The sequence below is a fragment of the Dermochelys coriacea genome, chromosome 2, assembly GCF_009764565.3.
Source record: "Dermochelys coriacea isolate rDerCor1 chromosome 2, rDerCor1.pri.v4, whole genome shotgun sequence".
Lineage (NCBI taxonomy): Eukaryota > Metazoa > Chordata > Testudines > Dermochelyidae > Dermochelys > Dermochelys coriacea.
In genome coordinates, this window is record NC_050069.1 from 31,970,046 (window position 1) to 32,033,964 (window position 63,919).

General features: G+C 40.1%; 1 long non-coding RNA gene across 1 annotated transcript; it reads right to left on the reverse strand.

The window, feature by feature from the left end:
* Positions 1–10,930: 10,930 nt before the first annotated feature.
* LOC119852245 lies at positions 10,931–48,161 on the reverse strand. The gene is made up of 3 exons (XR_005291578.2): positions 48,043–48,161; positions 13,551–13,617; positions 10,931–11,187 (listed from the first exon to the last, which is right to left on the reverse strand). It is a non-coding gene; the product is annotated as an uncharacterized LOC119852245 (long non-coding RNA).
* Positions 48,162–63,919: the final 15,758 nt, after the last annotated feature.

The window sequence follows — 63,919 nt, forward strand, 5'->3', positions numbered from 1 at the left end:
GATTGAAATCATGACTACTCAGAGCCAGGAAGCAGCAATGCTGACCACCTCTTCCTCCTTCTCCTCCTTCCCACTTCCAGCCCCACTGTGCTGGGGGTGAGGGAATCAGCAAAGAGACTGGGAAGAAAGGGAGCGGGAAAGAGAAGGAATTCTTGACTGCCTGTTCAGAAGCGCTGAAAGTAGCTTCCCGTAGCAAACAGCAGAAGTTGAAAGGAAAATCTTGCTCACTGCCCAAAGCCCTGTTTATGAGCAACATGACAAAAAGCACTACTGAGAGAGTTCCCAGCAGGAAAGAATGTGTGACTGTCAAGCCACATGAATGACATTTGTCAAGTATGGGTTTAGGACTCCAAATCCAGTTATTTACCTTAGCACAGATCCTGAACCCCAGGGAGTCAGGGAAGCTGCAATACATGCAGTGGAGAACGCAGTTCTTTCCGTTGGACCCCAAATTTTGGATCTGCTGGATGTTTGTTCCACGTGATCATATGAGTAAAGGAAACTATATGATCCTGTGTGCCAGATCTTTAGCTGGCGTAAATTGCTATAGCTACATTGAAGTAATTGGCGATACACTGATTTTATACCAATGAATGATCCAGCTCTATGTTTTTTAATATGACCAACAACATTACATTCTAAACAAATGAAATGCTAATTACCAAGAAAAGAGTATGTGAACATACTTCTTTTGTCCCTCCCTATCGAAAAGGACAACCTAGCTTATTATTAAAGCCTGATCCAATTCCCAAAGACTTAGGAGTCTTTCCTTTGATTTCAATGGGAGTTGGATCTGACACTTAAGCTCTATAAAAAAAAAATCCCTGCCACATTAGGACCTTGTATTCTAAGTTTCAGGTCAGAAAAATGTTATAGCCAAGTAATAAACACCTATATATAAACTATTAGAATTTAAACACTAATTGAAAGTTAAGTGTAATCGAGTATAAGTGTAATAGCATAAGTGTAATTTATACGGATTGCAGACAACTAAACAGAATTTTCCATAATGTATCTTTAGTGAATTGAAACAGGTTTTTTTTTATTCTTCTTCTTCTGAAGAGACTGTGCTATAGTGGACACTTTCATTATCTGCATGTTTCTAATAGAAAAGGGAATAGCTTCAAAAATCCTCTCTGGGAAAATTCATACCCACTATTAGCTTTTGAAATAAGTAGTAGTGATTTTACGAAGTTTTTATCCCTAAATCTGTTGAATAGTAATTGTTTTTATTATGTGTGACTGACTTGCTTTCCAAGAAAATTCAGAGAGACATTTCCTCATATTGTTGTCATAGTGATGTTGAAATAGTTATTTACATTGACCATTTTCTGTACAGGTAGTACTGAAATACCAACTGTTTCTAATTTTCTTATAATATCCAGTTATATGGTTGTACTTTACTTTGTAATTACTTTGTTAAGTCTGGTACAAAGGAAAACTGAGAGATCTATATAAATAAGCTGGAGCATGTTATGTAGTATAATTAGAGAAGCAAAATATATTAACAGAAAACTGCAGTATTTCAATCATCAAAAACACAAAACAAAACAAAACAAAAAGGTTTCTTACAATATGTTTCTGGCATAAAGAAAGTAAAGGAGAAAATTCATCCACATGATGTGCTAGCACAGGATTGGGGAGAGAGGGAGAAATGAGACTGATTAATAATTATTTCAGTTATTCCTTAAGAAAAGGAAAACAAAGATCAGGAACAAAGACTAGAGCATCACACTATATTTTAATGGGCAGGAGATATTCTAATACAAATATGAAAATGTTGGGCACTCAAAGATCAGATCCACATTCCTAGTTCTGGAAGCTCCCTCCTCCCTAGCTCTGTTATGATTCCACCCCCATTTGTATGAGAACCCCATCCCCCAGAGAGAGGAAGGATGATCTGATGGTTAGTGTGCTAAACTGGGGCTCCAGAGACTGAAATTTAGTTCTATACCCTTCCTCAGATTTTCTATGTGACACTGGATAAGTCTCCAAGTGGGATCTGTGAAGTGATGTAGGTGTTACAACACTGAGCATTATGACAACTAGAAAATCACAGGAACAACAATGGTGCCTAGGTTCCTTCTATGATGAATGGGGAAAGATAGGTACCTAAGAATACGACTCACAAAAGCCAACATGCTAAGCAGGGAGCTGCCTAAGCTAACCAATAGGCACTACTGAGAGCAGGGGTGTGTTAAGCTCCACCACTCTCTTGGAGATAGGAGCCTCCTATCTCCGCTTAGCAATTCACAAAGGGGAACCTGAAGCCAGGCAACTGCTTCTTGAATAAATGAGTTAGGTGCCTGCCTTGCTCCACATAAAGCAAACTAAGACAGTGGTGGCCGCTGTCTTCTAGTTCCGTGGTTAGAGCATTTGTCTGGAATGTGGGAGACACACTTTCAAATCACCCCTCTCTGTGCTAGAAGGGGAGAAGGTTTTGAGCATGGGTTTCCCACTTCATAGGGGCATAATCTAACCACTGAGCTAGAGGATATTCTGTTATGGGGCACCTTCAATCTCTTCTGTGGAAGCTGTACCACTATTGATAAATAATAAAAGCTTGATAGGACATGGGGACTGGACCCTGTGCCTCCCACATGGGTGCCCTAATCCATGTGGACTACAGTCATTCTCACTCTCTCTCTAGCCCAATGATTATTTAAGGATTTAGCCATGGTGGACTAGACATTGAACCAAAGAGAGAGGGACAATGGCCCTGTAGTCCAGTGGTTTGGGCACCCACCAGGAATGTAATAGACCCAGGGCCCAATCCCCCTTTCATTATTTATCCACAGTGGAACAACTTTAGCAGGAGAGACTGAGGGAACCTCACATCAGAATATTCCATAGCTCAGTGATTAGAACACTCTCCTGAGAGGTGGGAGACCCCTATTCAAATAATTTCTCCCTCTCTAGGAGCAAGGGGCAAATTAAACCTGTGTCACCCATATGTCAGGCAAATACTCTAACCACTGTGCTAAAAGTCATAACGTGAGTACAACTTTCTCCTCTGGCTGGATTTTGAATGGGACCCAATCTGGTCAGTGGCCTCTGAGCATGCCTACTGGATCAGGCCTCATATGTGACAAAGGTGGCTGAATGCTTATTTTCTCTTAGTTTGTGGATCGCTCTGGGGCTTAGGCAGCAGACAGGCACCTGGATACCTAGAGGGAGGAAGCAGTGTGTGTGTACAAAGGCTAAAACATAGGTGCTTAGGAAACATGTACTGCAAAATCAGGCACCTACACGGTTCAGCAGAAGTTTTATGTATTGCAGTGGAGCCGAAACTGGGATTTAGACTCCTAACCCTGAGCCTTAGGTACCTATATAGCTTTGTGGATCTAAGCCTTTGTGCTTCAGTTCCCTATCTGTAAAATAGCACTACCTCAGAAGGGTTTTGTAAAAAACATATTTAAGATTGTAAGGTGAAGTGCTCTGACACTATATTCATGGAGGCGACATAAGAGATGACTGAGATAGATGATATGCTTCTTTTAAAGCACCTAGCATCCATAATTTTTACACGATTCCCTTGATAGAAGTCCAGTAATAATAACTGACTGGCATAACAGTTAAACAAATTATATTTATTGGATAATGGGCTGGTTTGCAATACGATCTTCCTAGTGAACTGGCATTTAAATAGCAGAAAGTAATATAAAGGCAATGTACAATTTAAGAGTGGTCAGCCTTGGTTTTAATCTATAAGTACCAAAAAAAGTATTACTCTGTGAAAATGCAAATAACTAGGATAGGAAAAGAAATCTCTTTTATTATGAAAACACTGCCATTTTTGTTATAAGTAAAGTCTTCTTAAGCAAATTAGAAAGACATATTACTAACCAGAGTCAAACACCTACAAGATCTCTATCAAGCATTCTTAAAACTACAGTATCCACTTACTGAAGTGAAAAAAACAGATTGACAGAGCCAGAAGAGTACCCAGAAGTCCCCTACGACAGGACAGGCCCAACAAGGAAAATAACAAAGGCCACTAGCTGTCACCTTCAGCCCCCAACTAAAACCTCTCCAGAGCATCATCAAAGATTTACAACCTATCCTGAAAAATGATCCCTCTCTCTCTCACAGATCTTGGGAGACAGACCAGTCCTTGCTTACAGACAGCCCCCCAACCTGAAGCAACAACAGACCACACAAGAAAAACACTAACCCAGGAACCTATCCTTGCAACAAAGCCTGATGCTAACTCTGTCCACATATTTATTCAAGTGACACCATCATAGGACCTAATCACATCCGCTACACTATCAGGGGCTCGTTCACCTGCACATCTACCAATGTGATATATATGCCATCATGTGCCAGCAATGCCCCTCTGCCATGTACATTGACCAAACCAGACAATCTCTACGCAAAAGAATAAGTAGACATAAATCTGACATCAGGAATCATAACATTAAAAACCAATAGGAGAACACTTCAACCTCTCTGGCCACTCAGTAAAAGATTTAAGGGTGGCAATTTTGCAACAGAAAAGCTTCAAATCCAGACTTCAACAAGAAACTGCTGAGCTTGAATTAATATACAAACTAGATAACATTAACTTGGGTTTGAATCAAGACTGGGAGTGGCTGGGTCATTACACATATTGAATCTATTTCCTTAAGTTAAGTATCCTCAGACCTTCTTGTCAACTATCTAAATGGGCCATCTTGATTATCACTACAAAAGTTTTTGATTATCACTACAAAAGTTTTTTTCTCCTGCTGATAATAGCTCATCTTAACTAATTAGCCTCTCACAGTTTATATGGTAACTTCCAACTTATATATATATGTTCCATTCTATGCATCCGATGAAGTAGGCTGTAGCCCACAAAAGCTTATGCTCTAATACATTTATTAGTCTCTAAGATGCCACAAGTACTCCTGTTCATTTTGCGGATACAGACTAACATGGCTACTACTCTGAAACCATTTAAACCAAATGTTTTTTCCACCAAATGCATCCAATGAAGTGAGCTGTAGCTCACGAAAGCTTATGCTCTAATAAATTTGTTAGTCTCTAAGGTGCCACAAGTACTCATTTAATATGTAATTACTTCACCCTGAATTACATCTGATGTCAAATACAATAAGAAATGCCATCTGAAAAATGCTTTCATAACTGTCTTCCAAAAATTAACTGACCTCTTAATAGTTGTTGATGGATTGAGATTTCAAAGGACAACGAGAAAACACTATTCTGCAATGAGATATTATTATAGCATCCCCTGTGAATTTAACATTGGATTGTTTCTGTTTGAATGGTCAGCAACAGCAAATGCTTAACCTGCTTACATAGTCTTGAATAATCATCATTGTTATGGACATAAGATTAGAAGAGGCCAATAGATGTCAACACATCTCAGTTTAGGAAAATTTTGAAATAAAGACAAGCTGCCACATGCATTATATGGGAATAAAGGGCATACCGAAAAATGTATAGAGAAACCCTGCACAATTCACATTTCTAAAGTAGGCTGTAGAAAATAAACTACTTCTACGTGTAAAATATTTCCAGAGCAAAGACACTACCTCTGCCATAAAATAACTGTGAGCTTATGAAGCATGGGGATAACTCTAGTAAAAAACATTGATGATACATGTAAGAACATTGTGGGTATCTATGTATCTAGCACAGGCAAATGAGTAACAAGGTGTTTAAGTGGACTGGTATGGGATACCTACACTTTTCCAAGGCTCTGCTGCCTAAACCCTGTTTCTTTAAGCCTTGTATGAGTTAAATCACAAACTGCAATTAAAATAAAAAAGATTTTAGAGGTCTTGTTAACGTTACTTGGCTGCTCCACATACACATGGATTGGAGCAGGAAGGTTGGGGGTCTGGCTGGAGCAAAGCAGTAGGAGAAGGAGGATAAACAAATAAGGCACAGTGATGAATAGTCAGTAGAAGATAGAAATAGGAAGACTGGCTGAAAAGAAAAACTGAGCATCCGAATTAAATAGCAATCAAAATCACTAATAAGACCAAGAGTGAGAACTCCTCTTCCACTGTGTTTGCTTCAAGTTGGGTAAAAGGGCTGGAGCTACCTAAAGGGGTTCCAAAAGCCCTGGTTCTGGCTGGAGCAGGGTTCCCCGGTGTAGGCACTGTGGAACACTGCCCGTAAATCTGCCTTCCATGGTGCCCAGGATTGGGCGCAGGAAAAAGGGGCTAACAACTCTTACAGTTATAGCACAGAATCTCACCCTAAATATTTACAGGTGACAATATTTAAAGATTAGACTTTTACATCTTATAACTCTTCTTTATTATAGATTCAGTAATTCTCATTAAAGGTTAATTTGGAAAAGACAGCTTTCAGAATTGCATACGCATATTGCCATGTCCTCAGAGTGTGCTCAGTCAGTAAGAGTTTGTTCTAAAACAGGAGGCTTCCAAATTGTTTAATTGGTTAAGCAGTTAGTCACTTGATCATCTTCTGAAGATTGTTCGAGTACAGGGATTTTTTCAGAACCTAGAAGCAGCGAAGAAGAATTTCATAATTTTTTTCTATGAACTTTCATGTTGGCTACCAGGAATGATTGAATTTGGTGGTGGATTATAAAATGCACAAGTACTTGTGAATCAAAAATTGCTAGTTCCACAATGTTCTTTAGTGAACCAGCCAGCCTCACAGATTGCACTTACAATTTTCTTGTGAAATGCAATGTTTTCAGATTCAATAAAGCCTGATTTTTGTAACTTCATTGCTAAAAATAAAGCTCAGTCACAGCAAAGGTTCTCTAGTACTCTAACTAAAGGATAAGGAAAGACTTTGAACTAACTTTGATTTACTGTAATCCAAATGCTTTAACCCGCTCCTAAAAAGATACATGAAGGTAGCTTTGTAGAGCTGGAATACCTTTCTTTTATTTGTTTAGCCCTGACTAAGGAGCAAGTAAGGGAAGTGGTTACAAATAATCCAACCAGGCATTTACAACACCTGCTAAACCAAGCTGGGTTTTATTTTTTTTTATTTTTTATTTTAATGTAGCTTGTGTTATGTACAGCCTCCTTTGTAATTTGAAAGGTAACATTCTAGCCATTCTCATTGCTTTTGACTAATAATTTTAGCTTTCCCCAGGTTTTTAGTGTAACAGGGACTCTCACAATTTTTCATTGTTGGAACCTGAGAAGTACAAAAATAAGATCTGTTTCAGGCTGTAGCAATGTGGTTTGAAATGTTCAAACATCGTTTTTAAAGGATTAAACAAAAAAAATATCTCTAGCTACAAGTCATGAATGGGCATGCTTATATTGGTTATGAAAAGGAACATTATTAGGGGGGGAAAAGAAAAGAAACTTCCCCGCAGATGAGCTGAAACAATTATGCCTAAAAGGAAATTTTAAATATAAGATTATTTTAGACGTTTCAGTTAAAAATAGTATACAAGTTAAAGACCAATTTTGCCTCAGTTACTTGGGTGGAGTTTATTGATTTTAAACATTTTCCTGTGTCTGCACCTCTTTAAAAACTTTTATAAATTATGTAGGTTTAGGTAGGAGATATAGACTCATATAAATAAATGAAATGGGATAGATCCTCTGCTGCTATAAAATGGTGGAGTACAATGAACCAATCAACAAGCTGAGCATCTGGACATTTAATGTGCACACACACATCTGTATATCTATCAGAATCCGATCATCTGCATAAGGGAATGAAAAGTTGCATACCACGTTGCATGGAAGGATCTTATATGGAAACAACCGTCCTGTCATAATACCCCTCTGTGAAATGCAGCATAGGCTGCACTGAGAAAATGGGTGCTGCAAAGAAACCAGTATGGCCAGAGAAAAGAGCTCTGCAATGTATTCTCACCTATCAATGAATATTCTGAGAAGGGGTTAGGTCAGGATAACTTGTCAGCTTTAATATATGCTGCTCTCCCAATGCATTAGCACATCCACAGCAGAAGGATAATATGGGAAGGACACAGAAAAGAACAGTCAGTCAGAGAAAGAGAGAGTAAACGCCCCACTCAGCAAAGAGTTACTTTAACCTTTTGCTGGGACAACTTACTGTCCCCTCTGTACTGGCTCAGCTGCGTTAGTGGTGCCTGGGAGAAGATGAAGGGTGAAGCCAAAGCTCCACTTACCACTCTCCACCTACCTGTGAAGTAACAACAGGTCCAGACTCTGGTGATATGGGAAGCCTGCACCAGAGGTTAAGAGAAATCCTTAGCCACACACAGTACTCATCCATTGAAGTGAGCTGTAGCTTACTAAAGCTTATGCTCTAATAAATTTGTTAGTCTCTAAGGTGCCACAAGTACTCCTTTTCTTTTTGCGAATACAGACTAACATGGCTGCTACTCTGAACACAGTACTCAGATACTCAACAAGATTTTTAGTATGAATTCACTGCATCTGTGCATGCATTCTTTCATGTGTGGGTGAGGTCCCCATCTTAGTGAATTAAACTAGACTCTAGAATTGAAAGCAGGTATTTTTTTTTTATTGAGCTAAGAAACCAGCCTCTCTACCTAAGAACTGTAACAGATTCAAATCCTATATGGCAGATGCACAGACAAGTACATATGCCACCTACTGACCAGGAGGTTACAGGCTTCTGCTGGACAGAGAAACAGATCCCAAACATCTGAAGATTACAGGAATTTAATGCTGAGTGAGCCTCTACTCATGTGACAGCCACCAGCAGGAACTGAACGACAGCCCTCCAAAGTGGAAGCATAGGTTGTGATAGCTCCAGCTAAAGAGCCCCACTCTGAAGGTACAGACTGTAATAAACTCACATAGTCTGTGACTTGGGTACAGAGAGGCACATATAACACAATGGCTAGTGGGCTACATTTGCTTTGTGCAAACATTAAATCAGCCATATCTAATTCATATGAAAGGATAATTTTAAGCTCATAGACACAACTATTTGCAACAAAAGTGGTATGCTTTATAAATCACAGGAATGAGTTCTTCAAATCCCTCAGCAGAGACCAGACAGAGAAGATGTGAAATAAGCCAGGCAAGAATCTGACCAGCATTTACAACTAACGCCACTCATGCCCACTTAATTTGTGTTAACGTGATGATGGAAGAAAATTACAGGCCAGTAATACAATAATGTTCATGGTATATTTATTTGAAATGGGACTTTGCTTAACACAGAAGAGTGACCGGGCTCCCAAAACCTTTCAACTGAGTCAATTAAATGAGCCAGACAGGATACTAATGTGTCTACATCCTTCATAGATAACACCATATATGCACCTGCAATTATTTTGTGTGATTATAACGAGACAAAAGATCAATTCCAGTCGATAGTCATACATCTGGCAATAGCCTAATTTTTCTGGGAATGATGCCTTAGGCAAAATTTTGTGTGGCCTAAGAAGGAGAAGATTTAAAATATATTAAGATTCCTAATCTTGTTTATCTGTGACCTTTCCCTAAACTAATAAGTCCCTCCCAGAGATTGAAAGCTCTTGTGACTTCTTCAAATCTCCCTCCTGAATCTAGGAGTTACACAAATCAAATTAGTAAACAGTCATAATACCATGTTTTAGGTGATCAATACCATTGGGCCAACACAAATCACATGTCTAAATTCAACTACTGAATGCTCATAGTGAACTGTTCATGATCAGTTGTGGGGAAGGAAATGTAAATTCAAATCATGAGTAAATGTAAGGGAATTATGGTTTACAGAGAATAAAAGTTTAAATTCTTAGAGTAAATTATTTGCTTTGCTCTAAGAGACCTAAGGAAAATGTTTTGGATTAATAGTTTATTCATCAAAAAATGCAGCTTTGGCTGACCCAAAACTATGTGCAAATTTGAAACAAATTCACTAAATAGTTTCAGTAAATAAAGTATATGTATTTCAGAACTTAGGCACCATTCACAAAGTAGCAACTGTAGTTCTACTAATGTTTAGGTCAGGGGTTATAACAGTTAGCTATGATACTACAAATGTGGGTTCAGTTCCTCTTTCTTGCTGAGGTGGAGAAGGGATTTGAACTTAATTTCTCCAAAAGCCAGAAGACTGCCATCACCTTGGGGGAACAGAGTAGTGGGTGCTTTCAAGCTTCTTTACTGTATATAAAATATGTGAATAGTCATGGGCCAAACAGCAAGCGTGAAAATGATTCTTTAGCTCAGTAGCTAAGCTATCTCAACCTATGAGGTAGGAGACCCACATGTGCTTAAGCAAATGGCTATTTAATTATTTAGACATAGTGGAACAACTTCAATAGGACAGATTCCCACACTAGACAACCCCAGTGGCCAAAGTGCTCTCTTGCTGTATGAGGAAACACAAGCTCAAATCCTTTCTCCTCTTCAGTTGGGTAACAGCGCAGAACTGAAATTGGAGTCTTCTATGTCCCAAATGAGTGCCCTAAGCACTGCGTTAGAAGAGAGGTAGCTGCTGCTGCAGTCATTTTGTGAATCTAGCCCTTCATTTTCTTTGATTTAATATTAAAAAGTGCCTGGAAAATAAACAAAACAATACACTTTGGGTCAAATTATACATTTAGTTTGACTCAAACCAGAAATTTTGCCAACCTTTTCAAATTGCCAAAGGGTTTTGTAACCTTTGGATTCGGTTCTGACCAAACCAGTTTTGTTTGTTTTTTTAAGAAATGTCAGCATGCTGAAAAATCAGTTATTTGCCCAGATCTATGCCCATGGTCCTCTCATTGTTATTCTAGTGTTAGTATTGCAAAGAACTTTTCAGTTATTCTGAGAAAGCTGGTTGTAAAAGGAATTGTATCTTTTCTTCCCAGGTGAATTGAACAGATGAGGAGGGTTGGGTAGGGGGAAGGGTGCATATGGAATTATATTTTCTCACTATCTTACCAAACTGTGTCAAGGAAATCATTTCTCTCATCTGAACTCATCCCTGTACATTCAAGTTATTTAGAATTGATCTTCCCGGTATATGACAGGCAGGGATTAATGCAGCTGTCCTCACATTGTACATTCTCAGTCCCCAGTCACTAGACTAGAACTAAGGAAGGCAATACCTGCTGTGCAAGCTGTCTTTCTGAGCAGAAGTTATGTAGGCTGGAGTTTCTTGTGCTGTTACCAACAATCAGGAGTAAAAGAACTTGTCTGTTTCTTTCTCTTGAACTCTGCATCAAAGTATAAACTTGTCATCAGCTGCAGAACAGCTGCTTGGTGTAGCTTACAAGTAGAAGAAACAATGTGAATCCAAAGCTGTCTTTAAGAAAGAAAAAAAAAGGACACAAATAAGCATTTCTCTACAAATGAAGAAATAAGCTGTTGGCCTTCATTATTTAATTTATTTGGAGGTTAGATGGAGAATCTCGACTTGAAGAAGTCCTTGCTTTTAAAAACTTGAGTAGCAATTTTTTGAAGTGAATCTATTTCACAGCTCTAAGGCTTCAGTAGTGGACTGAGATTCAATAAAGGCATGAGTCTCTCACTCAGCACTAAAATAAGACACTCTAATTCTTATTTAGAAACAGTAAAGCTCTACTTTGTCACATATTAAACCTTGGCAAACTGAACAGATTGATGGATTAATCATTTCCCTTATAATAATAAAAACCTCCAGGTTCAATGAAGTTCATTGCAACAAACGTTATGGAATTTTGTTCTCTGTCTGTGAGAATGATGGAATACACAATAGTAGAGGATGTGAGGCTCGCTGTTGTTAAGGTAGAAAAACAAGTTTTATGAAGCCTTTTGAAAGATTACTGGATCATTATATGTCTGAAGATGATTTTTTCCTTCTTTCTTAAGCGTGACCAAAAACATTCTTTTTTGTTTGTTTGTTTGTTTGTTTGTTTATTTGTTTGTTTGTAAATGAGATTGAAGGGAAAATTTGTCATTATAGAAAAAATTCTTACAACATTGTATTGAACAAGGCTACCTTAAAAAAATTGGCTGAGGTTTGAAAGGTGAAATTTGGTACAGCAACTAGCCTCCTTGAGAAGCAGTGTGTTTTGGAGAATATTGGTTTGCACTTTGAGATTTGAAGGTTGCAAGGTAATTTTATTTTTCTGATCTACTTGTTAATGTACACTTCAAGAATGATATATTGCATAGGAATGCCTCTGTAGTCCAGCATTGACTGAAGGGCTCCAACCTAGCCAAAGCCAAGCTAATCAAGGTCCCACATTCATACCAGACCAGAGCTTTTGGAATTCAAGGAAAGGCTTCCTCCTTTTCTTGCTGCTAAAAAGCAAACAAGACAGTAGGGGGAAATCCTTATCCCACTGAAGTTAAAGGAAGTTTTCCCATTGATTTCAATGGCGTTCAGATTAGAGCTGGATGACAAATATCACTTTCCCATAGAAAATTTCAACTGTTTCTCAAGAATCAGATATTGTTGTCCAAAAACCGAATTTTCTTCAGCTGAACACCAGACATTTTTCCGATTCGGGCAAAATATTTAGGTTTTTTGACACCTTTCCTATTAATTATTATTATTATTTATTATTTATTTCCTTTAAAGGAAATCAGACATTTCCACAAAGAGCTTTCATTCATCTGAAATCTCATTTTCCATTGAAAACAAGTTTTGAAAGAAAATTTCTCACCAGACCTCTTAAAGATTTCACCCCTGGATTCTGATCCTGGACCTCACACTTATTTGCTATGTTGCTTGTTTCCTTGGGTTACCAATTAACGTTGTTAATTTGTGCCTCTATTACCACTTCTGTAAAATTGGCCTCATTGTATGTACACACCTTTGTAAAGCATTCTGAAATCATTTCCCTCATTCATAGCTACACCAAATGTGCTACATTTTAGCCATGTACTCAAGTCCTATTGATTCAATGGATCGTTAAATACTCTCCTGACCTGGTATGAAAAAGACATAGCCAAACAAGAAATAACAAAACTATACTGTTAATACAAGTCTATATAAGCATTTATTCCAGGCATTAGAGGGTTCAACTTCTCATGAATTTTATTGTCTGCAGAAGACCCTGCAGAAGACCCATGTCACTGTAACATGTAATAGTAATTGTTGGGCAAATGTCATAATTGATTTTAGCTATTTTTCTTTCAAATATTATGAAAAATAGAGAGCAACCAAGCAACCAAGTTTTTGGCAATCACAGTTTCACAGAAGAATACCATAGCCTGATTATCATTTGATGTGACAGCTGATTTAGTAAAAACATAATTTTAGTCAATAGCCCATGAAATATGTGTGTAAAACAGTTGCCTAGGAGCTGCAACAATCTATGCAATTTATTTTTCAATAGTTTACAACATTTCTTTTCTTTTTTAATGTATGTTTCTGTTTCTGGGTGATCTGCTGTGACAGATCCTTTTTTTAATCTGACTCCAATGTCTTTTTAGAAATCAACATTAACGATAAATGAGAGATATCCAGTACTCTTGCAGGACAATAGTTCAGCAAATCCAAGCATTAATCATTTACACTGAGACACTGCAGAACAACTCCTATATAGTTTCCCATGTCAATAATTTGAAGACACTAGAGAAACAAAGTGCAAGTTTTGTAAATTCTAAATTAGGCTCTTAGTCTGGTTGATGTCAACATTTTCCCACGGTTGCTGGTTTGCAAAATAAGCAAAAGCTTACCTGTCTGAAAATAACAGGAACATGCAATATTTTAGTGCAGGGTTTCCCACTCTTGGAAGGTGCGAACCTGGGGAGACACAGAAAGACCTCTGAATTGTTCTCCAGAGCCCCAGCATTCATTTTAAAAAGTAAGTCTCTAGCTGTTATGATTTTATTAAAAAAATCTCCTAAATTAAATGCAAGCATAACTGATGCAGACAAGTGTTCCTGAGGTTGTAGGAAGTCTTGTCCAGTGGCTAGGTGATAACCTGGGACTTGGGAAATGGAGTTCAGGTCCCTACTCTACTACAGCCTTCATGTGTGATGTTCAGAAAGTCACTTAGTCTCACTGTGCCTCAGTTATCCATCTGTAAAATGGAGATAATACTTCCATACCTTACATGGTATGGTACATTCATTAAAGATGGTGGGGTGCTCAGATAAGGTGATGGGATCCATAAGACAGATAAAAAGTGTGCAGCAATCGCTACCCCATTCACTTTAATAGGTGCTACCTTAGGTACCAATGATAATTCTTTAAAAGTCAATATTAGTCAAAAGAGGTAGAAAAGAAAATGAAATATCATATTATGAAGACCTATACCTGTATTTCTGAAAGGATATAAGGTGGACAGAAAGCTGGCTAGATTGTCTGGCTCAACGGGTAATGATCAATGGCTCGATGTCTAGTTGGCAGCTGGTATCAAGTGGAGTGCCCCAGGGGTCGGTCCTAGGGCCGGTTTTGTTCAATATCTTTATTAATGATCTGGGATGATGGGATGGATTACACCCTCAGCAAATTCACAGATAACACTAAGATGTGGGGGAAAGGTAGATATGCTGGAGGTATAGGGTTCAGATTGACCTAGACAAATTGGAGGATTGGGCCAAAAGAAATCTGATGAGGTTCAACAAGGACAAGTGCAGAGTCCTGCACTTAGGATGGAAGAATCTCATGCACCGCTATAGGCTGGGGACCCACTGGCTAAGCAGCAGTTCTACAGAAAAGGACCTGGGGATTACAGTGGATGAGAAGCTGGATATGAGTCAACAGTGTGCACTTGTTGCCAAGAAGGCTAACAGCATATTGAGTTGCATTAGTAGGAGCATTGCCAGCAGATCGAGGAAAGTGATTATTTCCCTCTGTTCGGCACTGGTGAGGCCACATCTGGAGTACTGCATTCAGTTTCGGGCCCCCCTCTACAGAAAGGATGTGGACAGATTGGAGAGAGTCCAGCTGAGGGCAATGAAAATGATTAGGGGGCTGGGGCACCTGACTTATGAAGAGAGAGTGAGGGAACTGAGGTTATTTAGTCTGCAAGAGAGAAGAGTAAGGGGGGATTTGTTAGCAGCCTTCAACTACCTGAAAGGGGGTTCCAAAGAGGATGGAGCTTGGCTGTTCTCAGTGGTGACAGATGACAGAACAAGGAGCAATGGTCTCAAGTTGTTGTGGGGAGGTATATTAGGAAACATTATTTTACTAGGAGGGTAGTGAAGCATTGGAATGGGTTAACTAGGGAGGTGGTGGAAGCTCCATCCTTAAAGGTTTTTAAGTCCTGGCTTGACAAAGCCCTGGCTGGGATGATTTTGTTGGGGTTGGTCCTGCTTTGAGCAGGGGGTTGGACTAAATGACTTCCTGAGATCTCTTCCAATCCTAATCTTCCGATTCTATGATACATGTGTTGGGCGGAGAGGCATGAAGCACTAGCTGGTGGGGCACAGAAGCTGACGACATTAAACGAGGTAGACCTTTCACAACACAGCATGGGACTACAGGGAGGAGCATGACTGGATTAATTTTCCTAAAGGATGGCTCAGCTTTCTCGTTTGGGAAACTCTGCTTCATCACATTGATCCCGAGCCTTTGAGATACAAAGAGGTAACGATGCCCCATTAGCATCTCTGTCTTTATAGGAGCCCTTCCAAACATAATGGGCCTGATTCTCCACTGCTTTGCACCTTGTGCAGTCATTTAAAATTTGGCCCTATTCCCACTAAGATCAGTCAGTGGTGAAACTCCCATTTACTTCAGTGGAGCAGAATCAACCCCTTATACTCCTCAGCAATGTGGTTGTAAGTAAGGGGATGATTCTAATACTGTTGCCATTTATACCCACTTTATCTTTGTATATTGTTTACAGTGTTGCCCAAAACATAAGTGAATCAAATATAATCCCAGTATAGAGGGATCTGGATAACTCAAGGGACTAGTGACAATTAATAAAGCCTTTCATTTATGTGCTTGCCAGGTCTAATCAAGTCATGCTGGCAGAAACTGAAATTTGTTATTATTGCTCACTGTTTGGTGGTTTCTATCAAATAAATTTGCTTATCTGACTTCCCAGTGTCCACATCAAAATAGACACAAAGTGGTACTAATTACCAATCCTTTCTAATGTCTGAATAGACAAGAGACGGGCTGACTGGGTATATTGCATTATCTTCTCATTCTGGAACGTCTCTCACGAAATCAGGGCTGAGGCAAACTGGCTTGGCAAGTGCAGAAGCTTTCCTTGGTGTTGCATGTATCTGCTCTTGGGATACACAAAGTGCCCAACCTCCTCTGTCTACTATTTCCCAAACACAGCACATTCACACACCAAAGGAAAACCACATGTAATTATGCATTACATTTACACAGCACTGTTCAGCGTGATCTAAAATTATGAATTAGTTAAGCCTCAGAACACCTCCAGGAGGTAGGTACAATTATCCCTATTTTAAGGATGGGTAAACAGTGTCATGGAGAGGTTGTTACACTTGCCCAAGAGCACAGATTTGGTAGCAGCGCTAGAAATAGAACTACAATAACCATAGTAATAGTATTAATGTTTAGCTTGTATATAGCACTTTTCATCAGTAGAATGCAAAGTGCTTTACAAAAGATGTCAGTTCATTATCCCTATTTTATACAATATGGGCTTCCATTCATTAGGTAGGAAATATGGGACTACTGGAACCTAAACCACTCTATTACCAATGAGATTTAGCCAACCTATGAAAATACATTGTACTTTGAAACTGTATATCCTGTTTGACTTGTGAATATAAAAATTCAATACAGAAGCATGGGAAAAACAATATTTAGGTCACCAATGGAATAAGAAATTGATCCGATGAAGTCTTCTGTGCCACTGTTTACTCAGCAGTGAAGCAATACAAAGGCACATTTACAGGAGCTTAATTGATTCAGATACTTGTGATCAGAGGCTTCAAATAATTACAAAGAAATGTCAAGGCTGCAACACTGTAGTTAAAATGATTTTTTTTAAGAAAAAAACAGCAGCAGCCAAATTACATGAAAATTGCATTTGCCAAGAAAAAAAGTGTTCTTTGTTTTAGAAACTGTAAAAAGGAAAACAGACCATCTTGTTTATTCTTTCTGACTGTGTATGATTGTCACAGTCTAAAAATCTAATTTTAGTTTCAATTTTTCTAACTTCTAGATTCTAGCTATGCAGTCTTGTATGCTCTTGTCTGCTAGATTAAAGAGTCTTCTAGTATGAGACATTTGGTTTTGGGATATAGATATAAGACATATAGATATATGTAATAATCCTCTGTGAGGGATAGAGAGACTGACAGAGATACTAAATTTCTTAGAGAACCAAGTTTAATTTGAACTCCTAAACGAATGAACAAATGTACTTGTATTCTTACAAAATACACTTGAAATCATTAGAAAATGAGTTCCATACCCAGACAGTAAGTGCTATAAATTTGAGGATACTCTTTTTTCATGCATAACAAAGAGCTTAAATTCTCCCCTTCAAGTATAAAATGGTCTTAACAACAATGTAACACAATGCAATAATGCAGTAATGACCAGGGCTGAGAGAACAATTGGTTTTTTGTTTGTTTGTTTGTGGGCCAAATTGGGGGGGGGGAGTTTAATTCTAACATCAACCATTTTTTTAAAATTATTGTTTTCATTAAATAAAAAAAAATAAATGAGGAAGCTTTGAATCAATCAGAACATTTTGGGTCAATTCAAAAAGAGTTTCCTTCTTCTCATTTTTCACTTTGATTCAGGCCATGTCTACAATTACCAGCTTACAGTGGCACAGTTGTACTGATACAGCTTTGCTGCTGTAGCCATGTTATGCCAATGGGAGAGAACTCTCTTGTTGACATAATAAAACTAGTTCAATGAGCAGCGTTACTATGTCAGCAGGAGAGCATCTCTAATTGACATACTGTTGAGCACATGAGCGCTTATGCTGGCAAACCTTATGTCTGTCAGGGGTGTGTTTTTTCACATCCGTGAGTGACAGAATTTTGCCAACATAAGTGCTAGGTTAGACATGGCTTCAGTCTTTTTAGGTGTCTCTCACCATTTTTGTGTTTTTTTTTTAATTAAATGTTGTTTTGCAATGATAAAATCGAAATGAATCATTTTGAAATGGATTAAACTAAATGTTTTTTGACTTTTTAATTTTTATTTGTTGCTGAAACTATTTGTTGAATTTGACCATAATTTTCAAATACTTTTGGAGCCCCAGAAATTGCTTTTTTTTTCAATATTAGTGTTCTCTGAATAAATTTCTCCCAGCTTTAATCATTACTGGAGCCTACATAACTATGTATAATTTGCAAGTAATTCTGTTAATTAGGTTAGGAGATAATATTAATTAAAGCCTCAGAAATTTAGCATCTCATTTTTTCTTTTCTTTCTCCTCAGTTATTTTAATAAAGAAATAGACTCCTCAAACTTTCCATATAGTTAAAATTAAATGAATACCTTTTGTATAAACCATATTTGAAGAAATTACTTTATAATTAACTTTTGTATCTATCTAACCATTATGATTGCACATAATCTAATCTGGGACTATGAACTCCACAATGACTTAATCATAAATGTACTGATTTTGCATGACATCATTACAGTGCAGAATTAATTTTGCTTGAGTGCCTACCCTGTGCTTTCCTTACCTGAACATGTTGGGATTTATATTTTTTAAAAGTACCCTTAGCTTTAAATGTTCTGGGTTTATAATGCTTGGTTTAGAGATAATTACAACATCCATGTAATGTGTTTTCCTTTACCCTTCAATTAGTGATAGATATTCTGAACCTTAACTCCATTTTAACACAGGATGTTTGTTTTTTTCCCCAGTAGGATACTATATAGACCAGGGGTCGGTAACCTTCAGCACGCGGCCCAGCAGGGTAATCTGCTGGCAGGCCATGAGACATTTTGTTTATGTTGACCATCCACAGGAACGGCCCCCTGAAGCTCCCAGTGGCTGTGATTCATCGTTCCCAGCCAATGGGAGCTGTGGGAAGCGACGGCCAGTACATCCCTGCAGCCTGCTACTTCCTGCAGCTCCTATTGCTCGGGAACAGCGAACCGCAGCGATTGGGAGCTGCAGGGGGCCATGCCTGTGGACAGTCAACCTAAACAAAATGTCTCATGGCCTGCCAGCGGATTACCCTGATGAGCCATGTACTGAAGGTTGCTGACCCCTGATATAGACAGATATAAGAAAGAGATTTTACATTAATGTATGGAACTCAGATACCACGGCACTGACTTTGAAGAACCACCTAGTTATCATATAATTCTTCAAAATCTCCGTGCCTGAGAGTATTGTTACAAAAAAGCAAAAAATTAAAACTGAATGTGAATATTAACAGTTAGTGGAATTAGACTTTTAATATTGAACAAGTAGGGTTGATTCAGAATGTAAACATTTTTTCAGCTTCTTTTCCATCCACAAGCCACTTTTCAGTTATAAATAATTCATTAAACATTTTTCCCCATTTAGCCCTGAATCACCTGCATTGTAAAGCTTTAAATGGTAAGTTTAAAAGGTTTCTAAAATTTGAATAAAGTATTTGTCCCCAGTTCCTGTTTACCTCTTTAGTACCTATTATGAAATTTTAAAATTAATATTACTTTAAAATATCTAATAATAAACACAAATTAAACACAATTAATGAGCCACAAGGAATAGACGCTGTTACCCGGGGTTTTCAGAACCCCCAACAGGGGCAACAAAACTATTTCACTCCAGGCATTATAAGGAATAAATCAACAGGAACACAGCACTTCCATCTGATAAGATTCATGCAAGTAAGCATGCTCTATCTAAAATTGCAGTTTATTAGATTTAAGCACACACAAACATAAGCAATAGGTTTAGACCATCACAGATATTTACCTAACATTGGGACCGGTAATGCGTAATTAACAGCAGGTTCATAGTGGCCAGTTGCTTACCCACTGTGGAAAAAAGGTGTCACGAAAAACATCTCTCAAGATGACCTCAGAGGACTGTTCCAAAGTACACTCTATTAGCTAATCTTTTATAACTAACTTATACAAAACACACAATGACCCCTACTATATCATCATTGTTCCTAACTTTGCATATCAGAGGCATCAAGACTCAAGATTTCCCAACCACTAAGGTTTTTAATCTCAATTGTTTACATGTTTATCCCCTCCTCCCATTCTGATTAGCAGAAACTGCCAGTTAGATATGACCTTGCTTCTGAAAGCCTGTTTTCAAATTAACACTTAACTATGTGCTATTCTAGTTCATTAATTCAGGTTGGCTATGGTTGCAATTAACTTGATCACATTATGGGGTATACATATCCCTCAAATCCAGGGCAACATTCCCCTCCTTAAAGGTGATATATTTTTAATATTAAAGCCTTTATATATATATATATATATATATATATATATATATATATATATATATATATATAAAACGAGCTAAGTGAGTTACTTTTGAAGGCCCAGACCGAGACCAAGCAAGAATCTTTTTGCTGGCACTCTCTGGTTTCACCCCTGACTTTGCCTCATTAAGGACCAGACTTCATGTATTTATCTTCAGGAACTACCTATGGTCTATAAAACTGCTGACTTAGCAATTGATTGATTTTCCTTCAAATCCAGAATATCAGTACTAGAACCAATGCCGCCTGAAGCATTAGAGTCACAACAATTAAATGTTAGGCCAGATTAAATCCCCAATGCCCATCTCAATAATGTCTCCCACCAATTTTGTTCTGAATCTCTGCTAACCCTCTCAATCACTTATTTAATTTAATTAGAAGTGTGGTGGATGGTAACCATGATTCTGCACTTCTCCTGCCTAGCAATTTACAAATAATTCCTCAAATAGGAATGCTTAAATAACATTTTTACAACAATCAAATTCATTTTAGTAAATACAGGCATATTCTCTGTCTTATTTCTAAACATACATCTTGTGGCTACAAGGTATTTATGGTGCATTTATATTTAATCCCAAATTCTAAGTAGGCTCCTAATTTCCAATTTCTCAAACTATTTCAGATCATATTCTTTATCATATCAATAATCTACATCTGCATTTGCATGCATGCCAGAGCCAAGAAAACATTATTCTGGAGGACAGCAACAGACTGCAAGAGGTAGAGGTTTATCTCTACATGCTTCTTCTCATCGGTTTTAAACACATATGTTTCAATCAAATCAATTACACATGGTTCCAAAATTCACACTTCTATACCTTTTAATCATTTTACCAAAACATCATGTAACCATCCTATTATTCAAACATCCTTTATCCCTGTTACAAATTTCTTAATTACCTGGGGCCTCCCAAATGCAAGGCAAAAGAAGCTCCCATTCCCTCCTGGTGTCCTTATCTGTAGTCTTGCCTCCCCAAAACTTTCCTGACCAATGTTTGGGTATAAAATGGAGTGTTTCAGCCTAAAATGAATGGTCTCTTCCCCTGATGCTGTCCAGTTTGGGATTCAATTCATAAATGAACACAAAGGGGTTTACAGGTAGAAAAATAACTAAAATTTTAAACTAAAATTGTCACCAATTTGCAATCCCAAAGTCCCATATCAGTGTTGTTTTTTTTCTTTCCATTAGCAGACAGTCCATTGTAGGTTGTGAGTGGAGGTGGATCATGGGTGGGGTCGCGTCTGTCCCATTGACATTCAATCACTTCCAGGAGGCATTGACAGCACTGCTTCAGACTTTTCTGGTCATCAGGATCACTTTATTTGAAGTTTGTTTGCTCACTGATTCTTCCATCCTACTCCCATTAAATTCAATGGAAAGACTCCAATAAAGTTTAGAAGTAGGTCTGAGCCCATAGTGAACTCTGGGAAGCCTTACAAGTTCTTTCAATTTGAAAGATTCTATTAGTTCCAGCAGAGTCACCCATGTCAAAGATAGACTCATAGACTTTAAGGTCAGAAGGGACCATTATGATCATCTAGTCTAACCTCCTATACAACGCAGGCCACAGAATCTCACCCACCCACTCCTGCAATAAACCTCTCACCTATGTCTGAGCTATTGAAGTCCTCAGCTCATGGTTTAAAGACATCAAGGTGCAGAGAATCCTCCAGCAAGTGACTCATGCCCCATACTGCAGAGGAAGGCGAAAAACCGCCAGGAGGAAAATTCCTTCCCGACCCCAAGTATGGTGATCAGCTGAACCCTGAGCATGTGGGCAAGACTCACCAGCCAGATACCGAGGAAAGAATTCTCTGTAGTAACTCAGATCCCATAACCTGAGAAGGGAAGAATATTTCAAAGCAGGGAATTTTTCCAATGTCATCCAGTGGATATTTGTAGTGTATTTATGTTACAGTTGATTGGTGAAGCTTCATGAAAATGCTATGTTTGTGAAGTTCAAAAGTTCTTATATGCAGTCCTAGTTCATTCAGAGAAGGGAGGTGTCACAGTTCATGGCAACTGCACTTGTATTCTCCCTTTATGATCCAACAAGCATGCCCACCCTAGGCTTCTGGCTCCCCCCATGCAACTCTTGGCCTTCTAAGAGGGTACTTCCAGGCTGAATAGTTTCATGATTATACTGTGACTTTCCCAGCAAAAGACAGTCTGCTTAAGCATGTCTGTTTTGTTTCTTTCCTCATCAATGGTACACAGTGAAATTGCTACAGTTTATAAGCTTTTTATAAGTAAGGCTACGATTTAGTCATGAGTATTTTTAGTAAAAGTCATGGACAGGTCATGGGCAATAAACAAAAATTCACAGCCTGTGACCCACCATGATTTATACTATAAATACCCCTGACTAAATCTTGGGAGGCCACTGCAGGGGGTTCCCCAGGGGGTTGCTGCTGTGGGGAGCAGGGCCAGTGGCACCAGCTATTGGGGGCTGCTGAGCAACGACTGCTCCAACAGCAGCTGTTCCAGCTGCCCCAGGGACAGCTGCTCAGGCAGTCCCTAGGGCTGCTCCAGCAGTGGCTGGTGCGGCTGTCCCAGGGCCACCTGAGCAGCTGGCCCCAGAGCCAGTTGTTGAGGTGGCCCTGGGGTCAGCCACACTGGCTACTGCAGAGGCCACAGAAAGTCACAGAATCCTTGACTTCCATGACCTCTGTGACAATCACGGAGCCCTATTTATAAGCAAACATGTATATTTCTAAGGTAAAAGCATTACAAAGAAAATGTATTAAAAATAATTAAAGTACCTACATGCATGGTAATAAGCTCACCAGACATCACCCTCTCACTCCAATATGGATTCTGTTTGGTGATTAGTCCTTCAAACCATACACAAGGTATTTTCCTGTGTCACAAGTTCATGACAACTTCAATTCAGTAGGCCAAAGACCTTCCAACCCTTCCCTAAAGAGTGGGTCCTCTTTTGGACGAGAACTCCTTTTCGTGCGCTGAAGGATAGATAGATAGAAGGCCCTGAGTCAATTTTAACTCAGGCTATTTAACCAAAATCCATCTTTATTGTTGCTCCCTGGAGAATCCATTTTGAACCAATATATGCAAGGTGGTGGCAGCTCTCTGGAGGTGTTGCAACCTGAATGAATTTGCCTAACCACCCTCTCCCACCCACCCACCCACCCACTTCTTCTTAGTTCTTAGTTGCTGGAGCGCTATGGTCCCCTTCCCCCATGGAAATACATACAAAGCCCAATAGTACATAAATATTGGCCTTTTTGATACAATTAACTCCTAAAAAACTTAAAAGTAATTCAATAAGGTTTAACTTAAATCAGTATTTCTCCATAGTATTGCATGATATTGTCATATCTACACAGGAGGAAGGATAGTTTTGAGGTAAAGGACTCAGAAGATCTGGGTTCAATAGCCAATTCTGTCATAGACTTGGGAAAGCAGTGGGTACTGGAAAAACACATGACCTTTCCATGTCTCATTTCATCTTCTGTAACGCTGGGATATCAATTTCATCAAAGGATGTTATCAGTGAAGAATCATTACTATATATAAAGCAGTTTGATACTATGGTGATGGAGATTATGTAAGATGCTAGTAATGTGAGCAAAGAAGAGAGTTACAGTTATCAACTCTTAAGGAAAGAGGAAATGAAGTTGCGGGATAACAAAGAAAAATAATAATTATGCGAAGTACATTATTAAGTACAGGGTATATTTTTCTTGGTTAAGGAGGCATAAATCAATGGTAGCTTTGTTCAAGTAAGGGATATAAATCCCTTATGGAAATGTAAACTGGGCCTAGGATTTGGCCCTGTAATTACAGAACATGAATATAGGCACTTCTTTTACATTTTTGAGAAGAGGTAAAAGCATGTATGCCATGAACAGGCATCCCATTTGTGAAAATATAATGCCGTTTCATTGTCATATTTATCACAAGCTGTCTGTTAAGAGAAGTCCATTAGTCAAAGAAATACAACAGTATTGGTTCAATTCATATTCCACATCTCTCTTGACTCCTATTTGAAACTATCATAGAAGCACAAATGAGAAAATATCTTAGCTTTATTAGGAACATTCCTTACATATTACAATGTTTGATGTTAGATTTTCCAGCCTTTATTTTACTAAATATAGGTTGGTAACAGGATCAAGATGTAACAACAAACTATGCATTTACAGCATTTTCTTCTTTAGTATTAACATCAGTGTTTCTGTTAAATTATGATAATCTCAATTAAAAAAAATCAAAGAACAAAAACAAATCAAAGATGTCAATTAACAGTGTTTATGTTATTCCTGTCTACGACTGTACTTTGTTTCCTTTTTTCTTTGATAGACTTAAATGTAAGAATAGGTGACTCTGGAATAACATTTTCATAAAGCAGGTTGTTTTTATTAGGAATTTATGCTTTTTAAGCATCTCTCTCTTTTGATCTTTACTTCTGGGTTATAGACTGAAGAGCTTTTCTCATTCTTCTTTCCTTCCCCCTCCATCTTTTTCTTTCTAACTCCAGGAGAATTTTTTGTTGTTGAAAGTCTGAAGAACTTGGTCGTGTAATTTTAATGAAGTAATTTCTTTGTCATTTTCAGTGTATTATATGTCTTATTGTAATTTCTTGTAGTAGCCCCTGGGTTTTTCTTGTTTAAATTGATTTGCAGCTGTATTACCATGTAGCAATTTTAAACACAACTTAGTGGCTAGTGTTACTGATAAAACCAGACTTACTAGTAGACTTCAAAATTCCCAGTCAGAATCTGAGCCCCATTTTGCTAGGTGATGTACAAATATACATATGAAGAGACAGTTCCAGTCTCAACTCTAAGAACCTCATCATGCAAACACACAGATGCTTACCTCAGTGACACTATTCAAATAAGTAAGGGTAAGTGCTTGCACAATTTTTTTGTCAGGGTCTGTGTTCAGATGACACAACAGATAATGTAACAAAGCAGTGTAAATAAAAATGAGAGGACAAAGGTAAAACGAAAGGTCATATGTCAAACAAAAGACAGTTTGCTCACATGCATATTTGTAGTTTACCTTAAAAATACAAATCTCTTGTGTACATTTACTTTATTCATCTCATGTTTGTGTTTTTGTTTTATTTTCTTATGTTCTAATTACTAATTTTTGTCTGTAAAATGTATTCAGCTCCCTTCCTCTACATTCCCTCAGCTTTTCTGGCCCTAGCCACAGTGACCACTACTCCTCCTACCCTTATGACAACCTCATCCCTGAACAAATAGGCAGGGGGGCCATATCCAGAATGAATGCAACTCACTACTAGAACTTCAGTATTAAAACACTTTATAATTTAAAGTTTGAAAATATTTTGGACATCCTTTGGCATCCTCTAAACTCAAAATTAAAGCCTGAGAATACTTGATTAATGAATTAAATATTTATTAGGAATAACATGAATCATTACAATCATGATTTTTCCAATGAAGTGGCTTATCATGCAAGTGACACCATAATTATTATTAGATAATAGCAACACAGGCTATTTTCTGTTATGTCTTTAACATAAATACGTCAAATTCTTTCACAAAATGGAGCTGCTCTGAAAAACTGAATTTCCATCCTATGGGAAATTCTGACATTTCAATATTTGTTTTCATCACAAATTGGGATAAAAATTCAAAATCTTTAAATATTAAATATGCTGAAATATTTTAGTTTGGAAACATCAAAACAACCTTCCCAAAATGAAACATTTTAAAATACATTATATCCTATTATACAATACCTAATCAAAATGAAACAATCGAAGGACAGATCCAAGATTCAGGATAGATCCAAGATTTCTAGTGCAATTTTTTTGATCAAAGAAGTTTAATATGTTCCAGTTTTGTGCTATTCACATTATTCCACTGCAATCAAACAATGATCTTTCCTTTTATTTTATTTCCTACTTGAACACACATCTAGTGTTATGCCTGTCAACCAGGGAATGACTCATTCATGTAACCGTAGTCACATAGACCAGTACTTACACACATATTAGAATACATTCAATTCTTTGGATGCTTATCCAAACTGAACGTCCAAATCCTTAGAAGTTTTTCTTGTAGCTCTTGGCCTCTTGATGTTTCAAGGTTGATATCTGATGTATGTAATTTGCATCTGTTCTGGCTTGCTTTCTATGTATTGCTTCTTCAAATGGCGGGAAGTGTCCCTCCCTGCTGCAGCGGCAGGTGACATTTTGTGATCAGATGCCATTTTGTCTTCCACCTGCTACTGAGGAGGCACACACGTTGTGCTCTGAGGGAGACCTTATTTTTTTCTTCCTGGTTTTTCTCTAATAAAATAAAGCTCATTCTGACTAAAAGTAGTTGTGTTATAAGAAAACATAACACTTCATTCATTACAATATCAGTTTAATGAATTTTGGTCCACTGCATTCAGGATTCAAGTTCTACCATTGGAGGGAAATGCATGTCATATAGAAATTGGCTTTTATTTCAATCTGATTATTTCATATTTTCACTGAAAAAGCTGGAATGCCTCTCTCCCTTCTCCCTATCTGTGCCCCTTTGAGACAATTCAGCTCACACTACTTATCAGAAGCAAATGTAATGTGTTAGGCAGATGCAGAGGCAACATTATGTATAACTCTCCCCCACTCCTCTTCTTGCACCACAACTTAACTTTTTACTGAAACACAGGACAAAATTCTGTCTTTTTACGACTTCCAGAAGCATTACAAAGAGTTAAACCTCAGGATTATTATATGCAAAACCTGGACAAGTGGGTGTTAATAGTTCCCAGAAAGAACTATTAACTCAAACTTCAAAGAGACAGGAACATACACAAACTTTTCATGCACAATTCTTATCATAACATCTGGACACCTGTGTATTGGCATTGGGCACAGCTGAGTGATCATTACTTAGTCTTTACTGACACCAAAAGTAATTTTCTTGCATAAATATTGGAGGATTTAGCTCACTGTTTAAAAATATGTTTATAGTAAACTTAATTGTTCATGCTTTGAGGGTCAAATTTTGTAACCATTCCTGAATCTTTATGAAAACAAAAAAGTAGGAAATAAAACTCCCATTGATTAACAAATGACCAGGACTGGACCACATTGCATATACAGACATTTTGCCCACCACTGAAGTATAATTTTGTCTCACCTCCATGATGAAATATGCCAACTGTTTGACAGTGCACATCAATGCTACCCAACAATTTAGGACAATATAGTGAAGAAGAATATCACAGATAATGCAACCTACAGTGAGGAAATAACCTTGGCTTAAATTTGTCCAGGGCACAAATTCATCCCTCTAGCACCAAACCAAACCAAACAAACAATAAGATATTTAAATGCATAAGCAGGGACTGAATGAATGCTTCCCTGACAGCTAACAGGGAAGGGAAGAGACTATGGGTGTGTTTATGTAAATACACTTTGGTCCTACTCTGTTTACATATTCATCAGATACAGCTGTGTCAAAGGACCAACTTTGGCTGGTGTTGGGTACAAATGACCATAGTACTGCATGCAGGGGTAGTGAAATATGGTTACCAATATTGTTATTATTGTAGGAATACAGGAAAGCAGGACTGTGCTTAACCTGTCCCAAATGAGGGGGACCACCCTCAGTTGATAGAACCTCATTAAGCAGGGGCTCAAATGTCAGAGCCCTCTGAAAGTCTGAGAGGTGGGGATGGGTATTCCTAGCCAGGAGGCTGTACAGCCTCAAGGGTCCTTCCTAGACTGGTTTAACCTGTTCCTCCCCAGCATTCAAAGACTACAGCTAGATAGGCTTCATTAGAAGCCTCTTTGTCATGTTAAAAACCCAATCAGAGCTGAAATCAGTTGTGGTAGAACTGTGGTAGAAGTGGTGAGCAACTGCCTGAGCAGCAGATTGAGTAAGGTACCTCTTTACCCCACCGGGTGAACTCTGCAGATGCACCTCTGAATTCTGATCCTGCACTGACCAAGAACAGCAACTGTGAGTGGGGTACAGAGAAGGGTCAGGCATGTGAAAGGGACTTTTGGGTTGCTGGACTTAAGAACCTGAGGGGAAAAGGACACTGCCCAATCTACTTGAGGGTGGGCCTTTTACTCATGGTTTATGTTTATGAACTCTGTTTGCAGTGTTTTCCCAAATTAACACCAAGTTGCTTCGCTCCTTTAATTAAAAGTTTCTTTTCTACACTCAGACTCTGTGTTTGTGAGTGGAGAAGTATTGCCTCTCAGAGGTGGTGTATAAATTTCCCAGGTTACTGGGTAGGTTCTGTGTTGTATTAATGGAAAGGAACCCCTAGTCATTGAACATGGCCCTGTTTGCTGTTGGCTTCTCCTAGCAGAAGGGTTACAAATGAATAGATGTAGTTAAGGGGATATTGGCTGTATGTCTCATCTGACAGATGTTACTTCCTGCAGCAACAGTCTGTCCTTACACCATGCTTGGGCACTGGTTCAGCACTAATCAACAGGGAAAAGTATGAACTTTTGAACCATCTAGCAGTACTTGCATGATCATCTGAAGTTTCCTAAGTACCTCTCAGACTACTTAGCTTGGCTGATATGATAAGATCATAGTCCAAAGTAGGATATGATAGTGTTACAATACTTAGTAGGGTATTTTCTCAACCAGTATTTTGGACCTGATTCTTCATTCCTAGCACACACAAAACTCATAGATTCATAGATTCATAGATACTAAGGTCAGAAGGGACCACTCTGATCATCTAGTCCGACCTCCTGCACAGCGCAGGCCACAGAATGTCACCCACCACTCCTATGAAAAACCTCACCCATGTCTGAGCTATTGAAGTCCTCAAATCATGGTTCAAAACTTCAAGGAGCAGAGAAGCCTCCCTCCAGTCAACCATGCCCCATGCTACAGAGGAAGGCAAAAAAACCTCCTGGGCCTCTCCAATCTGCCCTGGAGGAAAACTCCCTCCCGACCCCAAATATGGCAATCAGCCAAACCCTGAGCACATGGGCAAGATTCACCAGCCAGATACCCAGGAAAGAATTTTCTATAGTAAATCAGATCCCATCCATCTAATATCCCATCTCAGGGGATTTGGCCTATTTACCCTGAATATTTAAAGATCAATTACTTACCAAAATCCCATTATCCCATCATACCATCTCCTCCATAAACTTATCGAGTAGAATCTTAAAACCAGATAGATCTTTTGCCCCCACTGCTTCCCTTGGAAGGTTATTCCAAAACTTCACTCCTCTGATGGTTAAAAACCTTCGTCTGATTTCAAGTCTAAACTTCCTGGTGGCCAGTTTATACCCATTTGTTCTTGTGTCCACATTGGTGCTGAGCTTAAATAATTCCTCTCCCTCTCCTATATTTATCCCTCTGATATATTTATAGAGAGCAATCATATCTCCCCTCAACCTTCTTTTAGTTAGGCTAAACAAGCCAAGCTCCTTAAGTCTCCTTTCATAAGACAAGTTTTCCATTCCTCGGATCATCCTAGTAGCCCTTCTCTGTACCTGCTCCAGTTTGAATTCATCCTTTTTAAACATGGGAGACCAGAACTGCACACAGTATTCTAGGTGAGGTCTCACCAGTGCCTTGTATAACGGTACTAAAACCTCCTTATCCCTACTGGAAATGCCTCTCCTGATGCATCCCAAAACCGCATTAGCTTTTTTCACAGCCATATCACATTGGCAGCTCATAGTCATCCTATTCCCTTCAAGCAAACGGAGTTCTGGTTTAACAAGTAATACAAGATCCAGCTAAGTAACTTCTTACCTTTACTTTCATGACCACCACCAAAGCACTGTAGGTTTATGATCATTTACCGGTCGTTTAGTGCAGCGATTCAGCCAGGAATACTTAGGCTGAATATTGTTTTCGGAAAAATTTCCTGCTAATGATCTCATTCAACTGTGATGTATAAACTCCCAAGGGAGGTCATCAAACCCAAGTCACAAGAATTATTTAAACTCATTATAAGTCTTAATCATTTTTACTAATGTATCATCTGGACACCCAAATCAATATGTTCTACAGCTGCACAGTTAAATGCAGTCCTTGCCCTGAAGAGTTTACTATCTAAGCAGACATGACAGATATGACAGTGGTGATCTAAATGACAGGCTAGTCCTATCTTTGCTATTGATACCACAACTGGCTTGAAACTTGATAATGATAAAAGAGTAGGGCTGGGATTTTAAAAGGACCCAGGGGAATTAGGCACCTAGATTTCATAGGCTCGGGGCTCCTTGACTATCGCAGCCTACAGCCTTACACCATCCTGAATAACTGAAGCCATCACACAAGAGAAGGTAAATCTTCAGAAATCACATTGTAAACTTCTGTACATACAATATTACATACAAATATTTTTATTTGAAAACTAGTTGAAATGATAACTAAGTTTTCAGCTTTCAGCAATGGTAATTGATGATTCATGTGAATTAATGAGCAGATCCATGAAACAATGTTCCTTCTAGCTAAATATTCTTTTATTAAAGTCCCCAGAGCATACAAATCTTGAAATTATTGGTTAGAAAGGGCCCCAAGAAGCAGCAGGATGAATTATGCTCAGAACCACATTTATATGCACCATCTATTATTAGACTAGATTACATAGTTATCACTGCCCATTGATTAAGATGTCACTGAAAATGGTACTATTACTACTGTAAGTGCTTGGAGATGCTCATAAATCATTCCAATTTGTTTAAGTTCTTTCAAGAACTAGAAAGTGCCATTTTAATAGGGATTGGTCAAGGAGAATAAACAACCATGGTAATCATATTTCAGACACTTGGGAAGACGGACTCTTTTTGTTTCCTATTCTGTGCATAGGCATTGACTCCATGGGTGCTCCGGGGCTGGGCGGAGCACCCACCAGCAGCTCGCCTCCACCTCCTCCCCTGAGCAGGCCATCGTGTCCTGCTTCTCCCACCTCCCTTCCAGTGCTTGTGCCACAAAACAGCTGTTTCGTGCAGCAAGCCTGGGAGGGACGGAGGGAGGCAGGGGGGAGGAAGAGGAGGAGGAATGCAGCATACTTGGGGAAGAGGTGGGGACAGGGTGGGGATTTGGGGAAGGATCCAATAGGAGAGTGGGGGCAGAGACAGGGCTGGTGTGCGAGCATCCAATGGTGCAGTTGGTGCCTGTGATTCTGTGTATGAAATACAAATACAGAATGTGGTTTCAGCAGCCAAACACACAGTTGGTGATTTTACTTTCCCTCTGAAGTTTCCATTAAATGACAAAAGAAAAATAACCAGTCGGTATTCTAGATCAATTTTCTGTGTAGGGCACTACAGCTTTCCTTTGTTGCCTGTATGCTGATTGAAGACTAGCAGCCACAACCAAACACTTTCTAAATTGTCCCTCAACCGCTACTATTTTAATATCCTTCATTGAAACATACTCTATTCAGACAGTCTGTGCCACCATAAGTGGTGCTCCACCTAGCTGGAAGAACTATGTGTTTAACTTGTTGTTGCAAATGGTGCATAAATTTAGGAAGAATGTAAATGTTTTTCACTTTGATTGTATTTTCTCAATTTTCTGAGTGCAGTGGTATCTCAAAGACTCTCTCTCTCACACACATCCACTCTGCCCAGCAAAGGAAAGCTGCAAGGCTGACCCTTTTTCCATGGTGCCTTGTGTGAGGTACCAGGGCAGATTCCCATAATCTCTATCTCAATAGTAGGAGGAAGGGACATGTATCCATATCGATCTGAGACACTGGTGTCAAATTTTATACACAGCATTTCCCAGTGGAGATTCAGTGCTATATCTCAAAGCACCCACAAAGATCTAGTTTATGTAGGTACGTACACAATCCTCAATGTCACTGTATTTGAGTGCCTTCCAGTAGTGCATTAAGTGATGACACTACCATCTGTCAAGTTAGTTCTCTCTTTATCCTTTCCTCAGGATGAGAATTGTGTGCGCAGGGGAGTGAGGTGGTTTGAGAAAGTTTTATTATATGTATTTTATATACACAGTTGTAATTATGGCTGGCTAGAAAACAAGGATTTCAGTGTGTGGAAAAATTGAGTTTTCAACAGTTGCATCCATTCTGAAGTGGAAGAATACCATAGTCTTTTGAAATTTTTCACAAAAAAAACGCCTGACAGCCTATTATAGCTAATAACCTAATGGTTAGTGCTCTCAGCTGGGATGTCAGAGACCCAGGTTCAAGAACTTGCTCTGAATCAGGTCTCCTATATCTCAGATAAGTGCTCTTCCCAAATTACAGGTTTCAGAGTAACAGCCATGTTATTCTGTATCCACAAAAATAAAAGAAGGACTTGTGGCACCTTAGAGACTAACGAATTTATTTGAGCATAAGCTTTTGTGAGCTACAGCTCACTTCGTCGGATGTATTCAGTGGAAAATACAGTGGGGAGATTTATATACACAGAGAACATGAAACAATGGGTGTTACCATACACACTGTAACGAGAGTGATCAGGTAAGATGAGCTATTACCAGCAGGAGAGCGGGGGGGGGGCGGAACCTTTTGTAGTAATAATAAAGGTGGGCCATTTCCAGCAGTAGACAAGAACGTCTGAGGAACAGCGGGGGGGTGGGGGAGAATAAACATGGAGAAATAGTTTTACTTTTTGTAATGACACATCCACTCCCAGTCTTTATTCAAGATTAGGTTAATTGTATCCAGTTTGCAAATTAATTCCAATTCAGTAGTCTCTCGTTGGAGTCTGTTTTTGAAGTTTTTTTGTTGAAGAACTGCCACTTTTAGGTCTGTAATCGAGTGATCAAAGAGATTGAAGTGTTCTCCGATTGGTTTTTGTATGTAATAATTCTTGACGTCTGATATGTGTCTATTTATTCTTTTACGTAGAGACTGTCCAGTTTGGCCAATATACATGGCAGAGGGGCATTGCTGGCACATGATGGCATATATCACATTGGTAGATGCGCAGGTGAATGAGCCTCTGATAGTGTGGCTGATGTGATTAGGCCCTAGGGTGGTGTCCTTTGAATAGATATGTGGACACAGTTGGCAATGGGCTTTGTTGCAAGGATAGGTTCCTGGGTTAGTGGTTCTGTTGTGTGGTGTGTGGTTGCTGGTGAGTATTTGCTTCTGGTTGGGGGGCTGTCTGTAGGCAAGGACTGGCCTGTTTCCCACAATCTCTGAGAGTGATGGGTCATTCTTCAGGATAGGTTGTAGATCCTTGATGATGCGTTGGAGAGGGTTTTAGTTAGGGGCTGAAGGTGATAGCTAGTGGCATTCTGTTATTTTCTTTGTTGGGCCTATCCTGTAGTAGGTGACTTCTGGGTTCTCTTCTGGCTCTGTCAATCTGTTTCTTCTCTTCAGCAGGTGGGTATTGTAGTTGTAAAAATGCTTGATAAAGATCTTGTAGGTGTTTGTCTCTGTCTACGGGGTTGGAGCAAATGCGGTTGTTTCTTAGAGCTTGGCTGTAGAAAATGGATTATGTGTTGTGGTCTGGATGAAAGCTGGAGGCATGTAAGTAGGCATAGCAGTCAGTAGGTTTCCAGTATAGGGTGGTGTTTATGTGACCATTGCTTATTAGCATCGTAGTGTCCAGGAAGTGGATCTGTTGTGTGGACTGGTCCAGGCTGAGGTTGATGGTGGATGGAAATTGTTGAAATCATGGTGGAATTCCTCAAGGGCTTCTTTTCCATGGGTCCAGATGATGAAAATGTCATCAATGTAGTGCAAATAGAGTAGGGGCATTAGGGGACGGGAGCTGAGGAAGCGTTGTTCTAAGTCAGCCATAAAAATATTGGCATACTGTGCAGCCATGAGGGTACCCATCGCAGTGCCGCTGATTTGAAGGCATACATTGTCCCCAAATGTGAAATAGTTATGGGTGAGGACAAAGTCACAAAGTTCAGCCACCAGGTTTGCCGTGACATTATCGGGGATACTGTTCCTGATGGCTTGTAGTCCATTTTTGTGTGGAATGTTGGTGTAGAGGGCTCCTACATCCATAGTGGCCAGGATGGTGTTTTCAGGAAGATCCCCAATGTTCAGCCACAATTATTTTGTGCAAAAAAATGCAGGCACCAAAATTTTCATTAATTCATGTCAATTTCACCAAATTGTCTTGCTAAAAAAAAAAATCCTAACTTTTGAATGTTTGATTTTGCAACTTCAATGTTTTTTAACATAGTTTCTGATGGGTAATTCTATATTTTGAACACATAATATGATCATTCCAGGGTGAGTCAACCTGAATCACTAACGTTAATCATGACTTAAATCAGCAAGCGTAAACTCTTGATTTAAATAATCAATTTTAAGTATGCATTCCATTTTTCTTATTTGTAGTTATTTCCCCCAAAAAAGGTTCATTCTGACTGGCTGGTATAACCATTTAAATAAGTTGATTTGATTATTTACAACTAAATTTTGTCTTTTCACTAGATTTTATACTTCTTTTTTTTAATCAGGATGACACACATTACTTATATTATTTTGTGCTCTAAGTGCAAGGTGCATTTCTTCGATCTTGCATTCTCTAGCAAATATATAGCATGTGTGTCTGTGATTGAGGGAACAAACTCTGACAGATGTTAGTCATTTTGCTTGTTGCCCTACTGGAGGGTGTTCAGATACTACACTGATGAGCATGGTATAAGAACCTATATAGAATAGTGTTGACTTCTACTCGTTTACTTAAGCAATTCTATATCATAACAAAAATATACAGATTCTTAATTTCTACATTTTGTCATTATATTAAAATAGTGGATTATGTATTTTTATTTATTAGGTAATCAACTTTCTACTAATGAGTTATGTCAAACTGCATTTAGATGGAAATTGGAAGTCAATAAAAAATGCACACCATAGAATTTTAAATTGCTTTCTGTTAGCTGAACAAACATTAGTCAGGTTTTTTCACTCACTTTCTAATTGTTGAAATCTACACTAGAAGACCTACTCTTAAGAATGCTAGATGTCTCTGATGATTAGACTGCAAAAGTGAGACAAAAAGTATTTCTGTGAAACAGAAAACAAATGTAATTGAGGCAAAAGCTTTTGTGCATGGCAAAAATAGAAAATAATTACTTTGGGAGAAAAGTAAATAAAATTGACTCCATTATAAAGCCAGAAAATGATATAGATACTCAAGGACTACATGGCGTATTGTGTAAGATTTATAAAACTCAAGCTCAAAAGTTAAAGATGTTTTTGCCCTTATTCTATACATAAAAATGCATCCTTTAGATTAGCTGAAGTTTATGAAGAGAGTTTATTGATCTCTTCAGATATTTAAAAGAATGTAATAGATAATAGCAAGTTTAGGCCTTCACATTCAAATTTAATTTAATTTAAGCAGTTTTATTTTTTTACAAGGAAAAAAAACCTGTAATTCAAATTTAAAAACATTTTAAATTTTAAAAAAGTCCAATTAAAAATTAGATTTTTTAAAAATCATTGATTTTTATCTACTGGGGTTCATTCAGTCTAGTTACTCATGCAAGTCAAATCTATTAGGAAGTAGAAACAAATTCTATCTATCTATATTCAACAGGGAAAATAGCAAATTCTGCACTACTTTCTTGCCATTACTTTCTGAGTCTTGCAGCAATTCCGTTATGCTGAAAAGATTTCTCAAAATTGAAGACGGTATCTTCAATTTATTTTTCTTCATCTAATTCCAAAAGAATGATTTTTTTGCACTGCATTTGTGTACTGCTGCCTAAAAGAAAATGCCTCAAGATATTTCAAGCAATCCCTTTTCTTAGTGCAGTATAAGGAATGATAGCTGACCCAGTTTATCCAGTTGGACTCAGTGAAACTAGTAGTTTGAGTAAGTTCATCAGTTTGACTAGGGACTGCAAAACCAGCCCTGAATATACACAATCTAAATCACTCTAAATGCTGGGTTGCTGATTAAAACATTATTTATCAATATAACATATAAGAGGTCAGTTACAAACATATGGCTCAAGAACTTTTAAATAAATGTTTTCAGATTTAGAGTTCTCTCTTATGAACTTAGTAGATTCAAGTTAGTGATTTATGGCAAATTAATATTTAATCTAAAAAGTAAGACGTTTTAATTCAAACTGAGTGTTTTCATAATACTTAGTTGTTTTCAGATCATTTAGCACAGCAAGATAAGGGAGAAAGCATATGAAACAGAAGTTGCCAACAACTTTTTAAATTACAATGAAGGTATTTGAGCAGGGTTCTCCTCCTACCCTGGTGCAAAACTGGTGTAACTCCATCGATTAAAATGGAATTATTCCTGAATTTCACAAGTGTAAGTAGGAAGACAACCAAGCCCTTTATCTGCAGGAATATTGCAGAAGGAATTTTGAACTTATATTTATTTCTTGGAGAAATATGGACCTTTATAAAAGCACTAAAACTAGTCAGTATAAAAGAACATCTCACTATTTTATTGTAATGGAACGATTCTGTCTCAGGATCCAAACAGCAATCTATAGGAGTTTTAGGTGTGCAATGAATGAAGGATTGTCATTATAGGTATCTGAACTCAAAAAAACCTTGTGCTGTTCAAAAAGTTAGAGTAGACACCAACATTAGATGCTGCTAACTTCAAAACAAATATACTGGAAACAATTCTTTCAATACTCAATTCAAAACATAAGCATCACTGTAACAAATTATGTTGCCCATTATTTAAAAATAATCTATCATACAAAAAGCAGTAAATATGTGCATGTTGTAAATGAAAATGTGATTTCATCTTTCCCAAGATGTTTTGACATGACATACTGTGTCATATTGACTGCATACAAGCAATTGTTATTTATTGTGCATCATGAACTATTATATTCCATCACATTGGTCTACCATTTTATTATAAATTACATGACAAAATGCTGCATATTGATGTCACGTACATGACAGTATTATAACTGAAATAAAATATCACTGTCAGATGAATCAAGAGCAGATGTTGATGTTTCCCTGTGAATTGGATAACTACTCACATTAAATTCATATAGCATGACATATTTATTGTACATTATGCTTTCAACACATATTGCTTTTGGTTGTGGAATGGATTCAAGTTACTGAACTGACAATTTGTATCATAATGTGATATATGCCATCATGTGCAAGCAATGCCCCTCTGCCATGTACATTGGTCAAACTGGACAGTTTCTACGTAAAAGAATAAATGGACACAAATCAGACGTCAAGAATTATAACATTCAAAAACCAGTCAGAGAACACTTCAATCTCTCCGGTCACACGATTACAGACCTGAAAGTAGCTATCCTTCAACAAAAAAACTTCAAAAATGGACTCCAAGGAGAGACTGCGAAATGGAATTAATTTGCAAACTGGATACAATTAACTTAGGCTTGAATAGAGACTGGGAATGGATGAGTCATTACACAAAGTAAAACTATTTCCCCACGTTATTTCTCCCCCCACCCCACCCCCTACTGTTCCTCAGACATTCTTGTTAACTGCTGGAAATGGCCCACCTTGATTATCACCAAAAAAGTTTTCCTCCTTTCCCCCCCTCCTTCCTGCTGGTAATAGCTCATCTTAAGTGATCACTCTCCTTACAGTGTGTATGATAAAACCCATTGTTTCATGTTCTGTGTGTGTATATAAACCTCCCCACTGTATTTTCCATCGAATGCATCCGATGAAGTGAGGTGTAGCTCACGAAAGCTTATGCTCAAATAAATTTGTTAGTCTCTAAGGTACCACAAGTACTCCTTTTCTTTTTTGCAAATACAGACTAACACGGCTGCTACTCTGAAACTGTTATCATAATTTTCAACTCCCTTCCTGTGAAATCAATTGGTTATTTTTTTCAAAACATTCAACAACAACAGAACTTAGGTGTCTCATGGGTCTATGCTTATTCTTTGCCAGCAGTTTCTGTATAGCACTGCGTTTGCTATTTCTCAGTGAAAAGTGAGACTGAAGCTTTCAAGGAGACAGTTCATTAAGCCAGACAGACATTAGGTTTTATAAACTTGTCAGACAGTTGCAATATTTTCTTTTCAATCTCACTCATACCCCAAATACAATTTCTAGCTATGGAACAGTGATGGGTTCTGATCCTACAATGTAGAACAAATGTAATTAAGTGATGTACATTCTAAATAAGGGAAATGGTTTACTCTTTAGACATTTCAAACCAGAAAATTCAATCACAGGAACAGTGAAGCAGAGCTATTTCCTCCCTCTTGAGTCTGGAAGTTATACATCATTAGCCTGGCTGATATTTTGGCACTATTTTGTCAGTCTGGTAGATGACTTAAACAAGGATCCAGCATATATTTATGCTGGATAAGAACATCATCATTCACTTTACCTTATCTCGTTATCGAGGGACTTTTAGATTATTGTGATTAGATTAAATTCTAAATTTGCAAGTCATCTGCAACTTGTGCTGTGGGCAAATGAATGCCAGCTATGATTCTGAAGTTGAGATACAATTAAAATACTTATACAGCCAGGCTAATTAAAACACAAAATGAATTGTTTGGTTGCAGCCATATCCCATCAAAGTCATATTCTAAAGATAATCAAAATGAGCAAACAGCCAGTCTCCTTTAAGTGCAAAAAGGAGCCAATGATCTTTGATATCAGGGCCAGCATGGGGTCCAGAGGGTGTTGGGCAGTCTGTGTCAAGAACCTCTTCAATTTAGAAGAAGTTTCCATGCTTTATTCCAGGATTTCCTGGACTTGTAGGGAGCAGTCTCTGTCCATGGGATTCAGTGTATATCTACACCAGCATTTCTCAAATGCAGTCACCGTGGCTGCATGCGGACACCAGGAGCTTTTCTTGTGGCCACAGTCTCCTGGGGTGTAATTGGAGGAGGGTGGGGGGGAGAAGCGGCCCCTCCCCCTCCCTGGTGCTCCTGGATGCACAGTCCTGGTATTGGTTTCTCGGGCTTCCAGCAAGGGTGGGGTAGCTGATGAGTTCCCCATTTTTCCAGGGGCTGGGGGGCTCAGGATTTGGGCTTCAGCCCGGTGGTGGTGGGGAGACAGACTCTGGTTGTGAGGCTTTGGGCTCCAGCCCCGAGCTCCAACTGCAAGGCTTCAGGCTCCACCCCTCCCCATTGCCCCTGGCCCCTGCTTCCTCGCCGATCACCCATCCAGGGCTTAATTTGTCCCCAGACTTCCCAGGGCTGAGTAGTCTGCTGTGAAAAGTGGTATTAACAAACATACAAGTATCACTTTTCACAGCAGACTTCCTAGTTAGCAATAAATAAATTACAATGATTTGGACATGTATATGTGCATATTTGTTTTTTCCTAAAGCTAATTAAGTATTTTAAGAAAAAGTATGAGAGCAGCCACCAGCAGGAGTTGGTGGCTACACTCTGAGGCCACCAAATAATTTGTCCTGAGAACCCCGATCTACACTGTAATTAGACACCCCCAGCTGGCCCATGCCAGGTGACCTGGGCTCACAGGTCTCCAGCTAAGGGACTCTTTAATTGCAGTATAGATGTTGCAGCCAGAGTTCTGGGACCCTCCTACCCTGCAGGGCTCTGGAGCCCAGGCTCCAGCCTGAACCTGTGTGGGAACATGGTGTGTTTGTGAGCTAGTTAAGAATGTTTATGAGCTAGTGAAGGTCGCGGTGAACCTTTGATGACCCTTTAATGAACCTTGAGAAAGAGTTACAGGCTGGAACGTGACCCAGACAGACTGGCAACACCAGATCCTGTTGACAACAGATAGCGGACAGCTGTGCTCCAATCAAGAGGAAGAATGCACGTGTACAGCCCGTGCTAAGGCTGCTCGACCAACAAAATGTCTCCGTGACCGGATGATGGACTTGGGAGGGGGTTGAAAATGTTATGTAAGAGGAGTGTATAAAAGCAATGAGGAAATAATAGATAAACGGCTTTGCTACCAACCATATTGGCTGATGTGCTTTGTCCGGCTCGCACGAGAACCCCAACAAGCCTGAACATCTACACTGCAAATAAACAGCTCCTTAGCCTAAGCCCATTATCCCGAGTCAGCTGGCATGGCCCAACCATGGATTTTGAATTGCAGTGTAGACATATCCTCAGTCAGCCAACAGCTATGCCATCAGATGCAGTGACTGAGTCTGGATGCAGGATTTGGCCATGGGGTGGTAAATCAGGTCCAAGTAATCTGGGAGCTGGATCAGAGACTGAACGGACATCTGTAATTGCTCTATCAGCAAAGTTTATCCAGTAAGGAGCTACAAGAATGACCGTGGCTTTGTTTCTTTTGATCTTGGAAATCACCCCAGGAATCAGGGGTATTAGGGGAAAGGTGTGGAGCAGGCCTGTTCCACTGCAGAAGGAAGGCATCCAGCAACTATTCTTGAGTCTAGATCCTAGATTCATACTACTTCTGGAACAAACATTCCAACACTTGTTTTCCTGGGTGGCAAACAAATCTATTATGGGAGACCACTAATTCTGAATATTATTTTTCTCATGGATCTATGTAAAGACCATTCGTGATTGGTGCTGGATTGTCTGTTCAAGAAATCTAAGCCTGTTGCTTGTTCCTGGAAGATGAAGGGACATGGGAGTACCCCATTCTGATGGCACTGGTCCAAAATTTGATGACCTACAGGCAGAGGGGCAAAAGTAGCTCCCCTTTGTTTGTATTGTGTGTATCTGCTGCACAAGATTTGCACAACCATATTTTGGAGGATATCCTGGTTTCTCTGGGCCCTAGGACATTCATAGATAATCGCATGTTGTCTGGGAACCAAGTTCCTTGAATTTGTAGGTGCTCCAAATGCTTTCCCCATCCTGTCCCTGATGCACCCATGATCAGTGTCAGTGTTGTGAATGGGACTGAGAAGGTGCGGCGGGGTCGTCCCCGGCTCCCCCCTCCCCCAGCCATGCCTTGAAGGGCTTAAAACAGCCCTGGAAGAGGGCTGGGAGGGAAAAAGCTGGGCTATTTCGGAAAACAGCCACAGCTACAGAATGTGTAATTAGGGCCCAGCTGGCCCTTATAAGAGGGCAGTGGGCCAGAAGGAGAGAGACACTTTCTCTAGCTACATAGAGACAGGAGGACCTGGCTGCCTGGGAAGCTGAGGAGGGTATCTAGGGCAGAGCCATGCTGGGGAAGGGCAGAGGGAGCTAGGGGGCTCCAGCCTAGCAGAGCCGCAGGCTGAGGTAAAGGCCCATGAAAGGGTACTAAGGCTGCAGAGGAGCAGCCCAGACCTAGACAGAGGCAGCTGGTCCAACCCCTCCCTTACCGATGGTGAGTGGTACAGACTGCAGTCTGCCCCAGGGAGTGGGGGCTAGATGATGACTGACAGTAGCCACTGAGGCAAGGGAGGGATAGGGGGTTGGGGGTTCCCCTGAGAGAGGAGACCCAGACTGAGGGGCCAGGGGGAAGAACCCTAATCTAGAAGGCTCTGGGACCTGGGAGGGGCCTGGGACCAGCGGCAGGCGAGACACCGACTGGCAGAGGGCGCTTCTGGCTGAAAAGAGCTAATTCCCTGGACAACCAGCAGGAGGTGCTGCAGCGATGAGTTGTCTACCCCTTTCTCTGTGTGTGTGTGTGTGTGTGTGTGTGTATTTGTGGGGTCCAACCTACAAGCAAAAACTGTAGTGACATGATATGGCCCTGAGACCTTCCTGTCTATCTAATGTCTCATTGAGGAATAGACTGACTAAGCCAGAAATGAATGGGCGGCAGGTGAAGTCTAGCTAGCTTCTTGTGTGTCATTCCTGTCTTAGCAGAGAACTTAGATGCCCTGACCATGGAGGAATGGTGCTTCTTCTCTTCCTTATAGGGCAGTCTCTCCCAATGTATGGACCCGTGTTTTAGCTCCTCTCAGATGTGCCTTTCAGTCTTGCCCTTGTGTTGAGGCACTGGTGTTGGCTCAGGTGATGATATTGTTGGTGCTGGAGGCACTGAGGCCAAAACTGTTGCTGCTGCTGCTGTGTTTGTTGGCACTGGCGTCAGTGTAACAGTGACTGATGCCAAAAGCCCCAGTGCTGAGATAGTAGTTGTTGACATGGCTGGTATTAATTTTGACAGTGCTCTCTTCCCTGCCTTCCTGTCACTGCTGAACCCTGGGGCCTCCTTGAGAAAGCACAAGCTGATGACCCTTTCAGTTATTTGGAAGTGGTCACCTCCTCTGGATCTGAGCTGATGCACATCAGTTTCTTGAGGGCATGTAGCTTCAGCCACACATTATTCAGCTCACAAGTCCTTGAGGAGAACAATTTGTGCACGCAACACTTAGGAGGGATGTGCTTCTTTTCTACATTAAAAGCAGGGAGTGAGTATGCCCATTGACAGAGGGATGAGTCCATTTCAGATTGAGCAGGGTATTAAAGGGCAGCTGGCTCCTTTAAATGAAGCATGTCCAAGTCTCCTGTGCTGGAACAGGTGTTTCCTGTTTGGCCAATTAAGAAGGTAGGGCAGCACCTGGGGCTGTAAGAGCCAGACTATCAATAAGGAAGCAGGAGCAAGTTCCCTGGGAGAGGCTGCCAGAATCCCCTGGGAGAGGAGGCAGTGGGAAGTTGCTGCAGAAAATGGCTCCAGGGAGAAAACCATGAGAGGCAGTGCTTAGTGAAAAGAGCACAAAATATTTCTGCAATAGGCCCTGAAGCAGGAGGGACTGAGAAAGGCAAAGACAAGGCTGTAGCGCAGGATGAGGATCTATTTTTGTGTTTGTCTACATTTGGGAAATTAAGTTGTGCCTAGAGAAAGACTTGGCATGGCAGTTAGTCCTTCATGAGCTGGGGGGACAAGCCAGAGCCTTACACAGGGTTTAAACCCTGAGGTTTAGAGGTCAACATGACAATTATCCTGAGGCGCCTCGGCCCACTGTACAAAACTTTGTTTTTTGGTCCAAATTAAAGAAAATGGAGAGTAAGAAGGATGGGGATAGATTATCTTCACCAAGCAGTCCAAGAAAAGAATGAGTTTGAAGCTCAGTAGGACTAGCAGGCCAGACACTTGCTGGATTCTCTCTTGCAGCCCAGCGGGGGCTAAAAGGGAACTGAGAGACTATCACAGCCACTCCACACTTTATGACCTTGCTCGGAAGCATGAAGAAGAATGGAGCACATGTGTGATCTTGGCAGAAACTGCTATTAAAAAAAAATCTGGTCTTCTGTGCATAAGGTGAATGATTATATGTCAGTGTGGATTGTACTGTAGGTTTTCAGAGAAGGTATACCTCTTTTTTTTTCCTCTCCAGAAAAACATTGTGCAAGTTAATTAAATAAATAAAATGGTTTTGGTGAGGTGTTTGGGTTTTATTAACATAACACTTTCTTGATGTCTTGTATCCCTCCTCTTTTCGAAGAAGAATGCTTTATTCTCAATTGGCCTTTCTTTACAAAGCGCTGAAGAGAACATGAAAATACATGTAGAACACCACCAAAAAAACCCCAACATCCCTAAATAGAATCCCCTGGGTAAGTTGGTTTATCTCTCTGTCTGAACTACAAACTTCAGGTCCAAGTAAATAAATCCAAACTAAAGTCACAATAACCAGAAGTCCAACTAGCTAGTCTTACCTAATTTCTGTTTCTCTGGGTTGTGGGCTGAATGAATCTTCCAACTGTTCCTCCTCCTTCAGAATCTAATAGCCATCTCCAGAACCATAGTCAAAGCCACTGGGGCACTCCATCCTTAATTCCTATACAATGAAGCAGGCTTCAGGTCTGACCATTGACTCTTCCTGTTTCTCTTTTCCCAGGCCTACTTCCTTCACTGTTGTCCTTTAGCTTTCATTTTAGAATATTCCTGCCTGGCTCTTTAGCCAAATGACACCCCCTACTTGGAATAACATACCCATTTATCTGGCAGCCTCTTTAAATCTCTTCCTATGCTCTTTAATGGCTTCTCCTAAACTCACTCCCAGGCTCTTTCCCAGGCCCTTTGATTAGAGAGTCCCAGAGCTGTTTTACATTTCCTTATAATTCAGCAGAGAGAATTCATCCCTCTGAGGAAAAGGAGACATTTACTCTTAGTTTGCCTTCCCAGAATTCCTTGCTGTCAGGCCTACAACTCCCAGAATGCCTCTATTCTGGGCTGTATTGAGGAATAGGGCCATTGAGGAATAGGACCATCATGGATCTGGAGCCTGTCTTAATAGGTATGGTCTGTTACAGTTTTTTAAGAAAAATGGCAAGTTTTTAATTTCTGTGATTGCCTCTGTACCTACATAGACAGATATTCACTACCTATAAATATTGATACATTACCAAGACTAGATTAGACAGAGCTATTACACAATATGGAAGCAAAATGCTATCTTATGACACCAGCATCCTATCACTTACACCAGTGTTCCCCTTTGCCAAGCAGTAACGTAATTATGGGGATTTATAGGTCCACTTCCCAGTGGAGGAGAAATCAGTGCCACAAAATCTGGTTATACTCTAATTTTAGCTTGTCTTTTTTTTCCGACGGAGACAGCAATCCAGCAATAGTGAGGGAAATGGGTGTAACTGTGAACCAGTTGATTGGGAGAGTCACTAAGATTGGATTAAGAGCTAGGGGAGGTGGGAGACTGGGACTGGGATGATTAGAGATTGAGACTAGGGTTGCCAACTGTCTAATTGCACAAACCCAAACCCCATTGCCCTGCCCCTGGCCCACCCCTTCCCCAAGGCAACATCCCTACCCCGATCCAAGGCGCCCCCCCCCACTCACTCCAGCCCCCATTCCTCTTTCAGTCACTCACTCTTCCCACCCTCACTCACTTTCACCAGGCTGGGGCGGGGGTTGGGGTGTAGGAGGGGGTTCAGGCTCTTGGAGGGAGTTTGGGTGTGGGGTTCAGGCTCTGGGACTGGCACATCCCTCTAGCAGCAGCTCCTGAGGGGTTGGGTCTCTGTGTGCTGCCCCCATAGCTCCCATTGGCCGCAGTTCCCAGCTAATGGGAGCTGAGGATTTGGTGCTCGAGGCGGGGACAGTGCAGGGAGACCCCCTGCTTCCCCCAGTGATGTGCAGACCACTTCCAGGAGCGGCGAAGGAAGCAGGGAGCCTGCCTTAGCCCTGCTGCGCCGCAGGACTTTTAGCACCTAAAATCTTCCAGTTTGGCATCATAGCCTCTGAAAAATTAGGACCTGATTCCAGGAGACTTCCAGTGAAACCAGGAGGGTTGGAAACCCTAATTGAGACTAGTTTGACCAGGAGAATGGGGCTCAGATAAGGAGCAAGGGGTGTGGCAGAGATAGGATCGGGGTAAGGACAGACACAAACTGGAGAGGGAGGGACAGAAGGTGTCAAGTTTGAAGGAAAACAGGCAGAGGAGTATGTGTGCACTAGAGAACACACCCTTCCAGAGCCTGAAATGGAACCCAATATTCCCTTGTCTCCGCATCTGTGATGCTGTATGATTGAGTATGACATTTATATCATTGACATTGCCACTGTTTTACAATTGCAACAACTGTTGTAGAAAGTGTAAGGTGTCAATGGAAAAGTTATGATTTGCTAAGTATGATTATCCTGTTTATATATATGTATCTTTTATATGAAATTGTAAATATTGGCCATGTACTGGCATTGTACATATGTGCAGTATTCCTGGGTAACACCCACCAGATAAAATTTATATTGAGGCCACACAGCTATGTATTGATGGTCCATCAAAGACACTTAGCTCTCAGAATGGACCATAAGAAGAAACCCATTCAGCCAGATAGCTCTTCCTCTGGACACCTCCATAAGAATATGGGCAATGTCTACCCACTGAGAGGCATCAAACCAAGTAAGCACATGTGATATGCTCATGTGAACCTGGACTCCATCCTGATCCAGTAACTTTCCACAAACTGGGCTGCGAGCTTTGTTTTGGGACAGTAAATTTCCAAGCACATGGCAGAGGATATAAAAGATCCCTGACATATCTCCATTTTGCCTCTGGAATGCTTTTTGGAATTTACCAGAGACTTTACAAGCTAGAAGTCTATTCCATCAGTGCTACAAACCTGATCTAAGAACTTTGCAATTATTTGTATGTATATGGATCTATTAATCATTATAAACTCTTTTTCATTCTTTTATTATTAAAAATTTAGTTTTGAGTTTCTGAAAGATTGGCATCAGCATGATTATTGGGTAAGATGAGAATTATATCTTGACCTGGCTAAGTGTGTGTTGATCTTTTGGGATTAGAAATACCCTATTTTTGATTAAACTCGTGTTCAGTAACCACTCATCAGAGAGTCCAGTGGTGGTGAGACAAGGGTTGGAATGACTTGTGAGACTGCATTTTTTACTTCCTTTTAACCAGTGTGGTGAGACAGAAGTTTACTTTTGTTACTGGTTTAGTATAATCTAATGAGAAATTCACTACCAGTTTGGAGTGAGTTTGCCCTATTTCTCAGCAGCTTGTCCTGAATATGGCATTCTCAGCTGTGCCCCACTGAGACACGGTGACACCATCCCTCTGCTGTTACTAAATATCTGTGAAACCCACTGGCAATGGATGTGCCTCTTTCTCCTCTAGAGCTATTTCATGCAAAGGTGGAAACCTAGTAAGTTGCTATCATTAGCTTATTGGCAGAGGTCTGAGCAGTGGTTCTAGAGCTTCTAACCCTGATGATGAACCATGGGGGTGTCACTATGATTCCATACTACAGAATATTTTTTTTTCAATTTGCTTTATTTTAAAACCTAGGAAACTATATGTTAAAGAACCTTAAGGTTAAAAATTCAAGTACTCAAAAGTTAGGAAATGCCAGAATTAACGTTGTTAGTCTGACCTTAATTCAGTTCCCTATGTGTATGCATTCTGAGATCATCATTAATTATGTGATCAAACAGTATATTTTCCACAGGATCCCTGCCTCAGTCAATGCACAGGTGGGATGCAGAAGGTGCCAAATTAAGTATTCACAGACAATCATAAATCTGGCATGTCCTAATTTTCAAGTGCTTGACTTTTCAACCTAAACATTATTTGAACATAATTTATTTATGTAAATGTGATGGGGGTGTCCCCCCACACAAGGCCTGACAGGGTAAATTAGGCCAATTAACCTAAAGGTTGCACCTGGAGGTAAAGCAGGGAGTGCTAAGGCCTAACTTGCTGATGAAGTCCAGCTGGGGAAGGGCCTGGACCAGATTTATAAAGGCAGGAAGCTGGCAACAGAGAGGGAAGTAGCAGCAGTTGTGCTTAAGTTCAATTCATTGCCCTTTTCCAGTGCCTAAAAAAAACAGCTCCCATAGAAAAATAGCTGGAAATCCAGAATTAAGTTTCTAAGGATTTTCAGCAAGGATTATACAGGGTCAGCTTCCCCACATTCAAGTCCCAAAAGGATCTAAAGAATGAATTTAATTAAATAACTTTATAATAATTTTAAGAAAAAAATAATTTTTACAACATAACATGGCAATTTTATAATGCACATACATTATTTTCAGTTATATATAAATAAAGGAAACAAATTAAAATCTAAACAGTTCAGTCCCCACAGAAACACAGCGAGAAGAAACAGAGTTCCCAAAAGCTTAGGTTGAGTTCACTTGAGTCTCAGAGTCTTTGATCACCAAATCTATACAGTCTGAGTCGAAAACAACATCTTCCCTGTAGGAATCTGCGGTTGGAATCCATGCAGACTCTTCCTCTTCTTCTGCTGAAAACACCGCTAGCCAGACAGCTAACTGATTAACCAATCACTCAGTTAAGTGTACAGATTTTTTTTTTTAAAAAGCCCTATTACAAGTAAATACAAAACTGAGAGTAGCAAAATATAAATGACTCTTTTCCCATTACTACATTTAAAGAAATGTTGGTGAATCATACTAGTTGAGACAATTTAGTTGAAACAGTTTGGCTAAAATTAAAACATGCAAAGTGTGCAATTAAAATAGAAGAAATTATTTTTCCCTCCTAATTTTCCCTTTCTGTAATTAACATTGCCCTTGCTTCCTTTTAAGAGGATTAACAATATCACTAACCTGCTGCAAAAGGCTTCAGAGTTGGGACAACAGCCTGCTTTCTGCTGCTGGGCTCAGCTTCTTCCAACTCGCATCAGGGCACATGGCCCTTTGTAAAGCAGCTGCCCTGACTGCTTCCCCTCATGGAGCTTGACCTCGGTAACAAGGAACCTATTGGAGCATACCCAAAATTACCACACCCAATTCCAGAAGCTTCTGGTTGTTGAGAATTAAATCTGCTTAGCAACAATGATCCAGGCGAGGGGTTCTCAAACTTCATTACACCACAACTCCCTTGTGACAGCAAAAATTACTACGTGACCCCAGGAGGGAGAACTGAAGCCTGAGGCAAAGCCCGAGCCCCGCCGGTCCAGGTGGGGAGCCCAAGGCAATGCCCAAGGGCTTCAGCCCCAACAGGGGGCCTGTAACCTGAACCCCGCCGACCAAGGCTAAAGCCCTCGGGTTTTGGCCCTGGGTAGTGGGGCTCAGGCTTCAGCTCTGGCCCTAGGCCCCAGCAAGTCTAAGCCAGCCCAAGCGACCCCATTAAAATGAGGTTGTGACCCACTTTGAAGTCCCAACCAACAGTTTGAGAACTGCTGACCCAAACACTACTCACTCATACCCCCACAATGGGCCTCTGTCATAAATATAAAGGGAAGGGTAACCACCTTTCTGTATACAGAATCCTAAAAATCCAAAAATCCTATTCCTGTTGAAGTCAACGGAAGTTTGACTTTAATGGGAACAAGATTTCACCCCTTGCATAGTCATTCACACTTGTGCAGAGTGCATGGAAAGTTGATATAAAATGCTGCTAAATTAGAATTATGTTTACTCCAACTTTGCACTCACATTTACCAGGTAGAAATTGTTACACAAGATGACAGGCCTATAATATTTCCAGCCTAATCAAAAGCAAGAAAAATAAGAAATCTCACAAGAGAAGTCAATGGGGCTATACTGATTTACAGCAGCTGAGGATGTGGTTTATGGTCTTTTATATATGTTACATGAAGTGCCTACCACTCTCCTGAGTGATCAATTAATAATAATTTGTACAAACATTTTTAAAAATGAACAAACATGCACTTTTACTGATATGAAACCTAGTTCGTATCACTATTAGTTCATCACTTGCTTTGAATAGTATAGCATACTGCTCAGGCACCTTGGATATCAGAGTGAGAAGAAAGACCTCTTAGGTTCTATATTCTTATCCACCACCAATAAAAAAATTATCTCTACAGTACATACCCTGCAATTTACAGCTATAGCAGACACAGCCATGCAAGGATGATCCTATGAACATGGAGCTGCAGGTTGTATCCTTGCCCTCAACCTTTCCCCAGGTCTATTAAGCACCATGTTTTTTTCTTTCCATTGCCCTCCTTTTATCTTTTATTCCAAACATTGTCTTTTCTCTGTGTGTTTGTTTTTCTGCTGTACTATGGCAATGGTGCTGAATAATGATGAAACAAAAACTTTTATCCTAAACAGTTATTTTTCAGATACATTTCTCAGGCACAAGTCACACATCTTATGTTGATGTGGGGAGCAGTTGAGTTTAGTTGCCCTATTAACAGTTCATATTTCTTAGATTTCAAGCACTCTGGGTGAACTAGGAATATCACATATGGGTAAGAAGTTCAGCAACAGACAGCAGCTGATAACACTTTGCCCTGTCAACTCTTATTTCTCTCACTTTGCCTCCCCAATTCCCTGCTGGTATTGTGCTTTCACTGCCTCAATGTTAGGTTTGTCATTCATTGCCACACAAGCCATTCCCAGATCCCGCTACTTGACTGATGCCTGATTGGTCTGTCAGCATTTCTTCTTTCATTTCTCAGCCTGACCATGCTGCCTGATTTTTTCCTTTCAACAGACTCATATATACAATTTGTCAAACTGAACTTTAGTATCCCCCTAATTAGCTCTATTTGTCTAGGGCCAGAGGACACCAAATTGGAATATAATGGGTCAAAAGGACACAAGAAGAGAGGAAGCCTAGAGTCTATGGAAGCCACTCTGTGGCTATGCCATGTGAGCAGGGCTTCAGTGCTGGTGGGTGAGGAATAGATGCAAGATATGACTGGAGGTGCACGGGGCCAGGGAGCACTCATTCCATGCAGCACAATCACCATAGGACAAGGAAATGCCTACAGATGAAGTAAATGCAGACAGAAGAGTTAACTTCCACTCTAAAATGACTTCTACTGTGGGCTTGGAAGTAGGGTACTAGCACAGTGGGGCAACAGATGACAGACAGGGCTCCCAATGAAGCCCTAGTGAAATGGGAGGAAGATCTGGGCAAAAATGTAGAAGGGAGAGGCAAACTCTTCACAGGGAGGCCATAGTGTCTATAGTATGTTGAAAAATGTATACAACCTACCCTTTCCATTTCCTCACAGATCCAGAGGCTCCTCAAGTTTCGGAAGCCATGGATCTGATTTCCCACTGCCCTGTAGTAATTTACACCTGTGTAAAGTGGGTGTAAAATGCCACCATTCTGCTCTGGCATAGAGTTATGCACCCACTTTGTGCTGCTGTCACTGACAACTACAGGTGCAAGGCAGGTGAGAATTAGGTTATATCTTCTGCACCTTAAGCAAGTTACAACCCTTAAGAGAAACTCCACAAGGTTCACACTGAAACTTCTAAAATCTGCTTTCCACCTTCTTCCCCTCAGGAGTGTGCAGCTTGGGGTTCAGATAAAATGCCTATCGCATGAAATATAAATTAAAGCCTATGAGAATTTATATGCCCTTCCTCAACCATTACTAAGGGGAAATAAAATGATTATTCAATTAATTTGTGCTGAGTTGAGTCATAGAGCACTGAGTCCTCTTGCTTATCCTTTCCACATTATAATCACCTAAAGTGAAGCAACTTCTATACAATCAACACAAACAAGATGCATTCAGAATTTCCCCTACACTATAGCCCTTGGTAGAATATTGACTTTAAAAAAAACCCTTAGGTTTAGAGAAGATAGAAGTGATGTTGATCAATTGTTGGAAACAACTTGATGTAATAGGAGAGTCTGCCTGCTTTGGGGATATAATTCACCCCTGTTTAGAGAGCCAGAACAAGGCTCATTAACCATGTAGGTGCTGGGCCTCTGTATGGGGTGAATTTCATCCTTTGTTAGGAAAGTGCACAAACTGTGGATCCCGTCAGATCTCTGGAAGCTTTTATAATTACAAGCAAATAGATAGCCAAGAATACTTTTTCATCTTCATCTGGTTAGAAGAAGACCTTTAGACAGTTAACTTTACATTTGTCACCTCAGCAGAATTGCTGCAATGTGCACTAGGTGCTCGTGTGGAAAAGTCCATAGAATGTAATAGTGATTAGAATAATATGGTTGCATAGAAATTACACTAACATCCTATAGAACTTAATGGGTAATTATACTTTCTCTTTAGGTTTTTGGAATCATCCTGTAACACTGTATAACAGGGATAAAATTCTTCATTATAAAGTTCTAGAGGATGACTAAAACTCAATATAAAGATTGTTTTTCTACGAAATTGTATAAAACTTCCCCATAAGCAGACGCTCCTGGAGACCATGGGGAAATTTCACCCACTGACAGATGTGGCTGCCTGCTACCTAGTGGTGATTCTCACAGGGAGTATAGGACAATTGTGTTAGTCTGCGATTGGCTTATATTTCATTTCTGGATGCAATCCAAGGTGTGGCATTGATCTTAAACATCTATACATTTTAGATCCTCTTGGAGACTGCCTCTCTCCTCATGTACACCATGGCACTTATCAATGGTGCTCAAACTAGCAGTCCCAGAGGCAGGGCCGGCTCCAGGATTTTTGCCACCCCAAGCAACCTACAGCGCTTGGCTGTAGACAATGGATCGAGTGGTATGATCTGGATGAAAGCTAGAGGCATGTAGGTAGGAATAGTGGTCAGTAGCGGTCCAAGCGCTACGATATAACCGCATTTGCTCCAACCCCTCAGATAGAGACAAACACCTACAAGATCTCTATCATGCATTCCTACAACTACAATACCCACCTGCTGAAGTGAAGAAACAGATTGACAGAGCCAGAAGAGTACCCAGAAGTCACCTACTACAGGACAGGCCCAACAAAGAAAACAACAGAACGCCACTAGCCATCACCTTCAGCCCCCAACTAAAACCTCTCCAACGCATCATCAAGGATCTACAACCTATCCTGAAGGACGAGCCATCGCTCTCTCAGATCTTGGGAGACAGACCAGTCCTTGCTTACAGACAGCCCCCCAATCTGAAGCAAATACTCACCAGCAAGCACACACCACACAACAGAACCACTAACCCAGGAACCTATCCTTGCAACAAAGCCCGTTGCCAACTCTGTCCACATATCTATTCAGGGGATACCATCATAGGGCCTAATCACATCAGCCACACTATCAGAGGCTCGTTCACCTGCGCATCTACCAATGTGATATATGCCATCATGTGCCAGCAATGCCCCTCTGCCATGTACATTGGCCAAACTGGACAGTCTCTACGTAAAAGAATGAATGGACACAAATCAGACGTCAAGAATTATAACATTCAAAAACCAGTTGGAGAACACTTCAATCTCTCTGGTCACTCGATCACAGACCTAAGAGTGGCTATACTTCAACAAAAAAGCTTCAAAAACAGACTCCAACTAGAGACTGCTGAATTGGAATTAATTTGCAAACTGGATACAATTAACTTAGGCTTGAATAGAGACTGGGAATGGATGAGTCATTACACAAAGTAAAACTATTTCCCCATGGTATTTCTCCCTCCCACCCCACCCCCCACTGTTCCTCTGATATTCTTGTTAACTGCTGGAATTAGCCTACCTGCTTGTCACCATGAAAGGTTTTCCTCCTTTCCCCCCCCTGCTGTTGGTGATGGCTTATCTTAAGTGATCACTCTCCTTACAGTGTGTATGATAAACCCATTGTTTCATGTTCTCTGTGTGTGTGTATATAAATCTCTCCTCTGTTTTTTCCACCAAATGCATCCGATGAAGTGAGCTGTAGCTCACGAAAGCTTATGCTCTAATAAATTTGTTAGTCTCTAAGGTGCCACAAGTACTCCTTTTCTTTTTGCGAATACAGACTAACACGGCTGCTACTCTGAAACCATATATTAAACCATGAGCATTCTATGGAAATTACACTTAGATTTGATGACATTTAACAGAGAGAACTATATGGTTTTTATGTTTTTTTTATAAACACCCTATAGAATTCTACCACACAGATACAATTTTCTATTATATTCTATAGAATTGTTAAAAAAATATGCAAAACTTATAATTTTCCATTGAATGATATAGGACATTTCCTTGAGATTAATGTAAATATTAAATAGTTTACATGTGCTTAGAGATCTACCAATTTAGCACATTTTATCACTCAAACAAAATTATATTCTTTCTGTAAGATTCATGTGTTCTATTGGCCACTACATTTCAGTGTCACTGTTTACTTTCTTGGCAATTTGCTTAACATTTTGATACGCTATATATAACAAAACTTTTAAGACTGGTGACAATTGCAGGCACTGAACAGGGAATTGTGAAATCTGAGGAAGGTGCAGCTTAAAAGTGTGCTTTAATAGGTTTTTGTTGTTGTTGTTTCTGCATTGCTATGTAAATATATTGGGAAACCTCTAAAAACCAGGTTTCAGAGTAGCAGCCGTGTTAGTCTGTATTCGCAAAAAGAAAAGGAGTACTTGTGGCACCTTAGAGACTCTAAGGTGCCACAAGTACTCCTTTTCTCTAAAAACCAGTAACTTATCAAGAAATAACATATGCAGTAGCCCAAAGGTGCTTAGGAAAAGAAATAGTAAAACATTTAAATTGAGGCAAAGTTGCAATCATGATGTCTATGATGTCTGATTTTATTAGAAAAATATAAACAAATATGGACCTTAGTTTTTTTTCACTTCAGTCAACCCAATATGTCAGAAACTGAATCAAGCTTCTATTGACAATATAAAAAAAAATCAATTTCAATAAAAGTCATCAAGTAAAAACACAAAGGAGATGAGATATTTTGAATTTGCAGGTGATTAGGGCCTGATTAGGGCCCACCCAGGAGAGTAAAGAGATGTAAAGCAATCCCATAATCTGCTCTCCTGACTACCTGCATTGCAGATAGCAATGTGGCTGATGGGGGAAAGGAAGCAGCCTTAGCAGAGCCACTACCCCCACCTCTGTGTAAGTGGGTGGGAAGATGGGAGCAGGAAATGGTTAGAGTCTTGACTCCTCCCTCTTCCCCAACACATCTCACAGCACAGCTGTGTCTAGGGATTTGTGCTGCATCGCCTATAGGGCTGGCTCAGTATATATTTCATGTCCACCCTCCAGAGCAGGGGGAGAAACTAGGAATCAGATTGTGACTGAGTCACAAATTGCTTCTTAGGAAACTCATTGGGCAGAAAAAATAATGTATTGCCCCATAAAAAAGCATGTGGCAAGGGGATTTTTTTTTAGTTTAAAAGAGTAGATACTGTCTAAAATGATCTGTAGTGCTCAGGTACGGTTCTTTTTCAGCAAACACAGGGGACTGCTGTGATGGACTCTAATACTGATTACATGCAGTATTTCATGGTTAATGTGCAAAAATGAATGCTTAAAAATAGGCCACTAAATCTAGATTTAGGCTCCTAAATAAGTTTGGCTTGACATCCAAAATTGCGGAGTAGATTCCTCTCCCACTGGCATTACTAAGCAAGAAGAAAGGACACTGTTTCTGAAAAAAAGCAAACTCTTTAAGAATCCATTAGCCATGCAACAATTTTGGAAGAACCCGTAAAATCGCAAATGTTCTATGAATTGGTGAAATGTCACTAAATGCAAAGATAGTTTCTCAGTTCTCTTTTCTTTTATCCTGAAAAAGGTTATCATGCTGTGAAAGACAGAAGTCCATTCAGCTCTGAACTGTATTAATTAATAGAAATAAAGAACATTCTAATGGCAATTTATAGATTAGTTGATGAAAATTACTAAAGAGATTGTAATTACACAGATTGCCTCCTTCAGATATATATGGTAGAACATGAACAATTTCTTATAATAAGACAATTGACCCCAATCTGATGCTATAGGTTGTTTTGTTTTAAAACCACTAACATCACTAAGGTAAAAAAGGAATATAACCCTTACCAGCACAATGCCAAGAGTCGTTGCTCAGCAAGATGTCTTCCATTAATTTCTGACAAAATCAGACGGGTTGAAGCAGGTATTAAAATCCCAGGGCAGATTACAATGTTGCTATTAATAATGGCAGTTATTTTCCCAAAGGAAAAAAAAAGAAACCTGAATAAGAGCCAATTTTATGTGGAGTAGCAACCTGGGACTTCTCCATGTGTCAGGTCTCATTCATTTTAGTAATGCAGTGTCAGCATACTGCTGATGTTCACAACAGAACTGTCACAGATGGTGTGCTTTTAAAATAGAACTGGCAAATTTTGTTTCTCCTGAAGTGAATTTGAGTGACACTGTACCTTATGGGAAAGCTTTAAAAGTTGATCTAGACTAAGGAAGATTGGATTAGCTCCAGAGAAGTAATAGTCAGTTTTAAATCTAATCAAAGGCCTGACCCAGAGAGATGCTGAGTTCTTCCTGCAAGGTCCTGAATACCTCAACTCTTATTGGCTTCAGTAATATAAACAAAGACAAGGTACTTCAAAGTCAAGTTTTCTTCCCTCTTCTTCTCTTTCCCCTCTATTCTATTGGCTTTCAGGGCCAAATTCTGATCACCTGACTCATAAGAGTAAACCCATTGATAAAAATGAGGTTGGTCTTTAATAAGCAAAATAAGAGCCAATACAATATATGGAAAAGCAGGTTATCTACAGATTTGCTGCTTCAAATAAGCTGGAGGTGCCAGTATTCCAGAATAGAAAGATTTAGTCACAGGTCATGAGGTCATACACTTTAAAATGATTAGGAATGTTATTTCATCATGGAAAGAGGAAAATATAGTGGGAAGAGAAATGTAAAAGTTTGCCACATATTTCAAGAGGGTACATTCATGTCAGCTTTTCTTTTGATAAATTTGTGATTTCTAACACTGTTATTTCTAATATTTGATATAATTATTTCTAATTTTGATATGTAGACGGCACTCATGAAATTTGGCAGCTTAATAATTAGGAAACTTTCAGTTTACAGAACAGGCATGGTGTGAACAGAGAGAGTTTGAAGAAACCTTCATTATCCCACAAATAAGCCTCCACACAGTAATAGAGAGACTATCTCTAGAGTGAGAAGTTAGTTCAGTCATGATCATGAAATCCTTGAGAGGCGGCCTCATCTGAGTCTACCCCAAACAAAGTTAGTTAGTGCAGCTGTGATGTAGACAGCTATGTTCTATAGACTGGTCATGCAGTCATTGATTTTAAGGCCAGAAAGGACCACCACGTCATCTAGTCCCAACAATTAAAGTAATGAACTTTCAAGCGCTATCTAGGCTTGTTTGAGCCAATAGTGACATGGTGATATTTTCATATTCTAATACCAACCCCATTAAACATAGAATAAAATACTTTTATTTTACTACAAAAAAGGGGATTCTTGCTTTCAGAAACTTCATATATAGAGTATGAAACGAATTGTGGATTTTCATTGTACATAGCAAAGGGGATAGATATCAGTATTAGTTGGGAGTAATGCAAACTGGGCAGCAAAAAAATAAAATAAAACTGCGGTCTCCTAACATAACTTTCAATGTGTTACTTATAAAGAAGTATTTTAATATTGAAAAGCCCCATGTATGATTGTCTTTTCCTCTCTTTATATCTTCTTGCCAAATCCATGTAAATGAGTCCACGTAAATGGATCTTTTTGCTCTCTTTTTTCAAAACCAATTTTTCAGAGCAATGTGTCCTTCAAAAATATAAACAGCCCAGCACTTTTAAGTAAAAGCAGTGTTACAATAAATAGGAAGCACACATATTAAACACCTGTTTGAAAAAGTAGTAATGTGGTATTATAGAGTTTTGTTTCCAGGTTATTAAAAATGAGAAACCATCATAAACACTGAAAACCAGTAGAAGGGAAAACATTAAAACACTCTTTCAGCTTTGAAGCCATACAAAATGCAAAGCACTGTCCTCCAGTGTCCTCTACAATGTTCTGCAGTAGGTCCAGACGGTCCAACTTGTGCAGCTCCTCTCCCTCTTCCTCGCACCAATAGCAAGTTCCTCAGCAGAAGCAGCCAGCCAAGAGAGACCCCGCAGGGTCCCTCATTCCCCCTCTGTAGAGCAGGCCTGCAAGCACTCCCCCTGGGAAGCAGCAGCACCAGGCAGGCCCCCGGTCAATGAGGTAGTAGGGGTAGGAGGGCCTGGCCCAGGTGAAAGCTGAAGATGGTGTTCTGGGCCCAGCAACAGAAGCTCCACGCTCACAAAAGTGTGGTGAAGGCAGCTATATCAGGCCGAGAATGGTAAAGGCTCTTTTCCCCCAGGAGCTGAAAATAGGTTACATCAGGTCAGCTAGGGTCACCAATTAAGTCCAATTAAGGGCAGCATGTGACCTTTAAAAACCTTCCTCTTCTGGTGAAAGCGAGGAGGAGAGATAAGCTATGGCCTGGCTAGTGGCAGTAGGGAGAAAAAGTTTCTCCTGGGTAGAAGCCCCCCCCCCCCTTACAGAGGAAGCAACCAAGCCAACTTTCTTTGTGGAAAGACTGGCACCCAGAGGGTAACCCCCCAGAGAGGGGGCAGGAAGAGCTATTTCCTTTTTGTGTTTTGAACTTGTTTCTTTTGGTTTGCCTGGAGAATATTGCTTGAGCAAACCTGAGGCCCAACTTGTAAATAGTCAAACATAAAATCCAAGTGAGGGGGAAAAAAAGCTCTCTGGAGTGGGAATGATTTATTCCAGGCCCCCTCCCGCCACCAGAGGGAGAAATGCTGAGCATGGCGAAGTGAAGGAGGTGCCCTGACCCAGTGGTGATTGTGGTCTCAGGACCCCTCTCTGATGGACCGAAAACCTGTCATGGTGGAGAGGCTTGCATGGGCTATACACCCTCAGAGCTATCTCGTCCGGAGATTTGATACTCCTGGTAGGGTCCCCCTTGGTGAGCAGGTCTGAGATGAGGCTTTTGACTAACCATGGTCGAAACTTGAAAAGACTCGAACGGTGGATTGGGCGCATATAGAGGATCTTCTCGTACTCTGTGGCTGTGAAGGCGGATGAGGGCTGCAGAAGGAGGGAGGCCTCTGGTTGTTTCGGATCTCCTTGCTGCTGGGTCAGGGTTTTCCTCCTGTCAAGTTTTGCGTGCTTACTGCCTGTGCACTGGTTTCCCCATGTTAAAAGATTTCATGTGCATGCCTCTGCCAAAAGGTTCACACCCACACAAAGTCCTGTGGTGATGGAGAAGTGGCAGGGAAGACAGGTGCAGTGATCTCTGGGAGTCTTTAGTCACAAATCTGCATGCAGGCGGCAGCCACGTGATAGTCATTTTGTGCACGTTTGAGACAGAAGTGCAGTTTGGCAACAGTGGCTGTGACTGAGCAGGCCTTTTCATGATCCCCTTTCCTCACCCCAAATGGGGAGGGGGCTAGAAAATGTGCCCCAACATAGGCTGTCTCACACTCTTCCAACTGGATGGCCATATCCAGTGGGATCACTCAAATCCGCGGACGAAACAAGAGATATAAGACAATGAATTTTGCTGCCTGGAATGTCCGCACCCTTATGGACTCTCAGCACAGTGAATGCCCAGAAAGAAGAACTGCCATAATTGCTAGAGAACTGGCAAGACTCAACATTGACAATGCAGCTCTTAGTAAGACTCGATGGGCCGATGCGGGCCAATTAAAAGAGGATGGAGGTGACAACACCTTATTTTGGAAAGGAAAGACACCTGAAGAGAGATGCATTCATGCCATCAAAAATAAGTTCACTGGTTGGATTTTGGAACTTCCCATGGGGATCAACAAGCCTCTCATGAGTCTTCAGCTCAAGCTTAGCAACAACCAATATGCCATGGTCATCAGCACATACGCCCCAACACTTGATGAGGAGGAAGACAGTAAGGAGCAGTTTTATAGAACTCTTGATGCAGTTCTCACAACCACATCTAAGGGAGACAAACTCATCTTCCTGGGAAATTTCAATGCCAGAGTCAGATGGAATTTCCACCTCTGGAGAGGCACAATAGGCAAAGAAGGAGTGGGAAATGTAAACCCCAATAGTATTCTCCTCCTCAGAAAATGTGTGGAGCATGACCTGCTCATCACAAATACAATCTTTAGGCAGAGTAACAAATTTAAGACCATCTGGAGACATCCTTGGTCCAAACACTGGAACCTCCTCGACTATATTATAGTCGGAGCCAGAGACTATACCAACATCCATATAACATGAGCTATGAGAAATACCGATCATCGATTAATAAGATCAGTCGTACCTGCAGCTTGCTCCACCACACCCCAAACACCCAAAGACTAAGTGAAAGTAGTACAACACCAAAGCACTTCAAGACCAAGCCAGCTGTGAGACATTCCAGCAACATCTGTCTAAGAAACTTTCTAACCTGTCTGACAACATTATTGACATTCAAGAGTACTGGGATCAACTTAAAAAACACTATTCACAATGCATATGCTGAAACCATAGGATATTCCACTCATTGGCATCAAGACTGGTTTGACAAAAACAATGAGGAAATCCAAGCTTTAATTCAAGAGAAAAGAAATGCTTTTTGTCACTGGCAAAATGATTCCTCTAACAAACAAAACCATGAGGCCTATCACCTGCTTAAAGCCAAAGTCCAAAGGAGGCTACATGACATCAAAAACAAGTGGTGGCAAGAGAAGACCTCTGAGATCCAGGGTTTGGTAGACCAGAATGACATGAGAAGTTTTTTTCAAGCAACAAAAGCTATACATGGGCCAAGCTCCAAAGGCCCAATCCCCTTACATTATCAAGATGGATCCACCCTCCTCAAGTACAATGCAGCCATTAAACAACTCTGGAAGGAGCACTTTGAGAGCTTACTAAACCATGAATCCACAATCTCTGAAGACACCATTGAGTTTATTCCACAACTCTCAGCAATGGAACACCTTGCTGATCCCCCATCTTTTGAGGAAGTCAAGCATGCTATCAATCAGACAAAAAAATCACAAGGTACCAGGCCCAGATGGCATCCCAGCTCAGGTTTTTAAGGCTGGTAGAACAATGCTCCAGCTCAAACTTTGCTAACTCCTCGACAAAATCTAGATCTGTGAAGAAATTCCATCTGACTTTAAGAATGCCAACATTGTTACAAGAAAAGGAGTACTTGTGGCACCTTAGAGACTAAAAAATTTATTAGAGCATAAGCTTTCGTGAGCTACAGCTCACTGCATCCAATGAAGTGAGCTGTAGCTCACGAAAGCTTATGGTCTAATAAATTTGTTAGTCTCTAAGGTGCCACAAGTACTCCTTTTCTTTTTGCGAATACAGACTAACACGGCTGCTACTCCTGAAACCTAACATTGTTACAATATTCAAGAAAGGGGACAAATCTTTATGCGGGAACTATAGAGGTACTGCTCTCCTCTCCATCGCAGGGAAGATTCTTGCCCAGATCCTACTAAACCTTCTCCTCCCCCTTGCCAAGAAACTCCACCCTAAATCACATTGTCGTTTCAGGACATCCTGAGGCACAACTGACATGATCTTTGTTTCAAGACAGATTCAGGGGAAGTGCAGAGAGCCATACCAGTAAATGTTCATTGCATTCATCAGCCCAACCAAGGCCTTTGACTCTATCAATTGTGATGCCCTATGGATGGTGCTGTGTAGGTTTGGCTATCCACAGAAATTCATTTCCATCATCAGACTAGTCCATGATGGGATGACTGCCACCATTTTGTGCAATGGCTCAGAGACTGAACCATTCACCATTCACACCAGTGTCAAGCAGGGCTGTGTCATTGCTCCAATACTCTTCTCCATTTACTTTGCTGTGATCCTGATTCTCATCCATGACCGCCTTCCTGACAGAATTGAGATTCAGTATTGTATGGATGGCCAATTCCTCAGTCTTCAACATCTCCAAACAAAATCTAAGATCATGAGAATTAGCATCACTGACCTTCAGTATGAAGACGACTGTGTCATTCTTGCACACACAGAGGCCAACCTGCAAAGCACCCTAAATCTTTTTGCAGATGCCTATCACAGCCTGGATCTCTCTCTCAACATTGGGAAAACCAAGGTTCTCTACCAGCCCTTGCCTGCACAAACTACTCTTCGTACTCCACAAATCATCAGCAGAGAACCCCTGGAAAATTTGGACCATTTTCTGTACATTGACAGCCACCTTTCCCAAACAGCCAGCATTGACACAGAAAATGAATACAGGATCCGCTGTGCCAGCACATCTGTTGGAAGACTACTCAAACGAGTCTTCAATGATAGGGACCTACAAACAGGTACCAAAATCCTGGTTTACAAAGCAGTTGTCATCCCCACCCTTCTCTATGGGTGTGAGACCTGAGTACCCTACAGATGTCATCTCAAAACAGCTGGAGTGGTTCCAGCAGCGCTGCCTCAAGAGGATTCTCAGGATCAGCTGGGAAGACCGACGCGTTAACAGCATTCTTTTGCAGCCAATGTCAGCAGTATAGAAGTGCAGGTCATGAAACACCAACTCCGCTGGGCTGGCCACTGTATACATATGCCTGACACTCACCTCCTGAAGCAATTACTCTTCTGTCAGTTAAGTCAGGGAAGAAGGACAGTGGAAGCACTTCAAAGACATAATGAAAGTACATCTTAAAAATGGAAGTATCAACCCAACAAACGGGAGGACTTGGCACATAACAGAAGACAGTGGCTCCACACCATACACCAAGCCATAGCTCACTTTGAGGAGAACAGACATTCTCATGAGACAGAGAAGTAACAAAGGAGGAAATACGGAGCTCAACACTCCAGTCCACAACTATGTCTCTTCCATGATTACACCTGTCACTTCTATGGGAAAATCTGCAGGGCAAGAATTGGGCTCCTCAGCCACTTAAAAACTCACTGGTGAACCCCCTTGGCAGACATCATCCTCATATTGAGGGATAACTGAAGAAGAAGAAGAAGAGGTAGCAGGTCCCTTTAATTCACATGAATGAGGAAGCAAAAGAAACTTCTGAAATTAGCATCTATACAAATAGCTTGAGCTATTCTTCTGTTTGCTAATTCATGTTTAATATAACATTTATATTTAGATTTGCTACAGATTAAGTTATAGATATATGTGGTGTCTGTTGAGCAAATGCAATTATTGGGAGTGATCTTCAGCATGTGTAAATTGGCAGAGTCCAGGATTGAGCCCTTTATTAGTAGTAGCCGTGTTGCATCCAAAAGTTGTAGATATTACAGCACAGATAGAAACAGTTGCTACAGTGAAGAGCTTATTTTCTAATTTTTGATACAACAAAACAAGTGGTAGTAACAAAATAGATAGAAAACGAGCCCAGGAAGGACAAGGGTTACAACAATGAGATCAGTTGTTTTGTCTGGTCATTTTATGTATTACATACAAAAAAGCTCAGTTAAAAGAATGTCATTTTTGTTGGCATGTCAAGTCCTCAAATTTAGGAGGTACCAGGTTAATGGTTGCCCAAGCAGCCTTTATTCTCCACCAATGTGTGTCGATCTTGTCCACTGAATAAAGCAATGTCCTGTGGGGAAAGAGTTGTTTATGTTATTAAATGCTATATCAGAATGAATATGCACAAAGGGAAGAAATTGAACAGACAACCCTAAATCTGGCATTTCCAACTTTCAAGTGCTTGTCTTTGAAACATAAATAATATTCTTGAAACTTATTTATTGGAAAACAATAACAAGTTATATTATTATGTGTATCTGCAACAACCTCCAATTGCAGATCATCATCAGGTTTTGAACCCTAAATTATCATCACTGCTGCATATCTTACTGATACTTGGCTACATAAGGCAGTACATGAGAAACGTGCAGATCCCAAAATGGTGAAGGAGCTATTAGTACCATGTTCTGGGTGAAGGGGTGGTCGGGGAAGCCTTGTACAGTTGACTCTCCCTCCCCTTGAGGCTCTAGCTACTGTTCCATATGATGTCTCCACAGGGGGAGATAGGGCCTCGCTTGCCTGTCTTCCATCCCCTTCTTTCTGGGGGTGCTCTGACAGCATTCCCAGTTTAGCATATGCTGCTGCTACTGCTTTGGTGGCAGTGTGAGCCCCGCTTCTTAGAACCATCATGCTCCGTGATACTCCCAAAATTCTTCTAGGAAGTGCCAGGGAGAAAAGATAAATGGTGATTTTTTAAATAGAATTTCATGGGATAAAACAAAAGTCTCTCTAGCTCGAGGGGTTTCTTTCTGCTGAATTTCAGAAGTCTTCTGTAAATAATGGAGGTGCTAAGATTTTCTCAAAATAAATACATAGATAATCTTTATCATGAAAAATGTTAGGAAACCTAAATATACTGGTCACTATACTAACTCCCCTATAAGAAATATTATTGTTTCAAATTTTTTGTTTCTGAAATAAATGGGTGTTTAGGAGAGACTTGAATTAGGACATCTTCTTAGCACTGACACTTTGATACCCAAGGGACTAACACCTTAGCAACATTGTCTTTGTGTTGGATTCCAGACAGGATGGATCTTGAAAATGTTGAATTGCATCTCCTAGCACTCACTGATGTAGCAATACATAAAGAAATCTTATTGTTATTGAAGGATTTTTAAGGCTTCACCTTGATCTTGAAACTTCAAAATATTAACACAGATTAATTTCATGACACATTTTCCTGAAAGCAGGGAAAAGGCATCTGAAACACCAGAAACCAAATATACTCTGTTAGATTTATACTGCTTTGATGTGAAATTAGTGCCCCTGGATTCTGAAGAGCACAATTGTAGTCAGAAGTGGT